At 36.1% G+C, this 72,089-nt stretch overlaps 3 protein-coding genes and 2 pseudogenes across 3 annotated transcripts; 3 read left to right on the forward strand and 2 right to left on the reverse strand.

Moving 5' to 3' along the window:
* The first annotated feature begins 14,542 nt into the window (after positions 1-14,542).
* Positions 14,543-20,690, forward strand: LOC120217034 (annotated as a pseudogene).
* Positions 20,691-20,856: 166 nt separating this feature from the next.
* LOC120217047 lies at positions 20,857-26,242 on the reverse strand. Its single transcript, XM_039214271.1, has 11 exons — positions 25,776-26,242; positions 25,457-25,698; positions 25,224-25,378; positions 24,831-25,184; positions 24,206-24,470; positions 23,751-24,083; positions 22,537-23,556; positions 22,317-22,388; positions 21,855-22,187; positions 21,452-21,769; positions 20,857-21,264 (listed from the first exon to the last, which is right to left on the reverse strand). Exons 3-11 carry the CDS (start codon positions 25,236-25,238, stop codon positions 20,990-20,992), a joined length of 2,985 nt encoding a protein of 994 aa, XP_039070202.1. The 5' UTR covers positions 25,239-25,378; positions 25,457-25,698; positions 25,776-26,242; the 3' UTR covers positions 20,857-20,989.
* LOC120217035 lies at positions 25,358-29,644 on the reverse strand. Its single transcript, XM_039214260.1, has 9 exons — positions 28,972-29,644; positions 27,773-28,888; positions 27,317-27,622; positions 26,768-27,238; positions 26,329-26,667; positions 25,776-26,243; positions 25,612-25,698; positions 25,479-25,570; positions 25,358-25,378 (listed from the first exon to the last, which is right to left on the reverse strand). Exons 1-9 carry the CDS (start codon positions 29,642-29,644, stop codon positions 25,358-25,360), a joined length of 3,573 nt encoding a protein of 1,190 aa, XP_039070191.1.
* Positions 29,645-53,239: 23,595 nt separating this feature from the next.
* On the forward strand, positions 53,240-55,370 carry LOC120217050 (nascent polypeptide-associated complex subunit beta-like). Its single transcript, XM_039214272.1, has 6 exons — positions 53,240-53,367; positions 54,072-54,139; positions 54,427-54,575; positions 54,660-54,716; positions 54,898-54,936; positions 55,023-55,370. Exons 2-6 carry the CDS (start codon positions 54,072-54,074, stop codon positions 55,196-55,198), a joined length of 489 nt encoding a protein of 162 aa, XP_039070203.1. The 5' UTR covers positions 53,240-53,367; the 3' UTR covers positions 55,199-55,370.
* A 3,172-nt stretch (positions 55,371-58,542) lies between these two features.
* On the forward strand, positions 58,543-61,933 carry LOC120217048 (annotated as a pseudogene).
* Positions 61,934-72,089: the final 10,156 nt, after the last annotated feature.

Genomic DNA, 72,089 nt, shown 5'->3' on the forward strand with positions numbered 1-72,089 from the left:
ATTGAGTATAGTACTGTTGCAGGAAGAAAGCCTTTGGTACCAAAAATATCGGAGTAAGTGGATTATGAAAGGTAACAGGAATACGAAACTTTTTCATGCCTCGATGATTTCAAGAAGACGGTATAATAGGGTGACGGCTCTGAAGTTGAATGATGGCTCTTGGTGTAGTGAGGACGATGTGCTCAAAGATAATGCAGTGTCATTTTTTCAGAAACTCTTTACGACTGAAAGGGATACTGGTCTCAACTCTCAACTCATTTGCCGAGTGTTCTTTTCCTGTGCTTAGCGAGTCTGATCTGCGTGATCTGGAAGCTTCTATCACCGCTGAGGAGATCCGGTCGGTGGTGTTTAATATGGCCCCTTTGAAGGCTCCAGGTGCGGATGTAATTCATGTGGTGTTTTACCAGAAGAATTGTAACTGGGTGGAAGCTTCTCTTGTTCAGTTTGTTAAGCGGTTCTTTGTTGACGGTTATGGAGGAGTGGGCGAATAAAACTTTACTGGTTCTTATTCCTAAAATCAATAATCCGAGCTCCATCAGTCAATTTCGAGTTTATGTAATGTGGCTTATAAGGTCATTACAAAATTGATTGTTAACCACTTGAAGCCATTTCTTCCCTGATGGATAGCTTCTTCTCAGGTGAGCTTTGTTCTAGGGCGCCAAATTACCTCGAATTCGATGTCCAGAAAATCAGGGAAGAAGAGTTGGATGGCTATAAAGGTGGACCTTGAAAAGGCGTATGATAGATTGGAATAGAACTACATTGAGAATACTCTTTTGGCTACTCGACTCCCTTTCAATCTTATTCAATGTATCATGACGTGCGTTCGGGCTGTCGCGACTCAAGTCTTATGGAATGGTGAACTTACGGAAACATTTCAGCCATCTAGGGGTGTTAGGTAGGGGACTCACTCTCGCCTTATATATTTGTATTATTCATGAACCGGCTCTCCCAAGCGATTGATAAAGAGGTTAGTTTCGGAAGATGGAAGAGTATCTCCCTGTCAAGGAATGGACCAGGCCTATCCCATCTTTTCTTTACTGATGATCTTGTGTTGTTTGCAGAGGCGGATGGTGATCAAGTGGAAATTTTCAAGGGAGTTTTGGATATTTTCTGCAAGGACTCAGAGCACCTTATTAGCATGAACAAAACACAAATTGTTTTCTCCAGGAACTACCCATTGACTAGGAAATCTTCTATTGCTAGGAGGTTTGGATCCGTTGAGGTGATCTTGGGTGTTATCTTGGAGTCTCGATTCTTCATGGGAAAGTGACCAAGGCTACGTATAGCTGTCTTTTAGAGTTCATAAACAATAAGCTTTCGGGATGGAGAGCGAATTCTCTATCTCTTGCTGGATGTATCACTTTGGCCAAGGTTGTTTTACAAACTATTCCGTTTTATGCCATGCAGTTAGCTTGGATTCCGCAAGGTATCTATCAAGAGATGGAGACAATAATTCATAGGTTTGTATGGGGAGCTTCAGATGATAGGCATGGAATCCCTCATGTCTGGTGGGATCAAATTCAATAACCTATTGAAGCTGGTGGATTGGGGTTCCATGACTTGCATGCCCAGAACCGTGCTTTCCAGTTGAAGATTGGTTATCAGCTTATCACTCAACCGGATAAACTATAGGTGCAGGTGGTTCGATCTAAGTATAATTGAGAGGTTCCTTTCGCCTTTCAGCTTTGCAATAAGAATGGTTCTAGGTTATGAATTGGGTTAAAATGTGTTTGGAGTGACTTGCTTGAGAGTATCTCCTGGAATATCCGCGATGGAAAAGACACAAACTTCTGGTATGATAATTGGTTGGACGGTGAAAATCGTCTTGTGTTTGTTCATACAGGGAACGATACCCCAGCCCCTACTCTGGTATCGACGATAACTAACCCTTCAGGGGATTGGAATTGGAACCATCGTGCTAGCGTGTTGCCTTCACACATTATTGATCGTATTACGACTGTTCGACCTCCTCAAGCTCGACTTGGGAATGACGTCCCTGTTTGGAGATGGGAGTGTGATCGTCGGTTTACCACGAGATCGACTTATAAATTTCTTACCTCTAATAATGGGGTGGAGCCAGTTGTTAATTGGAGGAGGACTTGGAGCTTAAAGATGCCTCAACATGTCAAAGTGTTTCTTTGGCTTGCAATTCATGATCGATTACTGACGAATGTTGAAAGATTCAGAGGCATGTTTCAAATTCTACGAATTGTGCTGTTTGTGGAGGGGTGACGTGTTAGTGTATGTAAATGCATGGCATATAAGTTCACTGATGTGCATGATGGTTGTGCAGCTGAGGTTTGATTCACTGCAGCTGATCAGTTGAAGTAGTTAATTTATTGTGCAGTTAGTTACTTCATCTGTTATAGCTATAGTACTAGCTATAAATAATCTCCTTGAGAGTTGTAATACACATGCTTGAAAATAATGAATTTTCAGAAGTTTTGTTTCTCTCATTTGTTTTCTCTGTTTACATAGATTAGACATCTATTGCTAATCTTTACATGTTATCAGTCGCCAAAACGGTCATGTAGTTTCTGTTTTGCTTCTTTTCTTGGAGGTTCTTGAAGGTTCTTGCTTTTCTTTGAAGATGGTGGACTTGCAACAAGCTGGTGTTCAGTCTCCGGTGAATACCACAGTTACTTCAACGTCATATGGTTCTTCAATTCTGTCCAGTGTTCAACATATACCCAAACAGGATGTAATAAAGCTTACCGAGTCAACATACCTTCTTTGGAAGCATCAGGTGACCCTTATAATTGATGGCTATGGATTGTTGGCTTACATCTCTGGTGATAGTCCTGCTCCATCTCAGTTTGTTACAAATGAGTCTGGGCAGCTTGAGGAAAATCCAGTGTATCATGTGCATAGGCAACAAGACAAGTTGCTTGCTTCGTGGTTGTTGACAACGGTTAGCATGAAGGTTTTGCCACATCTTACGGGGCTCACATCCTCTCACACAATCTGGAATGCAGTTTCAAGATTGTTTGGAGTTCGTTCTAGTACCAAGATTTCTTCTCTCAGACACAGTTTGCACTCTCAGAGGAAAGTTGGCTTGACTGTAAGTGATTATTTAGCCAAGATCAAGACAATCTGTGATTTGTTGAATGCTGCAGGTTGTGTTGTACCTGAACAAGAACAAGTAAGTGTGATTCTTGCTGGATTGTCAATGGAATTCGAGTCCATTATTGCTATTGCATCTCGTGATATAGTGTCACTGGATAGCCTCACTGAAATGCTCCTGGATTGTGAGGCTAGGCAAAAAGCCTTTTTAAGCGATGGTATTGCTGCAAATATGGTTGTTCAACCAAAAGAAGAAAGTGGGTCGAAGTCTATATCTGTCACTGAAACAGATGCTATAGAAAAGGAAAATTATCCCATGAGAAGTCAACTGGGAAATCAGCATGGAGGCTATCGTGGTCGAGGTCGAGGAAGGTTCAATAATTCAAATCGACCACAGTGCCAGTTGTGTGGAAAGTTTGGGCACATTGTTCAACGTTGTTATCGTCGTTTTGATCGAGATTTCACTGGAGTTGTCAATGAAGACCAGTCTGCTGAGCAGTGGAAGAAATCGTCTGAACAGTTTTTTCCTGTGAATGGACATGCGTATAATCACATGCTGAGTTCTCCAGTCTTCTACCACTATCCATCCAGCTCTATGCAGGCTCATCCTACAGCAACAGAAAGACAAGAATCATTTGTTAATATTGCACCTACAGCCTTTTCCACTATGCCTAGTATGGCAGCAACTCATAGTGTTCCAAAACACTCCAATGCTTTGTGGTATCCCGATACGGGTGCCACTAATCACGTATCAAATGATCTTGTTCCGTTCAACTCAGGTATAGCATACAAAGGTAACAACACTCTTTTAATGGGAAATGGTGAAGGAATTAAAATTGATCATGTTGGTTAAGGCTTTATGTCTTCTAGTCTTAGACCTCTGGTGTTACAGAATATGCTACATGTCCCACACATTAAGAAGAAGTTGCTGTCAGTATCTCAATTCACTCGTGATAACAATGTATTTATTGAGTTTCACCCTTTTGAGTGCTTGGTGAATGATGCACAGACTCAGACCATTCTGTTGAGAGGGAAGCTCACACGTGAAGGTTTATATCAGCTGCTACCGTATGAAGAAAAGAAATCGTGTTGCATGGTGAATAATGTGACCAAGGCTTCAAACAGTCTGGAACTTTGGCATAGGCGCTTAGGACACTCCTGTGAGAAGACTGTCAAAGGTGTTATGAAAATGTATAATGTTTCTTCTAGTGAAAACAAATTGAACAATGTTTGTTCTGCGTGTTTACAAGGCAAGGCTCACAAGCTGCCTTTTTGTAATTCGTTGACTGAATACAAAGAAATTTTTCAGCTGGTTGTGTTAGATGTATGGGGACCTGCACCTGTAGTTTCGACTGAGGGTTACATATATTATGTATCGTTTATTGATGTGTTCAGTAGACATACCTGGGTGTATCTGATTAGAAAGAAATCTGAAGTCAGTCAATGCTTTCTCAACCTTGTTAAAATAGTTGAGGTTCAGTTTGGGAAGAAAATCAAAGCGTTGAAGAGTGATGGTGGAGGTGAATATCAGGCCCTGAAGGGTTAGTTTTTTACCAATGGTGTACAACATCGTATCTCTTGTCCCAGCACGTCAGAGCAGAATGGGAAGGCTGAACGAAAACATCGCCATATTGTTGAGATAGGACTAGCCATGTTGGCTCAAGCGTCACTGCCAATAAAGTTCTGGAGTCATGTTTTTACTATGGCAGTGTATATCATAAACATGCTACCATCTGAGATCATTTCAGGTAACACCCCGTTTGAAGTTCTCTACCAGAAAACTCCTGACTACTCTGGTATGAAAGTGTTTGGGTGTGCTTGCTTTCCTTTCTTGAGACCATTTAATCAACATAAATTGGATTTTCGGTCAAGACAATGTGTGTTTCTTGGGCCCAGCACCTCACATCATGGATACAAATGTCTAGACAGTGATGGTAGAGTCTTTGTGTCTCGACATGTGAGGTTTGACGAGCAAATATTTCCCTTTGATGAGAATCAACGTGTGTGCAAGTGCCATGAACAAGAAGTTATCATGACTGGACAGCTACCTATAGTTTATAATAAGTGTGGAGCCACACCGCTTGGAAATCATAATAATTTTGGGGTAGGTGCTCATAATTCAAGTCAAAATGTTGTTGGGGCCATGCCGTTTGGAAGGGTGGTTGCACATGGTAATGCTCTTGGCGTGGTGCCCACCCGTTTTGACAATTCAACAAACATTCAAGAATCCAATAATGATAGTTCACATGGCATTGTCCAAGGAGAAGGTAGTGGTGCGGTAAATAATAGTGGAAATGGGATTAATCATTATACGATTAAGTCCAATGCATATGGGGTCCAAGGGAATTCTCGTGGTAGTGCAGCAAATTTAAACAATGATAATGTGCCTAGAATAAACAATGGTGCGCATGGGCTCCAAGGAGATTCTCGTGTTGCACATGGGGTCCAAGGGAACTCTCGTGGTGTGATAATTGTATATTATAGGAGGAGGAGTGTGCCTAAAATAAATAATGGAGGTTGTGCTGGCAATGCACATGGGGTCCAAGGAAATGGTGCAGCAATTGTATACAATAAGAGGAGTGGTGCGCATGACATGGTTCCCACGAATGTTCAAGAGCTCAACAATGATGCCACTCATGTGCGTGAATCTCCTCCTGGCGTGGTGCCCACCCGTTTTGATACTTCAACAAGCGCACATGGAAACCATGATAGCGCACATGAATTAAGGGCCACACATGAGTTAAATCCCATTCATATTGAAGGCGTGGTGCCCACCCGTTTTGACAATTCAACAAGTACACATGGAAATCATGATGGCGCACATGAATTGGGGGGCACACATGAGTTAAATCCCACTCATATTGAAGGCACATGTGAATTAAATAATAATGGCACTCATGTTGGAGAGTTAAATACGCATGGTGCACATAATTCAAACATTTTTGAATTGTTGAATGCACATGGTGATGGGGTCACGCCGAATGTTGAAAGTGGTGGTGGCTCACATGGCAACCAAGGTGAACATGAAGTCCAAGAAGAAAGTCTCGATAATGGTAATTCTGGGAGTATTTATCGTGCACATGGGGTCCATGAAGAGAATCATGATGCTAGCAATTATCGTGACAGTTCACGTGGAGTTCAAGGAAAAAATGGTACAGCAGAGATGTGCGTTGAAGTTCAACGAAATGTGGAGAGTGGTGTGCCACAAGCAGTTTCCAATGCTCATCCCATGATGACCAGGAGTAAGTATGGAATCTGGAAATCGAAAGTCTATAACGTTGCAAGTTCAGATAGAGAGCCAGCAAATATCGTAAAGGCTTTGATGAGTCCTCTTTGGAAAGAAGCTGCACAAGCAGAGTATGATGCACTGGTAAGGAATGGCACATGGACTTTAGTTCCTCTTCCTAGAGATAGGAAGGCAGTGAACTGTAAATGGATTTTTCGAATAAAGCGAAATGTTGATGGCTCGGTTTCAAGGTACAAAGCACGCTTCGTGGAGAAAGGTTTTCTCCAAAAACCAGGGATTGATTTTGATGAAGTCTTCAGCCCGGTGGTTAAGCTTGCAACGATCAGGGTAATCATTTCCTTGGCGTTGTTACGAGGGTGGAAGCTGAGACAGATCGATGTCAACAATGCTTTCTTGAATGGGCTGCTCACTGAAGAGGTGTACATGACTCAACCACCTGGGTATGAGCAAGGCAATGATGAGCTGGTATGTAAGCTACACAAGGCGATTTATGGACTGAAACAAGCACCGAGGGCCTGGTTTGAGCGACTAAAGGCATACCTGGAATCTGAAGGTTTTTGCCTAGCCAAGTCGGATGCCTCTCTTTATGTTCGAAAGACCTCGGATAGCTTGGTGTACTTACTGGTGTACGTTGATGATATCATCGTAACAGGGGATAAAGAGGTGGTTGTTCAAAGTGTTATAAACAACCTGAATGCTCAGTTTTCGTTGAAGGATCTTAGACCATTGAGCTTTTTCTTAGGAGTTGAAGTTAATTATGAAGGTTGCGATGTTGTTTTGAGTCAACAAAAGTACATTCATGATCTTTTACAGAAACATGGTTTTGGTGGAGTAAAGAGCCTTCCCACTCCCATGGTCTCAAATGTTAAGCTGTCAGCCAAGGAAGGAACACCGCTTGAAGATGCTGCACAGTACAGAAGCATAGTTGGTGCTCTGTAATACATTGTAATCACTCGGCCTGATGTGGCATTTGCTGTGAATAGAGTGTGTCAATTCATGCAAGCCCCACTGGATGTTCATTTTCAGGCAGTCAAGCGAATACTTCGTTACCTACAAGGCACTGTTGATTTTGGACTACGGTTTACACCCTCCTCGAGAATGGCTTTGATTGGCTTTGTAGATGCAAATTGGGGTTCGGATATTGATGATAGACGGTCAACTTCAGGATTCTTCATATATTTTTATGGGAATTTGGTCTCGTGGAGCTCTAGAAAGAAACAGGTTGTTGCACGTTCAACTGTTGAGGCTAAATACCGAAGTGTGGCTTGTGCAGCTGCTGAGATGGTATGGCTTCGATCCTTGTTGGGGGAATTGCATGTAGTTTCACATGGCAAGGCTACGTTGTGGTGTGATAATACAAGTGCGGTCGCTGTATGTGCTAATCCTGTACTGCATTCAAAGTTCAAACATGTTGAGTTGGACTTGTTTTTTGTTCGAGAAATGGTGGCCATGGGATAGCTACAAGTGCATGAAGTGCCTGCAGTCGAGCAGGTTGTTGATGTGCTAACCAAGCCTTTATCAGCACCTTTGTTTTTCAAACACAGACAACGGTTGCTGGTGATGCAGCTCAAGAGCATATCAGTTTGAGTTTGAAGAAGGTTTGAAGTTGAAGATTTCAAGGGGAATGTTAGTGTATGTAAATGCATGGCATATAAGTTCATTGATGTGCATGATGGTTGTACAGCTAAGGTTTGATTCACTGCAACTGATCAGTTGAAGTAGTTAATTTGTTGTGCAGTTAGTTACTTCATCTGTTATAGCTATAGTACTAGCTATAAATAATCTCCTTGAGAGTTGTAATACACATGCTTGAAAATAATGAATTTTAGAAGTTTTGTTTCTCTCATTTGTTTTCTCTGTTTACATAGATTAGACATCTATTGCTAATCTTTACATGACGAAGATGGAAACCATGTGCTGAGGCTTTGTTATATGGCCAGAAGCACCTGGACAAAGGTAATAAGGCCCTTCCGTTTGACTAAATTTTTTCAAATAAATTATGTTGCTTGGTTAGAAAAGAATTTGTTGTCATATGACTATTTTTCTTCCGATGGAGAGAACTAGCCAATGAGATTTGTTGTTATTTTTTGGCAACTATGAAAAAACCGTTGCCAAAGAGAGAAGCTCCTTTTGCGTTGAAATCGCTTGACCACTGAATTTACAGCAGTAATGCAGTTGAACGCGGTACCATGTTCCTCAGTCTTTGTAACGAGAAAATGGACGAAACCAAAGATTGGATGGATGAAATCGAACACCGATGGGGTTATTCACACTTCAGACTCGATGGCTTCTATGGGGGGGTTATTAGAGATTCCGATGGGGCCTGGCTCTATTGAATGGATTACACCGTGTGATGTACCAACTTAGCATGAGTATGCAACAGCTCAACAAAGTTAGTTAGTTTGCAATTAAGAGTATAACTACTTTCTGTTATGGTTGTTATGCAAAGCTTTACCTATATAAAAGGAATAAGAGATTGCTTGTAAAACACAAGAAATAATAATACTCAGTTTACATATTCATTTCCATTTTCGTTGAGGTTTTCTATCATGGTATCATTCGCTCAGTTGGTTCCAGGATAGCTCGTGTTTCTACTGTGCGTTGCTACTTAACAATATTCTGGTGTCATGGCGTTTGGTGGTTCTGGAAACATTCTTGGTACTGCAGATTCATTTCGGCCTGGCAAGATGTTTACCAATAAATGCATTAATATCATGCTTTGTGAGATGAATTTTCTTCGATGGAAGCATCAGGTTCTTTTAACCGTTCGGAGTCACCGACTTGAAAGATTACTCACTGGTGATCTTAGTTCTCCACCTGAGAAAATTCTTGATGCTGATGGAAATCTTGTGATCAATGAAGAATATGATATGTTTATAGCACAAGACAGTGCCTTGGCTTCTTGATTGCTGTCCACCATTAGTGATCATCTTCTTCCACAATTTGTTGGTGCAGAAACTGATGTTGAGGTATGGGCAACAGTCCTTAAATTCTTTTCCAATCGCTCTACTACTAGTATAATGAGTTTACATTGCAAATTACAATCGATTAAGAAAGGAGATGAGAACATGCATTCGTATCTCACCTCGATCAAGGAAGTTTGTAATGCATTAGCAGCATGTGGCAGTGTTATATTTGACATTGATTATATTGCCACGATCTTGAATGGACTTCCAACCTTTTATTGTTTTTATCACAGCAAGTAAAGATGCATTTACATTGGATAGATTTTAGTCGGTATTGATTGATGCAGAAGCCCATCTCAAAAGTTTTCAAGTTCAGTCTCAACCGCTTCTTAGTGTTAATATTGTACATGTTCAGAACAACAATCAAGGGAAGTATTCTGATCGATCCACTGATCATCAATACTCTGGAGGTGAAAGAGCTCAACGACAATATTCTCGTGGCAGATCTGGTACTCGAGGTCGTGGAAGAGCAAGGGTTCAATGTCAATTGTGTGGAAAAATTGGCCACTCAGTGGATCGTTGTTGGCATCAATTTGACCAATCGTTTTTTGGAATCTTGGCAGCTAATCATGAGTCTTTCAATGCTCAAGAAGCATGTCTTGATAGTGAGTGTTATACCTGTAACAATAAAATTTGTGCTCCAGTACAGAGTCATTCATCATCTTCCAGCTCAGATAAGTGGGTCATTGACTCAGGAGAGACTCGCCATGTCACTCCAGATGGGTCCAAGCTGATTAATGGGTCTAATTATTTTGGACCAGGTAAATTAATTGTGGGTAAAGGTCAAAGTCTTGGTATAACTAAAATTGGTTCTTCTCTTCTTCAAACCAAGTCTCGAGCTCTTTTTTTATTAGCAATCTGTTGCATGTTCCTGCTGTTACTAAAAATCTTTTGTTTGTCTCCAAGTTTGCTAGAGAGAACGGGGTGTTTTTTTAATTTCATGCCAACCATTGCTTGATGAAAGATGAGAAGACTAGAGAGGTGATGCTGCAAGGATGGGAGACTGCTGGGTTGTATCAGTTTGATGTTGATCATATACATTGTAATAATAACTCAAGTTCTATAGAAGTGAATGTAGCTACTAGCATAGACAAATATAACTTGTGGCATCAAAGGCTTGGGCATCCTGCTCATGCCCCATTGATGCAAGTTTGTAAGCAAATTGGAGTTGATTTTGCCTCCTCGTTGAATAAAGAAAGTGCAAGTGTTTGTGTAGCTTGTAGAATGGGAAAAGCCACAAAATACCATTTCATGAGTCCACAACAGTGTATGATAAGCCATTTCAGCTTGTGTTTTCTGACTTGAGAGGACCTTCTCACATAATTTCCAATGGATTCAGATATAACGTCTCATTTGTGGATGCCTGTACAAAGCAATGTTGGGTGTACTTGCTTAAGACTAAAGATCAAACGTTACATGCATTTCAGTTGTTTCATGCATTTGTTAAAACACAGTTTGAGGCTGAAATTAAGGAACTTCAAACTGACTGGGGTGGAGAGTACATACCATTATCAGTGATGCTGGCTAATATGGGAGTTCATCATCGACTGTCATGCCCTCATACCTCAGAACAAAATAGTGTTGTTGAGCGTAAGTACCGGGACATTATTGAGTCAGCTTTAGTTTTAATGGTGCAAGCATAGTTACCATTGTAATTCTGGTCTTTTGTTATAAGCACGGCTGTGTACCTTATAAACCGACTGCCTACTAAGGTTCTGTATAGAAAATCACCATTTGAAGCACTCTACAACAAAACAACCTGACTATAACTTTATGTGTGTTTTTGGGTGTAGATGTTTTCCAAATCTTCGAGCCTTTCAACAACATAAGTTGGACTTTAGGTCTCAACCATACACTTTTCTTGGATATAGTGCTCATCATAAAGGCTATCAATGCTTGGCACCAAGTGGGAAAATTTATATTTCAAGGCATGTTATCTTTGATGAAAATTACTTTCCTTTTGCAGGAGACAATGAAAAAAATATTTGACATGGGATAGATGTCTTCTCAAAAGATGGCAGTCATCAGTGGTGCTCATAGAGTATGTTCTCGGGCTGGTGAATGCGTGAATGAATGTCAAAATCCTCAGCTTAATACTCAACAGTCTGTGAGTAGCCCATCCCAAGTTGACAGTCAAGGGTCTATGAACATTGTACCAGATTCTGGATCGATGAATTAGTTTACTGAAGAGGAAGGTGTTGATCCTTGTCATCATGTCACAACCAAGAATGATATTGTTGGTGAGCAGCAAGAGGTAACACAGATCAATCAGCCAGACTTGGATGCCACTTCAAGCTCCAAGATTGTATCCAGTCATCATATAATAACTCGAAGCAAGAGAGGAATTTTCAAACCAAAAGTGTATTTTAGTACACAAAGTGATGAGGAGAAAGAACCACACTCGATTTATGTTGCACTTCAATCTACTAAGTGGAAGATGGTTGTTCAAGAAGAATATGATGCTTTGGTAAGAAATAATACATGGACACTAGTTAAACTCCCTGAGGACAGATCTCCAGTTGGTTGCAAGTGGATGTTTAAGGTAAAAAGAAATGCTTATGGGTTACTACAATAGTACAAAGCCAGATTAATGGCCAAGAGCTTTTCTCAGATTCCTGAACAAGATTTTCAAGACACCTTTAGTCTAGTAGCTAAGTCCTCCACAATTAACAGTATTATTGCTATAGTTGTACAAAAGAGGTGGTCTTTGAGACAAGTGGACATAAACAATGCATTCTTAAATAGTGATTTGCAGGAAGATGTCTATATGCAGCAGCCTCAGGGGTTTGAAAAGTTTGACTCAGATGGGACTCTTCTAGTGTGCAAACTAAATCAGGCTTTGTATGGCTTAAGGCAAGCTCCTCGTAACTGGTATGCCAAGTTGAAAGAACACTTGCTACACATTGGTTTTAAAGGCTCACTTGCTAATTGTTCATTGTTTGTAATGAGAAGAGAAGGATTTGTTGTCTATGTACTAGTATGTGTGGATGACATAATTGTTACTGGAGATGTGACTTGTAAAGTGGAATAAGTGGTTAGTTTACTTGGTGAGAAATTTTCTCTTAAAGACTTGGGACAACTTAGTTTCTTTCTTGGAATTGAAGTCAAATATGTGGGTGATAGCATATTTCTAAGTCAAAAGAAGTATATTATGGAGTTGTTAGACAAAACACATATGAACAATGCCTCTCAATGCCCACGCCAATTATTGCATCTCTCAAGTTGACCAAAGAAGCTGGCAGTGCTCTTGCTGATCCAAAGGAAAATCGTAGTCTTGTTGGATCACTGTTATATGCGTGTCACATATTGCATATAGTGTCAATAGGTTGGCTCAGTTCATGCATACTCTATGTGAGCAACATTTATCGGTTGTGATACGAATTCTTTGATACTTGAATGGAACTCTGGATTATGGACTGATTCTGTCTCGATATGACACACCCTTTCACCTTGTTGCTTTTGAAGATGCTGACTGGGGAGGTAATATGGATAACCGACGATCATTCTCAGGTAGTTGTGTGTATCTTGCTGACAACTTAGTCATATAGAACTCCAAGAAATAGAAAACAATTTCTAGGTCCACAACAAAAGCCGAGTATAGGAGCTTGGTTGATGCATCTTCTGATGCAACATGGGTGGGTGCATTACTTGACAGCATGGGAGTCAAGCTACAAGGTACACCTGTCATCTGGAGTGACAATTCTAGCGCCATAGCTATAAGCGCCAATCCAGTTAACCATTCAAAAACAAAACATGTGGAGTTGGATATGCACTTTGTTAGAGAAAATGTGGCAGCAAACAGATTAAAGGTTAACTATGTACCTTCTTCGCATCAGGCAACTGATGGCTTTACTAAAGCATTTTCAAAAGACTATTTTCATATGTTCAGACAGAGACTAGGGGTTGTGTCATTGGAAGAAGATGAAAGTGGAAGAAGCAGGGAGCATATTGGATGGATTACACCGTGTGATGTACCAACTTAGCATGAGTATGCACCAGCTCAGCAAAGTTAGTTAATTTGCAATTAAGAGTGTAATTGCTTTCTGTTATGGCTGTTATGCGAAGCTTTACCTGTATAAAAGGAGAAGAGATTGGTTGTAAAACACAAGAAATAATAATACTCAGTTTACATATTCATTTCCATTTTTGTTGAGGTTTTCTATAAGGCTCTATGGGTTTTCCCGGAGTATTGGTCGCTGCTCCGTGCTTGCAGCTGAACTATGGGCAGTCCATGATGTTTTACAGTATGCATGGGATCTCGGATATCGTCAAGTTGAACTGGAGATGAACAATTTAGAGGTGTCGAAGATATGGTATCAACTGTCGGACGCGTTGGTGGGTAATTGCCTTGTGTGTGCTGTTAATGAGCTTAGGAATCGGGAGTGGGTTGTCGAGTTGAGGCATATTCATCGTACTCAAATTGCAGTAGCTGATGCTTTAGCTGGTTGGAGTCGTGGTTCTTCTCCTGGTGTGCTGGAATTTGGACATCCGCCTGCTGAGTTGGAGACGATGCTGCAGGAAGATCTACTTGGGACAAACTAGTCGCTTGGTCCTACTTCTGTTTCAATGTTATTTACCCAAAAAAAATGAAATTAAATATGTCTAAACATTTATTATCTTTTGACTTTAAAATAAAAATATTTTAAACAATAAAATTTAAATTTTATAAATTTACTCTATCATTATTCGAATAATATATACACAAATAAAAAGAATTAAGGGTGGTTACTGATTAGGTAATGAAATTGTTTATGTTATTTATTTTTTAATAGTATGAAATTATTATAATATAGTATCTATTCAAAATATTTCTTATTCATTGAACGTGTATAAATTCTACAAACGTGATTGTTCGAATTTAAAATCTATGTAAAGAATAATATTTATTTTCATTACTAAGATTGTTTGATGAAATTAGATTTATTCATATTATTTTTATTTTTATTTTATAAATTTTGAAAACAAAGAAAAGAAAAAGGGTTAAATACATGACATGAAGTGTCATACGTATGTAAAGAAATTATGAGAGGTTAATGATGCGTGCAGTAAGGACAAGGACACCACAACTATAACTAGGACTAGCCAGGAGTGAATCTTAGAAAGAAAAATTGTACGTCAATGTCGGACATTCATTTTTTATGGTAATAACTAATAAACACTTTCTTTCTTTCATATACTTAAGAAATCGTCGGTTGTGCGTATCTGACAAACATTTATGAAATGCGTACAATTAATTCTAAATAATCACCATATCTTAAAGAATATGACATTTTATGTCAAATTTGGTAAAGCCGGTCACTTGTGCCCTTGTTTTCGTTACTCACAGATGTCTCAGCTATTACCCGTATACAACCATTATGAAAGGACCCCTACAAGAAAAATAAATTATTAATGTAGTATATAACTAACATGATAACAGTAGAATCTAATGCAGATTAAAAATTTGAAATAATTTACACATTAGTTGACATCATTAAGTGTTAAAATGGAACTTTTGGGAATGCCAAATCATATTATCCATATGTAGCACATATCGTGTTCCATTCATGCTGATGCTATATCCAGGCAAAAAGTAAAACCATGGGATTGCGATAGTATGGTCGTTATTCTTTATCCTGCTAATTTGAATCGTACAAGTGATCTCGACGTTGAAATTTCACCATATAGATTAACATCAGTCATTTTTGTTAAAATACCCAAAACTGAGTGGCCATGGTTTTAGAGTATCTTCCAAAATGATCTAAAGACTTCTGTCAGTTGGGACTTTGGGTGGTCTAAAGACTTCTGTCTGTTGTTCAAACAGTTTTAATGATCTGATGGCGGTTGACATTGTAAATTGTGCAACTATGACTCGCAGGTGGCATTTGTTAAAGAATTAAGTGGGCAGATTTGACAGATCTGTGGCGATGAGATAGAGCTTTCTGTTGATGGGGAGCCATTTGTTGCCTGCAATGAGTGTGCATTCCCAGTATGCAGTCCTTGCTATGAATACGAAAGAAGGGAGGGCAATCAAGCATGCCCTCAATGCAAAACCAGATACAAGCGCCTTAAAGGTGACCCTCTTTTACTTGATGTTTCAGTGAAACCCGATTAGAGAGCAATTTGGTAATAGTTTGTCTTTAGTAATTAAGTAACAATGTGACCTATATATTTCAGGTTGTGCTCGTGTAGATGGGGATGAGGAAGAGGATGGCGATGATGATTTGGAGAATGAATTTGAGATCGCAAGCCGTGATAGGAGAGATCCTCACCATATTGCTGCAGCCATGCTCTCTGCTCCATACAATATCAATCATGGTTCCCGATCTCATGCTTCAGGGTTGAGCACCCCGGCAGAGTTCGATGCTGCATCTGTTGATTCAAAGGTCCCTCTCCTGACATATGGCGAGGTGAATTGGTTTTACCATAAAAAATGTTCGAGTTTGCTATTACACTCGTGGCTTACATCTGATTGATTATTAATGAAGGATGTCTAGATTTTCTCTGATAAGCATGCTCTTATCGTTCCTCCCTTTATGAGGCGTGGAAAACGTGTCCATCCAATGCCAACTTCTGATCCTTCCATGACTTGTGAGTTATTTCATACGAATGGTAGAAATGTATTAGAACTTGTAATTTAATTTCGAAAGATAATTGAAGTACATCTGAATTTGTCTGTTAAACATCATTCTATTTTAGCACTTAACATAGTTTGTGTTGTTGATATCACAGTACCACCTAGACCAATGGATCCTAAAAAAGATTTGACAGTGTACGGGATTGGAACTGTTGCATGGAAGAGAAGAATGGAGGATTGGAAGAATAAACAGAATGAGAAACTCCAGGTGGTTAGGCATGAAGGAAACAATGGAGATGAATTTGAGGATTCTGATTTGCCTATGTGCGTTCATTTATTCTCTGAAATTCTTTTTGGTTGTCTGAGCATGTTTAAGTCTAAAAGCTTGTTATTGCAACTGTTTGTTTAGTAGATTCCTCACCTTTTTTGGATTGAAAAAAATGTAGAAATTGTCAAGTGATTTGGAAGAAGACCTTGCCGCTCCATCTAGAGCATGAATTGCTAGTCATTTAGGGTATTTACGGTTAATGACATATGCATAGTTGTTGCTTTTCTCTACAGCGAATACTCTTTCCCTGCTTTCTTTTCTAATGAGAAATGACGATTTATTTTTGTAGGCTCCACAGTTCATATCCTTTTTTAATATATGTTACTTCCATGTTGCGATGCGACCAAATGAATGCACCATTTTTCAGTGTTGAAAAAGTTTTTTATACTGTATTTTAGGTCTATGCATCATACACTGTAGGCTAATCTTTATGGATTCATTAACACCTTCTTTTTCACATTCACGACTAAAAGTTATAAATTTATGTGTTGTTATAGGATGGATGGATGGATGAAGGCAGGCAACCACTTTCACGGAAACTACCAATACCCTCTAGCAAGATAAATCCATACAGAATAATAATCCTACTCCGGCTTGCCATCCTGATGCTGTTTTTTCACTACAGAATTCTGCATCCCGTGAATGAAGCTTACGTTCTCTGGCTTATTTCAGTCATTTGTGAAATAAGGTTTACTGTATCATGGATATTGGATCAGTTCCCGAAATGGTGCCCAATCGAACGGGAAACATACCTTGATCGTTTAGCATTGAGGTGATTTCATCTTCCTTTCTCCTCTTCCCTTCCCCACTCTCTTTCTCTTTGCATCTGGTTCCTCTCTCTCCTTACCTCTGTACTCACACTAAACTTCTCTGCATATCAGAGGGGGAATTCAGTTTTAGTTATTTTTAATTTTGTTTATGTTATTGGTTTTTCTCCCATTTTTTAAGGTATGAGAAAGAAGGGAACCCATCTGAGCTAAGCTTCTGTAGACGTATTTGTGAGTACAGTTGATCCGATGAAGGAGCCACCGCTTATCGCTGCAAATACAGTTCTGTCTATCCTTGCGGTAGATTATCCTGTTGATAAAGTAGCTTGCTATGTCTCTGATGATGGTGCTGCCATGCTCATGTTTGAGGCTCTATCTGAGACATCTGAATTTGCAAGAAAATAGGTACCATTTTGTAAGAAGTTCAGCATCGAACCTCGAGCACCAGAATGGTATTTTGCTCAGAAAGTTGACTACTTGAGAGATAAAGTAGATCCAACATTTGTTAGGGAACGCCGGGCCATGAAGGTTTGTAACGTTTTTCGTAATATTAATATGTTTGCTGCTGCTAAGCATCTGCCATTTGACTAGCTTACCTGCATACTGCATGAAAGAACCAAGTGTCAACTGAGAGATCGCATTACTTAAGCATAAAATTTTAGCAGACAGCCTCCGGAAAAAGAAAACATCAACTTATATAACTGCTATTTCTTTATTCTTATGCATGGCATTTTTGTTCGAAAAACGGATTATCCAATGGTTTCAAGACATGATGTTTCATATCCGTTGTTGCTAATTTGTTGATACAGAGGGAATATGAATTGTTCATAGTTAGAATAAATGGCTTGGTTGCAATGGGACTCCATGGCCCGGAAACAATGTCAGGGACCATCCTGGAATGATCCAGGTGCGCTGTTTTTCTTTAAATCCTTGAAGGGAATGAATTACCTCGTCTAATTTATGTTTCTCGTGAAAAGAGACCCGGATTTGATCACCACAAGAAAGCTGGGGCCATGAATGCTTTGGTATATCCCTCTCTTTCTCTCTATCTCAAGCATGCAGCTGTGCACTCACAAAACACAGTCTCAGCTGGGCATGTCCTTTGATCTGCCTGTTGTCTGTTTTTATCTGATTGTAATAAGTTTTGGCGGATTTATGAAGGTGCGCGTTTCTGCTGTCATCTCCAATGCTCCTTTCCTACTAAATGTTGATTGTGATCACTACATAAACAACAGCAAGGCTCTTCGTGAAGCCATGTGCTTCATGATGGACCCTATTTCGGGAAAGAAAATCTGCTATGTCCAGTTTCCTCAAAGATTCGATGGCATTGACCGACATGATAGATACTCAAACCGAAATGTTGTCTTTTTTATGTAAGTATGATTTGTGAAACTTTAGTTTTGTGGATACGTTTCTTTGTAAAAGGAGATGGCATTGTTACTTTTTTTTTCTTTTCCAAAAACAGATCAACATGAAAGGCCTGGATGGGATTCAAGGACCTATTTATGTTGGAACTGGATGTGTCTTCAGGTGGCAGGCACTCTATGGATACGATGCCCCTGTCAAGAAAAAGCCTCCAAGAAAGACATGCAATTGTTTGCCAAAATGCTGCTGCTGCTGCTGTTTCCGATCTAAAAAGAAGAATAGGAAATCGAAGTCCCTTGATAAGAAGAAAAAATGAGGTTCCAAAGCACAAACAAGCTCTAGAGAATATCGAAGAGGGAATTGAAGGTAATTATTGTTCTTCTATTTGCTTCCAGTATGCATTTGCAAAATCTTGGAATATTCTTCCTTCAGACATTTTGTCCCCATCAGAGTTTGGTCTTTGATATTACATATATATTTTGCAAACCTAGATCATTCAACTATTTTAGAGCCTTATCACTTATAGTGCCATCATTTGTATCACAGGTATAGATAACTAGAAGTCGACCCTTATGCCACAAATCAAATTCGAGAAGAAATTTGGTCAGTCACCTGTTTTCATTGCTTCAACACTTATGGGGGAATCCCAAAGGGAGCAACCACTGCATCACTCTTGAAAGAAGCAATTCATGTCATCAGTTGTGGTTATGAAGATAAAACAGATTGGGGAAAGGAAGTACGTCGAAACTGTCCCAAACTTAATAAATTAAATTTGTCTTTTGAATTGAATGATTGAATTTTGATAATAATACTCATCAACTCCTATCATCATCCAGGTGGGATGGATATATGGGTCCGTTACTGAGGATATATTAACAGGCTTCAAGATGCACTGCCATGGCTGGCGATCAGTGTACTGCATGCCGAAAAGACCAGCATTTAAAGGCTCAGCTCCTATTAACCTCTCTGATCGTCTGCACCAGGTTCTACGTTGGGCTTTGGGATCTGTTGAGATTTTCTTGAGCAGGCATTGCCCATTATGGTACGGGTATGGTTGTGGATTGAAATCCTTGGAGCGCTTTTCATATATCGCTTCTGTTGTGTACCCTTTGACGTCAATTCCACTGCTCGTATATTGTACACTGCCGGCTATCTGTCTTCTTACCGGAAAGTTTATTGTCCCTGAGGTAATTCTGAATTTCTCAGTAGCATATCTTTCTAACATGCATACGTAATTATTTTGGGATCAATTATTCAAAAACAATCAGCTAGGACTAGTCATTTTCAAACTGTTTGTAGGACAGCTCTTTGTCAACACTCAACATCGTAGAACAGCTCATATGATATCTGGAAGCATACTAATAGCCTTGTCCTATGCATATATGAACAATCCCTCCATTTCGGCTGTAACTATAATATTGTCGAAATATTGCTTGATATACTGAGGGAATTACAAAAATCTGGATGCTGCATTTTATCTGGCTTTGTCAAATTTTTAGCTAATACAAACTTTTCTATTTGCAGATTAGTAATTATGCCAGTCTCCTTTTCATGTCTCTCTTCATAATCATAGCTGTGACTAGTATCCTAGAAATGCAGTGGGGAGGTGTCGGAATACATGACTGGTGGAGAAATGAGCAGTTCTGGGTGATCGGTGGCGTCTCATCGCACCTATTTGCGCTCTTCCAGAGCCTGCTTAAGGTTTTAGCAGGTGTTAACACAAACTTTACTGTTACATCGAAAGGAGGAGATGATGGGGAATTTTCGGAGTTGTACATATTCAAGTGGACATCTTTATTGATTCCTCCCATGACATTGTTGATCATCAACATAATCGGAGTCATAGTTGGGATTTATGATGCCATCTCAAATGGATACGACTCTTGGGGACCCCTATTTGGTAGACTGTTCTTTGCTCTCTGGGTCATCGTTCATCTTTACCCCTTCCTCAAGGGGTTGATGGGGAAACAAGACAGGCTTCCCACCATTATTGTGGTTTGGTCAATACTTTTAGCATCAATTTTCTCTCTTTTGTGGGCTCGAATAAACCCGTTTATATCAAAAGGAGGCATTGTTTTAGAGGTGTGTGGATTGAACTGTGACTAAAAATACAATAAAGGAGAACAAAGGAGTAAGATTAGATGTCTTGCGTCCAACGAAGAAAGGATTTGTGAAAATTGCATAAATCTGCTGTGATTTTGGTCGAAGATGAAGACGACATCCCTCGATTTAACATGGTTGTCCTCATGTACAACGTAAAAGGTGAGCAGAAGAAGTCATGTTGGAAGGTGCTTGTAGATACATACATAGAATTGTGATCCTATTTGTTGGTATTGAGTTTTACTCCATTTTGATTCTTTAAATACTTTGTGGATCAGAAGTTATTGATTTCATAAAGTCCTTTGTAATCTAAGAGAAGATAATAAAATCTGTAGTTTTTATCCATAATGTATATTGTCCCCTTGTTAATAAGGAACTTACATAAATGCCATGAATTATGGGTATAATTGCAAGTCACACGCCAAGTCGAAGTTCAAACATTACAAAGTTCTCACAATTCTACAAACAAATAATGCACGAGATATGCCTATATTGTACATAGCAAATTGCGTTAATGCCTGTTTATTGTCATGGAAATGTCACTGTTCTAACTAAACAAGCATAAAGAAACGGTTATGTCTAATACTTTGAGTTTCAGATGCGCCGAAGCGGCAGCCTCAGCTTGGATGTTGTTTTAGGCGTTGTTTGGTTGGAAATTTGCTCCCTTTTGCTGCTACGCTCGTTCTCCTTCATGTCATGGAATATCGGTAGCTTTGGTGTTCTTTGAATCAAACCAGGCTTGCTCTTGCTTTTCATTATGGAAGAAATCAATTGCTTAACCGGCACACTCTTGCTCCTTTCCTTTCCTGCAGTTGCATTTAGCAAATTTAGTTCGGTTCTGAAGGCTGCTGCGTTTTCACTGTCCTCACCTGCAACACAGTAAAACATAAACTCATTTAACCTATGCTTAAATTAGCTGTATTCTTTTTTATCAGTCCTCAATGCAAGCAACGAAATTATGCGCCAAAAAAAATTAATGTTTTCTGCATGTCACTACCAAACATAATGTTTTTTGTGTGTGTGGTGGTAATTAACGTCCAAAATTAACTGATTAACCTTTGCCAATTTCTGAACCCTTTAAAAGGGGTGATTTATCTGCCATTGCTGCATCCAGCCCTGACAAGTCGTTACTCAGCTCCATTGTTTCTTCTGTATCTTCAGGAACATCCTTCCTCACTGTGAAATATGTGTCCTCAATATCCTCTTTAATGTCGCTTGAATTGCATTCTGTGATGGACATGTCTAAAGCAACATCATTACTAGAACGGGCCTTTGCATCTGAATTTTTAACTTCATCCTCAACCCCGAAAAACAATTTCATCTCCATGTTAGTGAAGATGTTTGATTCATCGGGATTCTCTAGGTGTTTACGTTCTGTTGCATTTTAATATCATTAGTGGACACAAATTGTGTATTTACCAATCAGTAATTGAAATGAAGGGAATGAATGAGTACTTACCATCCAAACCGCAATCTACCACCATCTCAGGTTTCATTGAAGAAACAATGTTCAGTTTACTGCAGCTATCAACTTCCCAGGAATCATCATCTTTGATTTCAGGAAAATGTAAGGCATTTGGTTCCTCCGTCTCTAGGTTATAATTCTTCCTTTCAGCCAAACATGGAGATTGGTTCACACCTGAATTGTCAATGCCATCCAGCTCTATGTCAGTTTTCATGGACCCTTCACAATCATCAGACTTTGCTCCAACAATTTCTTCCAAGGTACTATCAATTACATAATTAAAACCTCCGGAATTGGTTTGGCACTCATCTCTTTCCTCCCTTGTAACTGTATCATGATCATGAAAAAGTAAACCCAGCAATTAGTCACCTCCTCTCAAGGATGAAAAGTTTACAACCTTCGTATATAAAAGATGAGTCGTGGAAGTTAAAGGCTCAATTCAATTAACAACTATACCTTCGCATTTAGTAGAGATTTCAGTTCCCATCACATCATCGATGTCATCCATAGCTTGTGGATGTTCTTTTTCTGCTTTGCCACAGGAAAAAGAAAAGGTTAAGTCATATAATTTGAAACAAACGGAGAGAGAGAGAGGTGATGTACAGTTAGTTAAAAAACGCAACTGCATCCAGTCAAAACTCAGTATTTGAAATAAAGCATGAAATATTTGAATTACCAATACTGATTTCAAGCTTGCTACAAGGCGTATTAGCAGATGATGAGACATCTTCCTCTTCAACACCATGTAAAGATCTCGGTTGAGAAACAATTACTGCTACACCATCCACGACCCCAGCTTCTTCAATGGTGGAGATTGCTTTTTCACCATCCTCTACCCCAGCTTCTTCAAAGGTGAAGGAAGTGTCTAATTGTTTTGTTGCATCACTATCCTCTATGTCTGGATCATCAACTTTTGTTCCAGATTGTGGATGGCTACCGTTTAAATTGCTCTCCAATGTGCCAACCAACGAAATGTTATCCACAGTTAGGTCAACAGTTGACGTTAAACCATCTACTTCGAAGGAAGAGCTACAATTATGTTCAAGTCCAACCTCTTCACCTTGATCATCAAGATCATCATTGTTCTCAACTTCCATAGTTACAGGTGCATTTGCCATCTCTTCTGCATATTCAGTGCTGGGAAACTCAGAAGCGCTAGTTTCTTGAAATATTTGATCTGTGACATTCATATCGGGGTCATACAACTCTGCATCCACATTGACTCTAGTGTAGTCAGTAAGCTCGACTTTCAGGGGAGATATTGCTATTTTCTCTACAATGTTATCTTCCTGTACATCTGTTTCACCGCTTACACTGATTCCATTGTTATCCATGGTTGCAGCAAAGCCATTAATAAAAGGATGATCAACACCTCTTTCACCACTAGCATTCGTGTCTCCATCCACCAGCACATGATCAAAAGGGTTCATTGAAAAAGATTCTGAATTGATAGGTGCAGTCAATTCCTCCGGTGGCAAAGCTTGAGTGGCACCACTAAAAGTTCTGGGATTGACTTCTCTGATTTCAACACCTTGATTCAGAGCTTGACTTTCATCATCCAACTGCACCATTGCATGTTGAGGCAAGGTATTTGCTGGAATATCATTTCTCGTATCCATGGGAATTGCCTCACATTTTTCTTGCATGTCATTGATGGCATGCAGACAGCCGTTGACGGGCAATATCTCACAAATTTCTGTCAGTCAGAAAGAAGAAAAGTCATTGATAGATAAGCAGAGGAAAGCTTGATTAAGTTCTATAATTTTTTTCATCTACCACAGGATCAAACAACAGTACAGTGTATTTTAACAAAAAAAAAATGGAAAATCTTATCGCACTGGCATTGTGGATAAACATCAGCGTGAAAAGCGCTTTCTAATAAATCATTACCCTTTTCTTCTGGTGAAACAGGATTTCCCTCTTCATCTAATATATGTTTCTCCTGTGTTTCACCAGAAACATTGTCAAAGCTTCCATGTGATACGTCCAATTTTTCATCTTTTGCACATTGACTGTCATTACTTTCCATGAGTGGATGATAAATGGCATTTGCCCCATATTTTCCTTCTGAGCTCGGATCAGTAATCTTTTTTCCGCTGACAAACTTTTCAGTATTTATTGTGTCTTCATTTTCCACTATTTTCACATTTTCTTCATTGTTTAGCTGACCAGGCACTGCACATCCTGCATTGGTCAGATCAGTTTCAACTCCATAAGTTGTACCTGTAAGTGTATGGTAAAAAAATTCAATTAGACATCTGCCTTGATCTTAGTATAAATAAAACACTCTTATCGGCATTTCAATATTCTGAAAAGAAATGAAAAAAAGTGAAATGTACAGGTACCTTGGACATCTTTGCTGTCTACTTGAGGTCTAAGGGGGCTTATCAAATCTATATCGTGACTGCTTAAGATCGATTGCATTGCCGTTACTGGCTTTTCACCAGTGGCTTCACTAACTTCATTAGTCTCAACTGAACTTTCAGTTTGTACTGTTCCAATTCCAGAAGAATCATCGGCTCCTCTATCTTCTGCTTTCTTCAAGGAAACTTCAGAATCCTCTGTACCACCACTTTCACAGACTTCATTCTTGTGATCCCTGAAAACTACCTCCTGAACTGGTTCAGTAGCAGTTATGCTGATATCTTCAAATTGCATTAAATTTTGATCCTCTAGTGCAGCACTTATGTCTTCTTTAACTTCAATTTTGTCACTTTCCCAGAAAACTTGCTCCTGAGCTGGTTCAGCAGCAGTTATCTCGGTATCTTCTAAGTGTATTGAACTGTGGTATCCTTGAGCAAGAATCGTAACCTCTTTAACTTCATCTTTTTCACTTTCCCAGTAAACTACCTGCTGGGCTGGTTCAGCAGCAATTGTGTTGGTATCTTCTAATTGCAGTGAAGTCTGATCCTCTTCAACAAGACGTGAGTACTCCTTAACTTCAATTTTGTCACTGTCCCAGACAACTACCTCCTGAACTGGTTCAGCAGCAGTTATGTTGGTATCTTCTAAGTACATTGAACTGTGATCCTTTGGAGCAAGATTTATGTCCTCTTTAACTTCCATTTTGTCACTTTCCCAGATACCTAACTCCTGAACTGATCCAGCAGCAGTCATGTTGGTATCTTCTATGTGCATTGAACTCTGATCCTCTGGAGCAAGATTTGTGTCCTCTTTAACGTCCATTTTTCCACTTTCCCGGATAAGTAACTCCTGAACTGATCCAGCAGCAGTCATGTTGGTATCTTCTAAGTGCATGGAATTCTGATCCTCTTGAGCAGGACATGTAACCCCTTTAACATCCATTTTATCACTTTCCTGGATGACTACCTTCTGAACTGGTTCAGTCGCAGTTATGTCGGTATCTTCTAAGTGCATTGAACTATGATCCTCTGGAACAAGACTTGAGACCTCTTTACCTTCAATTTTGTCACTTGTATAGTTAACAACATTTTCAGTCCTTGATGATTCTTCTAAATCCAATACTTCCTCCAGTTTCAACTCATTTGAAGTTTCACCTGCAAATATCAATCACAAAGTTTTAAATTAAGAAATCAACATGACATCATTCATTATGAAATCATAAACAAACTCACCAGAAAATGTTGTTAGATTGACTGAAGGGTAAAAATCAGCAAGATAGGTCGTCCTAGAAGAAACTACTTTGTTAGCATTGCTTGCAACTTCAACCAAAGCGTCCTCAATAAAACCTGTTTTATTTAAGGACAGAAACGGTTGATTTTTATTTCACCCATAATGATATCATCCTGAAGCTGTTTCTCCTTTTCATCCTCCATCAAACTGATAGTAATCTCAGCACTGTATAATTTATCTTGAACTGAAATGAAGATAAAATCAGAAATGTTCTCACAGAATTTTATGTCTTAACTAATAAAAAAAATGAATTCCGCACACCTTGGCCTTGTGGTACAAGTCCAACTGAAGTTATGCGAGTAGCAGTATCACTTCTTGATCTACTCTTCATTTCTTTAGTATTTGGTGTACCACTTATTGCTGCAGCAACGTCAACTGCAGTTCTATGTTCTTGCTTTTCAGCTTTAACAGAACTCTCTGTGAGTATAATTTGTTCTCCATTAGAAAACATATTAGAACTCAGTTTTTCAGATGTCTTCAAGGGAGTTTCTGATCTTCTCTTCAAACCAATACTTTCACCAAGTTCATTCAGGAGATCATTGAACATTACCTCCTCAACTGAGTCAGCAACAGTCATATTGGCATTTTCTAATTTCCCTTTTATTTGGTCCTCCACAACTGGTGTACTGATTCCTTCAGCATTCATATTATAGTTCATAGAGTTCATGTTTCCAGAAGGTTCTTGCATCTCCAATACCTTCTTAAGCTCCATACGACTTGAAGTTTTCCCTGCAAATTAGTAAGCACCGAGTAACTACAAAATTTGAGCTTTTACAGTTTATTTATAACATCAAAAGCACATCGAGTCACTCACCAGCATGGTCAGCAGAAGAAAATACATCAGCCAAGGAAGCTATCTGCGAACAAACGGCTTTGCTACCTCTACTTTCAGAACCTACTACTCTAGATTCAACCAAGTTAGAATCATCAACAGCACCTGTTCTATTTGAGGACGGGGAAGACTCATTTTCAAAATAATAATCATGTATCCTTTTCTCTTCAGCATTTTTCACCAATCCAGTATTCTCCACGTATACTATTACAGATTCATGAATACAGTGTTCATTTCCTGGATTTGGATCTTCACTCCTTTCTTGATCAAACATCCCTCTTCCTGCTGCATCAGCAGCTTCAGCCCTGCACATATCTTCAACTGCAATGAAGAAAAAGAAGACCAAAAAAGCAACCCGTGAAAAATTATGCATTCTATAGAGCTTGTACCTATAGAAGTAAAGTAAAGAATTTTCACACACATTGGTTTCCTGGTGCAGGTCCACCAAATGGAGTTCCTGAGGTAACAGTGTTGCTATAAGAGCTCTGCTGGATTTCAAGTATCTTTTGAGCATCGGTTTTAGCAGTAGCAGAATGAGATTGTGCACCACTCTCTTGATTTTCAGCAGCCTCAACTGAACACTCTGTGTGTGGAATCCCTTCACTATGTGAGACATCGGTAGCAGTCATTTCTTCAGCTTTCTTCAGGAAATTTTGTAATTCACTCTTCAAATCAGTAATTTCACTAGATCTATTAATGTCAAAACCTTCCTCCTTGACAGATTCAGCAGCAGTGACATTGGTATCTTCTAATTCCACTATGATCTGAGCCTCTCCCGAAGGAGTTCTGCTTATAGCATCCGTCGCATCATCACTCATGAAGTTAGTGTTTTCACCAACTGGTAGCTCTGTCTCCAATTCTTTCTCCGATTGAAGGAAGGCGGAGATTGCACCTGTGGGCAGAACGAGAAACAAAATTAGCATAATACAGTTTTTTTATGAAATCAAAACGAAATTCACTCACCGCTCACCTGTGAGATCTCTTTGATCAGCTAATGAATGACCATTGTCTCTAGAAGTTATCTCATCCATGTTGATAACATTACTTTCAAACTCTACCAGCCTAGATTTAACCCCATTAGAGTCTGTAACGGCTCCCCTTTGATTTGAAAACCAAGTTGAGGAATGGTGATTCATTTCACTGTCAGCAGCATCAACCTGGACCTCACTTTCCACAAGGGCTCTATCCTCCTTGAAAACAACCAAAGATTCATGTGAAGAATGTTCGTCCAGTAAATTTATATCTTCGTTCATTTCTTGATCAGACACTTCAGTTCCTGCAACATAGCATTTTTGATCTCTAGCTATTTTATTTTCAAGATAGTCAAACAAATGAATTCAAGAACAGAAAAAAAAATGTCATTAAGGATTAAATTTTTGAAAACAAAACAAAACAAAAACAGAACAGAAGAGGGAATTTGGCCCACCATGGCTTTCGGCTGGCAAGGTTATCAGAGAAGAATCCACTCCTTGACTACCCTTGCTTTCACGCTTCAGCTGCTTGAGGTCCGACCAGTTAACATCATCCAATACACATGTTTTATTGACAGTCTGACTTGAAATGCAATTCACTTCAGTCTCAATATTGCCGCCATTGACTAAATTCTCTACGTCATCTTCTACTATATTGCTTTCCTTCTCATAAACCACCACAGATTTGTGAGCATACTGCTTCTTTTCTTGGTCTTTAGAAGAGCCTACCAACTTCACAGGTGATGCAGTAATAGTTTCCTCCATATTTTCTGCAGAATCCTTGTCTTCCTCCATGTTAAGAAATATAGGACAGGCCTCCGCAAATCCACACTGCTTCGCTCCAGAATTCCTTCTAAATTCCTTTCTGCTTTTGTTAGAACATGCATCACCACTGTTGACAACTTGTTTGCTAACGTCCAAATCAAGATTATCTCCTGCACATTCTGACACAACAAATTGCACATCCTTTCCATCTGGTAATTCTTCAGGAGATGGAAGATTCTCAGTAGGTGCAGCTTCCTCTTCTACAAGCTCCATTCTAGACTTGCTTTGCCGTTTCTTCTTGACACCTTTGGCTGTTGAATTAGAAGGTGCAACAGAGGCACCTTTAGAAGTAATATGTCTGGATTTTCTTTGGGGTTTCTGTTTCATTGGATGATCACGAGCAGAAGTTTCTTCTTCTTCCAAAATAGGCTCTTGCACTTGCTGCTTAACCCCCTGATCACTTTTGGAAACAGCAATTTGATCTTCCTTATTTGCCAACTCAACAGCCGGAGCAGTAAGAATCCCAGTCTTGCGCCTGCCCCTCCTCAAGGTGGCCTGGTGTTGTGAAGTCGCGGCATACTTAGCCCTATTAACCTCACTACCATCTTCCACAATAGCATCCAATGCTTTGGTCGTGCCTTTCCCTAGAAGTGGTGCTATTAAGTGCTTCATTTCACCAATATCTTCCTTATTTGCCAACTTAACAGCTGAAGCAGAAATAATCACAGTCTTCCGCCTGCTCCTCCTCAAGGGAACTTGCTGTTGTGAAATAACCGCATACTTGTCCCTCTCAACCTCACTACTATCTTCCAGAATAGCTTCCAATTCTGCAATCCTGCTTCGTTTTCTGGTCTCCTCTTTTGGAAATTCACCCTTATTTCCCCCTTACCACTCTGAGATACACCAGATTTTTGCCTGGAAGAATATCTCCTTAAACATTCTGGAGGTTCCATGAGTGCAACATCTCTTTCAGATTGTTCTTGAACCTTTGTTACCTGAGCATCACTTTTCACAGATGCAGCACTTCCATCACTATCTTTTTCTGAATTACTTTTTGTTCGTCTCAGAGGCTTCTTTGTTTCATTTCCATCCATTGCCTCAACTATTTTAACTTCATTTTTAACCATAGAAATTTCATCTTTGGATTGTGCCCTGGACTGCCGTGTCACCCTAGAAACAACTTCAACCTTTTCCACGTCACTGTTGAATGCCCCACCCAGATCTCGTTTCCTAGCATTCCTCGTTGATTGCTTTCGGCCATTTATGCCTTCAGAACTTTCATCCAACGGATGAACCTCGTCACTTCCTTTGTCGTTCTTTATCTTCATTGAATCATCCCGAGACACATTCTTCCTACTTCTTAACTGTCTCCCACTAAACCCACCAGTAACCTTATAATGACCATTCTTGGCATCTTCTTTCTCACCCAATTCTAAACCCTCCGAATCACCGATATTAGTCATCACCTCGGCATCTTTAATCTTCTTGCTCCCTCTCCCCCTCTTTCTCCCAGCAGGAGGCGAAGAAGCCATATGTATTTCTTCTTCAACTGCATTTTGCATTCTAGACCTTGTGGCTCTTGATTGGCAACCCTCAAACTTTTATTTTCTTCACTTACAGTATTTCAAGTACCTGGGCAGGATTATTGGACAATGTTTGCCTCCTTGACCTTCTTCTAGGCTGCCGATAGACAGAAACCTCATACTCAATGGTTTGATTGTCAGGACTAAACCTGACTTTCTTTATCTGCTTTTTGACAGCATTAGCTTTGTCTTCACTCAATATTTCTTCTGGATTAGAGCTCAACAATGTTGACGAAACAGGTTCTTCGCTTTCCTGTTTAAAACAGGGGGAACGAATAAAATACCTGAGTAACTTAAATATAATTATTGATTCAAACCATTGAACCACAGATATTTATTGTGCTACTTGCTTCTATTTTTTTTATCTCCAAAGGAAATCAATTATCGAAAAAGAGAGATAATTGTTTAAACTTTAAAGCTAACGAAATGTATCCAATCGTACTGTTTTCGTCCATAAAATTTAAATTGTCAGTTTAATCAAGCGGTTCAAAAACATTGTTTCCTTTTTACATTTGTTTCTTTTGCTTAAATGGCCAGTAGTGAAAAAAAAAAGTGTGTTTAAACTTCTAACTTGTAATGCTTAAGAGCAATAAAGCATAGAAAAGAAAATTACATCACCAAAATTTAGATTTCAATGCATCCCGTTTAATATTACTTTCAGATCTATCGATCTAAAGAAAAGCATTGGAGAAACTCAAAACAGTCCGTCTCTGCATAATCTGAACAAGTTACATGAAACTCTTCACATGATCGAGATTTATCCTTAATTCATGGATTCGGTTCCCAATTGACAGTAAATGAATTTTTTTAGGAAAATAAAATGAAAGAGACGGTACCTTAAATATGGAAGCCAAACGATCCGCCATTTCACGGTTGGTTAAATTGGCAGCGACGCCGTGCTTTTTACACAAAGCCTGCAGTTGCTTTCTCTTCATGCCATGAAAATCCATCTCTTAACAATAATTAAGAAAAGAAATTCAAATGGAAATATAACTGGAAATCGATTTTTTTAATTAAAAAGAAAATACTAATTTGTTTCTCATGGAGGAAAGCTGTTCAAGTAGAACTGTAGCAACAGAGATTTTCAAAGTAGACGAATGTTGTTCGTTTTCTGGTAAAATAGTGGCTTGGAATCGACGATTTGGATTCAATTTTTCAAACGGCCAGTTCTAGCGCGGTTTGAATTCAAATTTTCAAACGGCCAGTTTTGGCGCTTCTTTGAAAACTTAAACGAATCAGGCTACTCGCTTGAATTACTTTCTACTCGCCAGTACTGCTTGACAGATGGTATGTTTAAGGAGCGTATAGTGGTAAGCTCAGTCCAAGAACGGTGAGGGGTTGGTGGTCCAGGGATTTCGGAGTTGCGAGTGGGCTTTGAATTTGAAGTATTACATTTCATTAATAGATAAGGTTAACTCTTTATTGATTATCGTCACGTGGAGGAATATCTTAGCTTGGGGACCGAACCGGTAAAGGTGGGTTACATCTCATTGCTCCTCTCTCTTTCACTCTCCTTTCCTACTTATGCTTTGTTCATTGCTTTTGTTTAATAATATATCGATTTGATTAAGTTTTTTTCTTGTACTGTGTTTAAAAAATATTTTTGAATAAAATTGTTATTAACGATAGAATGTAATATTATTTTTTTTAGATATTTTGAGTATAAATAATTATTTTTAAAAGACGCAAGTAGGCCTGTAAATGAATCGAACTTTTAGCAAACCGTTCATGAACCGTTTAGCGAAAAGATCGTTTATTTATTAAACGAACTAACATGAACAATATTTTGTGTTCGTTTAATTAAATGAACGAACATGAACAGATGACTCGTTCATTAATTTACATTCGTGAACGTTCGGTAATATGTTCATTTATATTCGTTCATTTATGTCCATTTATATTCTTTCGTTTATGTGCGTTCATTTATGTTTAGTCCAATCTCTCTAGACTCATTTAAAATATTAAAGTCCAATAAATTTTAATATGATATACATAAATATTTTAAAATTCAATTAATTCTAAATACAAATAAAAAAAGCTTAAAACAATTAAATATAATATAATCCTAAAATTGATATGAAATAAAAAAATATTTTCATTTATGTTCGTTTACGTTCATTTATGTTTGTTTACGTTCATTTATTGTGTTCGTTTGCGTTTGTTCATTTGTGTTCGTTTACGTTCATTTATTGTGTTCGTTTACATCCGTTCGTTTATGTTCGTTCATTTGTGTTCGATTATCATTTAAATGAACGAACATGAACAAACACGAACAAGCTACATTCCTTAACGAACGAACACGAACAATAAAATTTTTATTAGTTTATGTTTGTGTTCGTTCATTTGTTCGGTTAAAGTTAAACGAATGACTCGTTCATATTCGTTCAGTTCATTTACAGGCCTAGACGTAAGTGCTTTCATTGTTAATTGATTAAAAAAATGATTAAAAATTAAATAAATGTTACCTTGTAACCATTTAAGATCAATAAAAACATATTTTTTGAATAAAATATTTTAGAAGTTATTTATGAGAATACATAAGTTGTGACGATTATAGATAATTTATCTCTTTCTATCATGATAAAGAATCACAGCCAATAATTAAATATCATTGATTGATGTCAAAATATTTATTTTCATAAAAAAATATGAATAGTAGAGAGGTAATTATATTTTTTTCTCGATCTTTATCAAAATGTTTTAATTTTTTATATTTACTATACAATTCAAATAATTAGTTAGGTTTAGACTTAGGTAATATATTTGAATATTAATTTATATATATATATATTGAAAATATATGTTTCTATTTAATCCAAATTTGATTCTTTATTTAAATGATGAAGGAATAATGGAACTATAATATCATGTGAGTCGTAATTCAGCTTATAGCTTAATACACTTTTGAGGGAAAATTTGTGGTGCACTAAGCAAGGTATAGGGAAAGGATGATAGAATTTGAACCTAACTTCAATGCTACAAAGCTAAGATTAATAATTTAATATGTTGGTAAATTATTTATCTTTCACCTTTGACATAATTTCACCCTAGACTAAGAAATTGTTAAACTACCAATTTTTTCATTCGTTTTTTTAAAAGAACGGTTAACTGGTTAGATGAGAAGAATTTCTCATCACTAGGGATTAGTAACGAGCATGGGTCGGGTTAGATCAAATTTTCGATCAATTTGATCTAACTCGAAAAATATGTACTATTCACTTGAAATTTGATCCGAATTTAGGGTGACTTTGTTGGATATCAAACTCAATTATTGAGTAATAAAACGTGGCAAAGATATTTTGAAGAATTGAAAGGTGGCAATAAACAAAACAATAGCAAATTAAAAATTGAATTCAACGTGGCAATGTGGAAAACAAAGTATGGTTGTCGGCAAGAAAATCCAAAGTTGCAATTAAAATATCAATGTCTAAAAAAGTCTTTAAATCTTTGAGGAATTCAATCACGCCAGCTCGAATAATTTAGAAGCAAGTTAAGTCGGTTATATAACCTATATATATATATATATGTGTGTGTGTGTGTTTAGCTTTTAGTTTGTGTGTGAGTAAGTGAAAGAAAAATACGAGTGAGAAGTGAGGAAAAATTAGAGAAAATATAGAGAGCTTAGCAAAGTTATATTTGTGAGTTTGTAAACTAGCAGCAGCTAGTATTGCAGTATTGTAATATTGAGGTAGTGTCATTGTAACGTATTTTGTTTTGTATCAATAAAAAGTTTGAGTTATAAATTATCGTGAGCCCATCTACGCTTCCAACAGACTTTACTTGATTTGAATTCAACCCATCATTTTGAGAAAAAAAATTCAAACTCAACCAGACCCGACCTGAGATAAATAAATTTATAAAAAAATATTGGTTTTATTAAAAAAATAATAGTGATCTAATTAGAAACAAATAATATAGAGATGGGGTGTAATTAAAACTATGCCTAAATATATAATTTAGAACTACATTATTTCATTGTCAAGTCAAATTTAAATTCATCAAATTCAAACCTCGTGTATATCCCTACTTAGGATAGTGATAGAGAAATTAGTAAAATTCTTCCCTCTATTTAAGACGGCAAAAATGAAATATGTTATTATCACTTCCCAACATTATTAATAGAAAAATTATATAAAATATAAAAAAACTAAAACGTAGAAAATAATGTTTTGAAATAATCAAAATAAGAAATGATTTTATCAAATATATTAGAAATATATTTTTGCCCATTTAATTATGTTTTAAATTTCTTTATGAGAGATTGAAGAACTCGTCATCATTGTGTTGCAATTCTTCGGGCGGTCTCGGGTTCGTGTTCCGATTTGGATTGAGTGTTATGGAGTCGCCATCAATCATTTTTGAAATAGGTAGATCGGACACCTCGAACTTATTGTTTATTGGATCTACGTTTTACCAAATATTTGTTAGATTCGGGAGTCGTTTACATTTGAGAAAAGATTAGCACCCTCGAATCGTTCTTTCGGTACCAATCGACTATCGAGTTGTCTTAATCGTGAAAATTAAGATTAAAATCTATATGAATTTTTACCTTTGAAGTTCATTTGAAGTTTGATTGGATTCCATTAAATAAATAAAATTAATGTTTACAAATAAATAAATAAAATAATAATAGTAAATGTAATTAAAACATTGCAAAACAAAAGAAGTGGGTTACGATACCTATTTATAATTATTATAAAACAAAATAATGTTTAAATTGAAAATAAATGAAATTTATGGATTAAATTGAAATAAGGTGTAACATCCCAAATTACGAGTTAGTGATTAAATTATAAAATTTTAGAATTTGGTGATTAAAGTGGAAAAGTTGAATAGTTCAATGACTTATTTAAAAATAATTCTTGAAGAGTTATCAGTAATTATTAAAAGAATTAAAGGGAAAAATGATCATTTGACTTGGAAATAATAATAAAATGATATATATGTAGGTGGGGATAAGGATAATGATATATTTTCTTAACTTCATCTTCTTCTTCTTCATACGAGAGAGAACCAAGGGAGAAAAGGTAAGTTTCTGATTTCTTGATTATTTGTTGATTTAAAGTTTGAGTTTTGATCATTAGATGATAATTAAGCTTAAAGAAAGCTTAAGTTATCTTAAAATCAAAAGATAAAAGAGTTAGGGAAGATTAAAGAGAATGGGTTTTTAAGTGAATTTCTAGAAAAGAGTTGATAGTTGAATTTGAAACTAAATTTGACTTGTCATCAACTTAATTAAGAAATATGAAGTGATAGAATTGAATTTAGAACATATCGAAAATTGGGTATGATTATTGATTTCCATATGAAAGACATAATTTTAAGGTTAAAAATGTATTGAATGAGTAGAAATTAGTTTAAGTATGTGTACTTGAGTTAAGAATATGAAAGGGAATGAAACATAAAGTATTGAAACTGAAAATAGTGAATTTTTGTATTTGAATAGTAATTTCTGGGCAAAATTTACAGATTTCGATATGGGTATCGATACCCTACCTAGGGTATCGATACCCTAGGTAGGGTACTGATACCTCAATTAGGGGTGTACCGATACCCTATAGAGGGTTCTGATACCTACGTTAAACAAGAAATGGAAATAGATCTTTATTTTAGTTTAAGAAATGAAAGATTAGAGTATGTCAAGTGGAATATTGATATGTATAATATATGTGTGATTATGTAGACATTGAACATAAGCAAGTTCTGGAACAATCGAAGAATTAGAATCAATTGGAATTAAGCAAGGCTAAGGTGAGTGCATCTTATTTTATAGAATTATATGGAAATTAGACTTGTGATAAGTCTATTTCCGATAGTTATAGTGCATGAAGTCTTGATTATAAGTAGGTGAATGACATGAAATGTATGGATGCTTGATTATATGAGTTGATATGTTTTTGTATGTGCTATGTGGCTTATGTGAATCTAATACATGAGAAGACATAGCTATGTGGCACGTGAATATACTTGAATAATACATGTTATGTGATATGAGATTATGTGACAATAAGTTATATGATGTGAATAATATATAAAAAGATAGGTGATAAGAAGATATGGGTTTATGTGATATGAAAATGTATATGTGAAATGACATGATAGATGATAAAAACCGTGAGCCTATATGAATATGTGATATGAATGTGATATACTTGATGTATGAGAATCATTTGAGAATAAGAGATGACAATGATTTACATGTCATATGAACACAAGAGAAGTGTTATAAGCTAAGTGACATATGATTATGAAATCATATGAAAAGTGAAATATGCATGTGAATATGTGAAATGATATGAATCATAATGATATTGCCCATGTTATGTGATATGAGAGCTAGGGGTATAGTTGGCATGCCAAGAGTCGAGGGATTTACCTATGTCTTACAGGACATATGGACAGGATTACCTATGTTCTTTGGGACATATGGACAGTTTACCTATGTTCTTCGGGACATATGGACAGATTATCTATGTTCTTCGGGACAACATAAGTGTGCACAACCTCTATGTACTCACATACCTTAAGTTCTCAAAAGTATACATGGGCTAATGAAGTAATAATATAAATATATAGTATGTGATATTTGTATATGTTATATGTTATGAAAAATGGATTACAAGGATTATGGGATACTATGTGTGATTCTTTGTGGAATGATATGGATGCTCGATGGTGAGTATAGAAAGGTTTAGTATATGCTTACATGATAAAAAAAAAGAATTAGTGATAATAATATAAGTACTGATAAGCATGTTAATGATATATGTATATGTGTGTATTGATTATATGAAATAATATATGCTTTTGTATGATATTAAAGTATGAATTGTTTATAATTATAGAAATTATTTATTATATGTTTTATATGCCTCACTAAGTCAACGACTTAGCGTGTGAGTGTTTCACACGTAGGTTTCAACGAGCTTATGGAGTGATGAAAAGCAAGACAGGTCAGTTTCTCTTTACAGAATGTCAGATCAGAAAAGAATTAAATAGTTTGTATTTTGTAATATTGATTATGGTTGGCATGTAAATAAAGATTTGAATCCGATATGTTCTAATTGGTTTTGTAATGTTTTAAACGTGTTTATGTAAATTGTAACATCCTCCATGCCGGGTTAGTGATTAATTTGCAAAGTTTCAACATTTGGTGATTTAAGTAATATGATGGAAGAGTGTAATGATATAGTTGAGTTATTTGGTGTAGGATTTAATTATAAAGAAGGGGAATTAAGAGGGTAAAAGAGTAATTGAGTAAATGAAATAATTAAATATTCTTTGGGAATTATATTAGAACCCACGTGGGTATTAGGTTTTCAGAATTCTCTCATTTCTTCTTCCTTCTTTCTTATCTTCTTCTCTTCCTTCTTCAACCGTGTGAAGCTTGCAAGTAAAGGTGAGAATCTAAACCTTGGTAGTTTCTTTGATTTTTAAGATTTGAAATGAAAGTTTGGATGTTATATAAGCTAAAGGAAAGCTTATATGACATTACAACAACAAGATAAGTGTTTTAGAGATAGATTTGGGAAATGAGTTTTTAGATGGAATTTTGATATGGATGAGTTTTTGAAGTTTGAATAAGATTTTGACTTGTCAATAAGTTAATTAAGAAGTATGAGGTATAGAATTGAAATTAGAACAAGTTGGAATTTGAGTAAGATTCTTTAATTCTATATGGATGATTAGTTTCTTTAGCTTTAGAGGTATGGAATGGATAATAATTAGTTTAAGTAAGTGTATGAGAGCTAAGAGTATTAAAGGGATTGAAATAGGTATGTTTGAGCTGAAATGAGATGATTTCCGGGCTCAAAATAGGATTTCTGGGTTTGGGGAATCGGTACCCATTCAAGGGGAACCGATACCCCCTCAACGAATATGAATTTCCAGAATACTAGAGGGGAATCGATACCCCCAGGGGGGAACCGATACCCCCTCAACGGATATGAAATTCCAGAATGCTAGGGAGGAACCGATACCCCAGGGGGGGAACCGATTCCCCCATGAGAAAAAAAAAGAGAAGAAAAGAAAGAAAGACTAAGCTATTAATTTCTTAAATTAGTAAGCTATTAAAGCTTAATTTCAAGACATAGACATCTGATGATCATCTTGAAAATTATGTTTATGTAGATACCGAGCCTACACGAGTTCGGGAACAATCTACAAGTAGGATCGATCGAGGAAAAGGCAAAGAAGTATAGGTGAGTGCATATGCATAGCATGATTATAGAAATATACTCCATTCTAGACTTGTGATAAGTCTAGATTTTATATTTTGATACATGAGCATATTTTGTATTATGAGACATGACAGAGTTCATATAAATGCATTATATGACATGAATATGTGGGAAAAATTATGAGCTATGTGAAAAGGTAAGAATTACATGTCTACGCGATATAGACTACGTGAAATGTAAAAGCCCATGTTATGTAGATGAGAACTATAGGTATAGTTGGCATGCCAAGGGTAGAGGGTCTACGCGGTTCTTTAGGACATATGTATATTCTTTGGAACATGTGTGAAGTCTTGAAAGACACATACTTGATCCCTAGTATATGTATATGATTCTTAAGGAATTCTATGTGGTCCTTATGGACATTATTATATGGCACTACGGTGCAATTCTACGCGGTTCTTTAGGACATATGTATATTCTTTGGAACATGTGTGAAGTCTTGAAAGACACATACTTGATCCATAGTATATGTATATGATTCTTAAGGAATTCTATGTGGTCCTTATGGACATCATTATATGGCACTACGGTGCAATTCTACGGGGCACTTCGGTGCATTTATACGAGCTGTGGTGACAGCATAGTGCACAACCTCACATTACTCCGATACCTTAGGTTCTCAATATGCTATCATGGGCCATAAACTTATTAATACAGATTCATGAATGTTACAGTCATACGCTTACAGGTATGGATATTGATGATGTATACTACATTGATTAAGTACATGTTTGCATCTCATCTCATATGATCATGACATTTTCATTACATTACATTGCCTTGTTATTATTATTGCCTCACTAAGTCGATGACTTAGCGTGTGAGTGTTTCACACGTAGGATCCGAGGAAATAGACGAGACAGGTGAAGCAGCTTGACAGCATTACTCCTGCAACCACCAGATCAGAAGCAACTTAATCAGTAGGTCATTTTGTTATGTAAATGGCAGTTGGCATGTAATTAAAGGGTTAAGTTGTGTATGCTCTGAATATTTTGATAAATTTATATTACAATATGTATATTATCGTATTTTCTTAATATAAGTCGAAAAATTTTGCTATTTTTTTTGTTAAGAGTTGTGTTTCAAAGTCAATGTAGTATCTCTGACTCATATCCGGGTCGGGTATGGGTTGGGGGTGTTACATTTAATGGTATCAGAGCTATGGTTTAGCCGATTCTAGGCATAAACCAGAGTCTATAGAGTCTTTAAATGGAATACATGCCAACAAATAGTGAGAACTTCTGATCTGGTATAGTATGAGTATGCTGTTTTGCTAATAGAACAATGTGTTTATTCTTATTAGATGTCCGGACATAATAGCTCCCGAAGTGAAGCGGGAGAAGATAGGCATGCTGAAAGCAGTAATTCACCTGCCCTGGCCAGGCAGAGTGAAGAACAGGCATCTCAAGGAGTGCCTGTGCAAGATCAAGATACGTTCTTCAGAACGTTAGACGCTATTCTGACGCGTCTTCAACCTCCTATTCCACTAACTCCAAGAATTAATGTAGCAAAAGAGTTGAGAAGTTTAGGAGCTCCTGAATTTAAGGGAGAAGTTGAGGAAGGTCCAGTGTCCGCGGATCTTTGGTTGAATGATTTGAAAATCATGTTAGATGGTCTTCACTGTTCCGAAGTGGAGAAATTAGATGGAGCTGTGTCTTTATTGAGGGGTCAGGCGAGGATATGGTGGACGAACGTCACCATGAGGATGTCAACTGACCAGTTGACTTGGTCTTTGTTTTTAGAAGAATTTAAAAACAAGTATATTGGAGATCAGTTTATCCGACAAATGAAGCAGGAGTTTATGAATTTGAAGCAGATGAGCCGCTCTGTATATGAGTACGAATGTGAGTTTAATAAGCTGAGCAGGTTTGCAGCTGAGCTTGTGCCTACTGAAAAAGATGCTTGCGAATGGTTCGTGGAGGGCTTGCGCCCTAGACTTAAAGAAATGTTGATAGTATTAAACTTGTCCTCGTTCCAGGAGGTGATCAATCGTGCAAAAGCTCTTGAAAGGGCTCAGAATGAACGATTTGGGGACTCAAGAGTTCAGACATCAAAGAGGACGACTACTTCTTCTAGCTCAGTACCAACAAAAAAGGGAAGAGACTCGGGATTTCGATCACAAATTAGATCAGAATCAGTTGCATCGTCTGCTAGGGGAGAAAGTCAGGCAAGACCTAGACAGACGCAGTCAGTGGAATCTGGTGCTGGGAGATCTACTCCGGGTCAAGGGAGATAGTGTCAGCATTGTGGGAAAAACCATTATGGAGCTTGTCGTATGGCAGCTGGGACTTGTTTTCGATGCGGAGATGCCAGACATTTTGTCCGGGATTGTCCATTGATTGTTGGTGAGCCGGCACCATCTGGAGAGCTGGTTCTTCCTCACAAAGAGGACGAGGAAGAGGCAGAGGAAGGAACCCGTCTGAATTCTCTGCTCAACCTGAAGTTCGATCCACTGCTCGAGTATACAACCTAAAGACAAGTGAAGACCGTGATGACCCTGATATTATAGCAGGTACTTTTCAGTTGTATGATAAATTAGTATTGGTACTGATTGATCCGGGTTCTAATTATTCTTATATTACAAGTAAGTTAGTAAAGGAGTTGGGGATTCCCTTAGAAGCTACGAGTAATGAGATTATAGTAACAACTCCGTTAGGCCATAGTGCCCGGGTGAATAAAGTCTGTAAGGGGTGTCCCATTAAGGTTCAGGGAATTGAATTCCCTGCTAATCTGATGGAATTACCCTTTGACGAGTTTGAAGTGATTCTGGGAATGGATTGGTTGTTCCGTTATTATGGAGATGTTAGTTGCAGATTGAAAAAGGTAACTCTGAAAAGTCCAGAAGGAACAGAGATAAGTGTGAGCAGTGAAAAGTTTAATCCTTTAGCAAATGTAATATCAGTGATGTCTGCCAAGAAATTATTGCTACAAGGATGTCAGGGTTTTCTTGCAAATGTGATTGATTCAAGAGCTCAAGAGAAAAGGTTAGAGGAAATTCCAATAGTTCGAGAGTTCCCTGATGTTTTTCCTGCTGAATTGCCAGGATTACCTCCGGATAGAGAGGTAGAATTCCAAATTGAAATAATGCCGGGAACAGCTCCGATTGCAATGGCACCTTATCGAATGGCTCCGAAAGAATTGCAAGAATTAAAGAATCAATTACAAGAGTTGCTAGAGAAGGGATTTATCCAACCAAGTGTATCGCCTTGGGGAGCTCCGGTGTTATTTGTTAAAAAGAAGGATGGATCAATGCGCCTTTGCATTGACTATCGACAGCTCAATAAGGTGACCATCAAGAACAAGTATCCCCTGCCGCGCATTGATGACTTGTTTGATCAACTAAAAGGAGCTTCGGTATTTTCGAAGATTGATCTACGTTCGGGTTATCATCAATTGAAGATCCAGGAGAAAGATATTCCGAAGACAACTTTCAGAACGAGATATGGTCATTATGAATTCATCGTAATGCCATTCGGAGTAACGAATACACCTGCTGCTTTCATGGATCTTATGAACAGGATTTTTCAGCCCTATCTGGACCAGTTTGTTGTTGTCTTTATTGATGACATACTGGTTTACTCGAAGTCCATTGAAGAACACAGCACACATTTGAGGCTAGTTTTGCAAATTCTCAGGGATAAAAATCTCTATGCGAAATTGTCTAAATGTGAATTTTGGCTAGACGAAGTAATTTTCCTGGGGCATGTGATCTCGGCAGTTGGGGTTAGAGTAGACCCTCAGAAAGTTAAAGCCATAATGGATTGGGAAGTTCCTAAGAATGTGTCTGAAGTTCGGAGTTTTCTTGGACTTGCCGGTTACTATCGAAGATTCGTTAAGAATTTTTCTATGATTGTGCTGCCTCTAACAAAGCTAATGAGAAAGAATGTACCATTTGTTTGGACTTCTGAATGTCAAGAAAGCTTCGAAGTTTTAAAGAGAATTCTGACGGAAACTCCGATATTGGTTCAACCGGAATCTGGCAAGAATTTTGTAGTATACAGTGACGCATCCCATAACGGGTTGGGGTGTGTATTAATGCAAGAAGGAAAAGTGGTAGCGTACGCATCGAGACAGTTGAAACCACATCAAAGGAATTACCCCACTCATGATTTAGAAATGGCTGCTGTAGTATTCGCTCTCAGGATTTGGCGTCATTATCTTTATGGGGAGCGTTGTTACTTATATACGGATCATAAGAGCCTGAAGTACCTGATGACTCAAAAAGAATTGAATTTGAGGCAACGTAGATGGGTAGAGTTCTTAAAGGATTATGATGTGATAATTGACTATCATCCCGGAAAGGCTAATGTGGTAGCAGATGATCTGAGTAGAAAGACGTTTGCAGCTTTACGAGCTATGGATGCAAGATTATCTTTAACGGGAGACGGTGGTCTTTGTGCGGAATTAACCCTTAAACCAGCATGGTTGGAACTAATAGGAGAATTGCAAGGTAAAGATGAAATGTGTTTGAAAAGAATTGAACAAGTAAAGAACAAGAGATTAAGACTTTGAGATTAAGTCAGATGGAAATCTATATTGTAAAGGAAGAATTGTAATACCCGACAATGACGACTTGAAGAAAGAAATATTAACAGAGGCTCATTGCAGTCCGTTAACGATGCACCCGGGTGGAACCAAGATGTATATGGATTTGAAGGATCGATTTTGGTGGTCAGGGATGAAGCGAAGCATCACCGAATTTGTGTCTAAGTGTTTGATATGTCAACAAGTCAAAGCCGAGCATCAAGTTCCATCAGGATTATTGCAACCGCTTTTCATTCCTCAATGGAAATGGGAAAATGTTACGATGGATTTTGTTTCAGGGTTACCCTTGACTCCGAACAAAAGAGAATCAATCTGGGTAATTGTTGATCGATTAACTAAGTCAGCGCATTTCCTTCCAGTTAGAACGGATTTCTCTATGGAAAAGTATGCAGAGCTGTATATTAGAGAAGTTATTAGATTGCATGGAGTACCTGTTTCCATAGTCTCTGATCGAGACCCTCGATTCACTTCTAGATTCTGGAAATCTTTGCATGGAGCGTTAGGGACTCGTTTAAACTTTAGTACGGCTTTTCATCCTCAGACTGATGGGCAATCAGAGAGAACTATTCAGATATTGGAAGATATGCTGAGAGCATGCGTAATGGAATTTAAAGGATCATGGGAAAAGTATTTACCGCTGGCAGAGTTCGCTTACAACAATAGTTATCAGTCGAGTATAAAGATGGCTCCCTATGAAGCTCTTTATGGAAGGAAATGTCGTACGCCTTTGAACTGGTACGAGCTTAAAGATAAAGAAGTGCTTGGTCCTGAGTTGATTCATGAAGTAGAAGAAAAGGTCCGGATAATTCAGAGTAATCTCAAAGCTGCAGCAGACAGACAGAAATCATATGCAGATCTAAAAAGGAAAGAAATTGAATTTCAAGTTGGAGATAAAGTGTTTTTAAAAGTGTCCCCATGGAAGAAGGTGTTGAGATTTGGTCGAAAAGGAAAATTGAGTCCTCGGTTTATTGGACCTTATGAGATTGTAAAGAGAGTAGGACCGGTAGCATATCAGCTAGCTTTACCACCTGAGATGGAAAAGATACATGATGTCTTTCACGTTTCAATGCTTCGAAGATATCGATCGGATACCTCCCATATTGTAAATCCAGAAGAGATCGAGGTACAACCGGATATGACTTATGAGGAAGAACCGATTCAAATTTTAGCCCATGAAGTTAAGCAATTGAGGAACAAGACTATTCCTTTGGTCAAAGTGTTGTGGAGAAATCACAAAGTAGAAGAAGCAACGTGGGAGCGTGAAGAGGATATGCGACATCAATACCCTCATTTGTTCGTGCAATGAAAAATTCGAGGACGAATTTTCTTAAGGGGGAGAGATTTGTAACATCCTCCATGCCGGGTTAGTGATTAATTTGCAAAGTTTCAACATTTGGTGATTTAAGTAATATGATGGAAGAGTGTAATGATATAGTTGAGTTATTTGGTGTAGGATTTAATTATAAAGAAGGGGAATTAAGAGGGTAAAAGAGTAATTGAGTAAATGAAATAATTAAATATTCTTTGGGAATTATATTAGAACCCACGTGGGTATTAGGTTTCCAGAATTCTCTCATTTCTTCTTCCTTCTTTCTTATCTTCTTCTCTTCCTTCTTCAACCGTGTGAAGCTTGCAAGTAAAGGTGAGAATCTAAACCTTGGTAGTTTCTTTGATTTTTAAGATTTGAAATGAAAGTTTGGATGTTATATAAGCTAAAGGAAAGCTTATATGACATTACAACAACAAGATAAGTGTTTTAGAGATAGATTTGGGAAATGAGTTTTTAGATGGAATTTTGATATGGATGAGTTTTTGAAGTTTGAATAAGATTTTTGACTTGTCAATAAGTTAATTAAGAAGTATGAGGTAATAGAATTGAAATTAGAACAAGTTGGAATTTGAGTAAGATTCTTTAATTCTATATGGATGATTAGTTTCTTTAGCTTTAGAGGTATGGAATGGATAATAATTAGTTTAAGTAAGTGTATGAGAGCTAAGAGTATTAAAGGGATTGAAATAGGTATGTTTGAGCTGAAATGAGATGATTTCCGGGCTCAAAATAGGATTTCTGGGTTTGGGGAATCGGTACCCATTCAAGGGGAACCGATACCCCCTCAACGAATATGAATTTCCAGAATGCTAGAGGGGAATCGATACCCCCTCAACGGATATGAAATTCCAGAATGCTAGGGGGGAACCGATACCCCAGGGGGGGAACCGATTCCCCCATGAGAAAAAAAAAGAGAAGAAAAGAAAGAAAGACTAAGCTATTAATTTCTTAAATTAGTAAGCTATTAAAGCTTAATTTCAAGACATAGACATCTGATGATCATCTTGAAAATTATGTTTATGTAGATACCGAGCCTACACGAGTTCGGGAACAATCTACAAGTAGGATCGATCGAGGAAAAGGCAAAGAAGTATAGGTGAGTGCATATGCATAGCATGATTATAGAAATATACTCCATTCTAGACTTGTGATAAGTCTAGATTTTATATTTTGATACATGAGCATATTTTGTATTATGAGACATGACATGAGTTCATATAAATGCATTATATGACATGAATATGTGGGAAAAATTATGAGCTATGTGAAAAGGTAAGAAATTACATGTCTACGCGATATAGACTACATGAAATGTAAAAGCCCCATGTTATGTAGATGAGAACTATAGGTATAGTTGGCATGCCAAGGGTAGAGGGTCTACGCGGTTCTTTAGGACATATGTATATTCTTTGGAACATGTGTGAAGTCTTGAAAGACACATACTTGATCCATAGTATATGTATATGATTCTTAAGGAATTCTATGTGGTCCTTATGGACATCATTATATGGCACTACGGTGCAATTCTACGGGGCACTTCGGTGCATTTATACGAGCTGTGGGTGACAGCATAGTGCACAACCTCACATTACTCTGATACCTTAGGTTCTCAATATGCTATCATGGGCCAATAAACTTATTAATACAGATTCATGAATGTTACAGTCATACGCTTACAGGTATGGATATTGATGATGTATACTACATTGATTAAGTACATGTTTGCATCTCATGTCATATGATCATGACATTTTCATTACATTACATTGCCTTGTTATTATTATTGCCTCACTAAGTCGATGACTTAGCGTGTGAGTGTTTCACACGTAGGATCCGAGGAAATAGACGAGACAGGTGAAGCAGCTTGACAGCATTACTCCTGCAACCACCAGATCAGAAGCAACTTAATCAGTAGGTCATTTTGTTATGTAAATGGCAGTTGGCATGTAATTAAAGGGTTAAGTTGTGTATGCTCTGAATATTTTGATAAATTTATATTACAATATGTATATTATCGTATTTTCTTAATATAAGTCGAAATATTTTGCTATTTTTTTGTTAAGAGTTGTGTTTCAAAGTCAATGTAGTATCTCTGACTCATATCCGGGTCGGGTATGGGTTAGGGGTGTTACATAAATGGTAACTTATAGTGATGAAATGTTAATTTTTTTATGAGTTTTATTCATGTTTTGCCGAAATTACTATAGCAGGTATTGGTACACTATAGGAGAGTATCGATACCCCTGCAGCAATCTAGAAAATTTTTAGCATTCGGTATTGTTCATCACTGTTCACGGTATTGTTTATTATTGTTCACGGCACTGTTCATACCGTATAGTATTGTTCATAAATACATATTTACCTTAAATTTTTATAATGAAACATAATTTAATAGTATATTATTGTATTTTCTTAATATGAGTTAAAATGTTTTGTTATTTCATAAGAATATTGTTTTAAAAAGTCAATGTGACATCTCAGACTCGTATCCGGGTCGGGTACGGGTTAGGGGTGTTACATAAGGGGCCAAAATAAATTACACATCAAAGTATTAGGGATGACAGAAATGATTTAAAATACTTGTAATTGCACATTAGACCCTCGTATATAAATCCCCAAAACCCATTTTTCTCTCATTTCATACCATTTCTCAAAGACCTCTCCCCACAAAGCTCTTAAATTCTCTCTCAACTCTCTCAACCAAAATCCCAAACGAACCTAGAATCCGATCGTTCGTCGTCTTGTCGCCGCTCTGACCACCACCCATGGTAGCCAAAAACCCAAAACCTACCATAACTTCTTAATTTCTTTACCCCAAAACCAAATCTAGTAATCGAACGAACATGCAATAATTCTCCCGGCGTATATTTAACAAATAGCCATCGGCTTTCTTACATTTTTCAAAGATGATCCCTCAATATTCCAATGACCTTTCGTTTATTCTGATGAACGTTCGTTCCTCCATGGTGGCGAAGACCCTCAAAGCTAAGTCCTCTATTTCTTTACGATATTTTTGGTGTTTTTTTTTCTCTTTCGAAAACTAATCCCCCTCTCAATTTTTGCTAGTTCTTATAACACCATGAGACAGGTTTTACCTTTAATCTCGTGGCCGTGAGATCCCAAAATTGATGGTATTATTTGCATGTTCTCATTTTGTTGTTCTCTGTTGCCTTCTTTCGATGGAGTTGACCTTGTATGCTTGTATTTCCCTTGACGAATATATAATGAAGAGTTAATTGAATTAAAATGAAAAATGCATGATGAACTCGAGATGTTGATCCAAAAAGTATCTCTCATAATAGAATAGCCTTCATTGAGACAAAAGTGTTATTATAACTAGACCAAAAACATTTTAGAGGTACACTTTGAACAACTACAAACTGGCTGACAAGTCTCATTACTTCACTGGCCACTAGTTAGACACCTTATCTCATTGCCCCAGTTTAAGTGGTGGGTCGTCTTGAAAACCTGGTCTAGGAACTTTTGGATGACCCCATCTCTCACCTGTTTGTTCGATCTGTTCTCATCAAAAGTGACGCTACTGTTCTCTATCGTATGAGACTATATGAAGTTTGCTCATTTTCTTTTTTCTGCACCATTTCAGGATACTATGGGTTTAATGTTTAATTCCTCCATATATGGGTTGCCTTGTAGTGTAAAAAGGTCATGTGTCCCTCAATAGTGGACGTTGTGTTTTTAACTAAACCACATATTTCAGAATTATGTTATTGCTCAGACTATAGGCTCGTACATGAAGCATATACTAAGAATTTCTGCTTTCTCTCATGTGTCTGCTTACCACACATGCTTCGCAGCTTCTAAAAAATTGTTTCTGACACGGAGTTGTAGTAGGTGCATTGCCTTTTTTTTCCTTTCGAATCTTTTCAAACCATAGTCATAACTTCGCGTCTTTGACCTCTTACGTCATAACCCCTTTACCCATTAATGAAAACTATCTTGAGTTGATGAACACTTCGCGGATCAACACCTCTTCTGTGCGATGATGCATATGAAATAAATAAAAAGGAAAAAAGGAAACAAAGTTAGTAAGGTAAAGTAATAATAAAAACAAAATTATAATCGTTCTTACCCACATGATATCTACCTTCATGCTTCTAGTCTTACCTTGACATAATTTTTATCTCGTCTGCATTCAGAAAAAATAATTCTAATTGCATATATCTAGTACAGTAAGATAAAAACATGAAATAAAGAAATAATATCCTAGGTTTTGCATGTGGTTTTGGGATAGGCTCTAATCTCGTACCGCAATAGGGTTTAGTTCTATAAAAGGGACATGAGTTCTCATTTTCAGTTCCCCTTTGGGCCTGCCAGTCCCTCGATCCTAAACCCATCATAGGCTTATATGGATCAAGTTAAACTCGATGGGACACATTCCCTTTGTTCTAACACGAGAAATAAATTCTTACGAAGACATAAGGTATATGAATCCTGAGGGTTAGTGTCTAGGCCTAACACGGAGAATAAATTCTCACGAAGGCTTCGCTTTCACCCCCACTTAAACGGGTTTAAAGCTCGGGTTTAGATATTGAAAAATGTATCTTTTGAAAAATATGAAAAACACTAAGAGCACACATCAGTACAACTATTTATTCAAAAATAAAATAAAAAAAAGGTAAATAAAAAAAGATCAAAAATAAATTACAACATAAACTTACAATTTTTGCCTAAAAAAGACAGCCGATAATCAATTTTTGCCTGACTTGCAAAGTCCTCGGCGAAGTCTCCAAGCAATCACAACATTCCTTCGGGCAGTCTCGGGTTCACATTCTGACTTGGATTGAATGTGATGGAGTCACCACCGATCATTTTTGAAATAGGTAGATCGGACACCTCGAACTTACCATTTACTAGATCTATGTTTTACCATAGATTTTTCAAATTCATGAGTCGTTTACAATCAAGGAATGATGAGCACCCTCGAATCACCCTTTCGGTACCAATTGACTATCTGGTTGTCTTAATCGTGAAAATAAAAATTTAAATTAAACTTTATCCGAATTATTTACCTTTTACGGTCATTTGAAGTTGGATGGGATTCCATTAAAGAAATAAAATTAATGTTTAAAAATAAATAAATAAATAATAAAGATGTAATTAAAACACTGTAAAAAAGGGTCATTGTACTTATTTATAAAAAAAAATGTAAAATAAAATATAAGGATTAAATTAAAAATAAATAAAATTTATGGATTAAATTGAAATAATAAACCAAAACGAATTACACATCAAAGTACCAGGAACTTCGAAAATGATTTAAAATACTTGTAATTGCATATTAGTATCTCATATATAAATACCTAAAACCCATTTTTCTACTCATTTCATATCATTTCTCAAATACCTCTCCCCACAAAATTCTCAAATTCTCTCACCAAAATTCTCAAATTCTCTCAACTCACTCAACCAAAATCCCAAACAAACCTAGAATCTGACCGCTCGTCGCCTTGTCGCCGCTCTGACCATCACCCATGGTGGGTGAAAACCAAAAACCTACCATAACTTCTTCATTTCTTTAGCCCAAAACCAAATCCGATCACTAAACGGACATGCAACAATTCTTCCGGAGTAGATCTAACAATAACCCTATGCTTTCTTACCTTTTTTTGAAGATAATCCCTCAAATTTTCAATGACATTTAGTCTATTTTGATGAACGTGCGTTCCTCCATGATGGTGAAGACCCTCAAAGCTAAGTCCCCTATTTCTTTGCGGGTTTTTTTAGTGTTTTATCTCTTTCAAAAATTGGTCCCCCATTTTGATTTTTACAGGTTCTTATAACATCATGGGAAGGGTTTTTTCCTTTAATCTCGAGTCCATGAGATCCCAAAATTGATGGGATTATTTTCATATTCTCATTTTGTTGTTCTCGGTTGCCTTTTTTCGATGGAGTTGACCTTGCATGCTTTTATTTCCCTCGATTATGGGCTTTATTCTATTGATTATCGTTTTGGAAAAATTCTTTGTTGATTTTGTAATTGATTTGCTTCGATTTTGTTTCCAAAATGCCCTAAAATGATTATGTTCGATGTGTATGGGCTGCTTTCGTCGGCACATAAAGATCACGCTCCTGTCGCCTGTCGATTGTGACTTTGGGGTGCTCATGGTGTAATCGTGGTAGTTGGATTGAATGCATAATCCAAAAGTTGTGGATCGGCTGCGCATGATGCCATAAAATCTAAGGTTTTGTAACCCTAGCTACTCCTAATCTTGGTCGTAAAGGCCCTCACCCATGCGACGTTATAACTTAATGTGAAAACCCTGTGGTGTTTGGTCAGACACCTTGGGCTCTCGTGACTGGGCCTTCGTCTATTATACCATTGCTCTCTGTGTTTGGGAGATTGGTCTAGTGGGTCACGCATGCCTATCTGTTGGACTCTTGCTTGTTGGGTCAGACAAGTTGGTTTATCGGACCTTTGTTGAATTCCTGATTTGAACTGTAATTCATACCTTTGCTTTGGACTTGGACTGGACCTAAAATAAAAAATTAATAAAAAAGAAAGAAATAATAATATTTTTTTTTTCAAAATATAACATATATTTTAAATAAAACTATATATATATTTAATATATATATATATATATATATATATTTCAAAACTATACGTTTTCAAAACATAATATATTTTAAAATCCATAATAATATATTTATATAATAAAACTATATACATAATTATAATATTAAAATAACAAAAAATACAACATAAATCTAGGATGAAAACGATTGTCTACACGTTGAATGTTATATTCTTACGACATATTAAAACCACAACAATGGTGAACAATTTAAGTCAATGTGATTAATGAACGAGAAAATGGTGGGAATTGATATGAGGCCTAAATAATCAGCAGTAGCAATAACTATTACCAACATGAAAAAGTTAATGAGTAAGAATAGATTGGTTGGACAAATTACAAAATGATAAGTCGTTGTAAACTTGACAGAAAATAAAGAGATTTATAGGACGAAAAATGTTTTAAATGAATGAAAAATCTAAACATATTTCTTACAAGATTAGTATCCAATGATTGGTAAACGATTTGTTATCGAAAAAAGATATGTATATAATATTATCAGCTTTGTTCTTTGTTATGCATTCATGAAACAAAAAAGTTGTGGAGATTTAAATTATTTGCTATAAATTCATTATTGCTGAAGGTTCAATTCAAGAACGCTGTTGTTACAAGCGATATGATAAGCGTCGTGGTTCTACTTCTGCCAACCCTACAAGGCAATTCCTTGTTAAGAACCGAGTCAATCTATTGAATGTTCTGCGATACATAATTTGGTAATCCCCTGAATTATGTTCAATCCACCCATTTTTTTTAATAAAAAAACCCCATTTACCCACCACAACCAAACACTATTATATGACAAAAAAAAAACATCATAGATACCGAGACAAATACCAATGATATGGAGAAAAGTGCTATGAAAACACCCTGACTTTTTTTTGGATGAATAACTTCTATTATCCCATGAAAATAGAGATCTGCTACAACTATACAGTCAATGACAAAGGTCAAGCAGCCATCAATCCTTACAAATAACCAAAAACCTGCCAAACAAACCAGACAATCAAGAAATATAAACAAAATCATAACCCGCCAAACCCTCCTGGCTTTACCCCCACTCTACAGAGTTCAGGATCAAGTCTATCCATAATCAGTGCCCTCATAAGCCTCAAGCGAACATCCTCATGGATCTCCCTAATCAAGATCGTAATCCCCCTGACCCCTTCCAAAAACCTAGAGTTACGCTCTCCCCATACCCTATAGATATAGGCACTCCAGGATAGCCTAAGCAGAACCGAAAACGGAGTACTCCTTCTACCCTTAACCAGCACCCAAGCCAGCTCTTGATTTCATCTCCAGACAGTTTTATCCCATCGACATAGCAACAGTATCCCCCTCCACGTCGCTATAGCATTCTCACATGAAAAAAAATATGCTCCCTCGAGTCCACCTCATTAGAGCATAGATATCAAGCATCATCTAACACTATCCACTATTTCAACATAAATTTTTTGTTTGGCAACCGGTTTAGAATCGTAAACCATACAATCATTACACATCTAGGGATATACATAGGAAACCAAACTAGTCTTGCCCAACCAACCTTCTCATACTTTACACGAGTCACCATTCAAACCTCTTTAGTTGTCCCAAATCCAATCCACCAACCTGACATGACATCCATAAACTGACAACTTCTCCCCTTAACTTCAACAGCTTCTTCCAGTACCCTACCCTTCATTACTAGTCATCCGCCCAACTAATCCAAAGAGGGTAATCCTTAACAGCTTACCTGAGCCCCCTAGCCGCTTTATCAGACCCCTTCTAAAAGAACCTAGAGAAGATTTGAGCCAACTATAAAGGATACTCTACACTAGTTGAAGGCGTCCAGCATAGGAAAGCAACATTGATGCCCATACATTTATCGTATCCATCATCCTCCCCAACAAGGGAGCATTATCCTTCTCAGACAATCTTTTAGTGAGAAGGAGGACTCCAAGATAACTCACTGACAACTAACCAAGCTTAAACCTTGTAAGCTTCTGCACATCGGCCACCTCACTCCCACTAACCCCTGAACAAAATACCTCAGTCTTTATAGGATTCAAACAGAATCCAGAAATCTTACGAAATTCCTCTAGCACACACCCAACCCCTCAGTTGAGTCCACACTACCTCTAGCAAAGATCAACAAGTCATCAACAAAGTTAAGGTGTGTAAGCCCCGCCCTTTTACACTTAGGATGATACTTGAAAACTCCCCCTTAGTAGATACATCCAACATCTTCGACAAGACACTCATTGCTAAAACAAAGAGGTAAGGAGACAACGAGTCTCCTTGTCTCACCTCCTTGTCTCACCTCCTTCTTACCATCAAAGTAACCTTCCAACCCCAATTAAAAAAAACGGAAATCCTTGTGTGTGATACAACTCCTAATCCAATTAACAAACACCAGAGAAAAATCATAAGCCTTCAAAACACACAAAATAAACTCTTAATGAAGAGAGTCAAACGCCTTTTAAAGGTTGATCTTAATAGCACAACAAAACGATAAAGTCTTCTTGCCATAACTCCTAACAATTTCCTGCCATCATAAGTTTTTTTTATTGTCTGTGGACATCTTAAAGATTAAGTAGTTTTTGAGATAAAATCTAGTAAATAAATTAATTAAAAAATTTATTTTAAAAATTTTCAATAATTTAAGAATGAATTTTAAATATTTTTATAGATATTATGTTCGAACTTAAAATTTTGTTTCATGTTTATTTGTAATTTTTAAATTTTTGAATGAAAATAAAAATTAACTCAAAATTATGTTCGTGTGGCCAAGACAAACACCGTTTGGTTAACGAAGAAAAAGACAAACAAGAACCGAATGTTTTGACCTTTAAACCGTTGGATCAAAATCCTAAAAATCCAAGGGTGGAGATAAAATCCATAAAGATAAACACTGGATGCGAACCTGTTCTCCCTGCGTTCTAAAGAGACCAAAACCCTCATCTCTCAACCTTCCATTGCAGTCGCGGCGTATCCATTCTTAACTAGTAAAAGGTTAGTCTTTCACTATTTGATTTACCAGTTATGTATCGTTGACGTTCTATAAAAGCAAGCTTTTAGTTTCGTCTGATTTTGCACTCCTATTTATCTCTCATTCCCCGTCATTAGATCTGCTAACTTGAATTGTTTTGGTTTAAAGACTATATTTTTGGGAAGATTTTAAGTAAAAGACTGCTTCTGGTTGAGGTTTACATCCTTTTTTAGGTTTGAAGATGGTTTTCATGTTTACAGGCATGCTTTTAGCTGCCTCAACTTATATTCTTTTACCTTTCAGGCTTAATAACATTGGGCAACTCAAATTTAGTATATTATTAAGCTTATGTTTTATTCTCAAGTTCTCATCCTCTCTGCAAATATCTGATGATATTGTTATCTTTTGTGATTTCGCATTCTCAGTTTTTCTTCCCACTATTTTTCATTGTTTTCCCCTTCTACTTATTATATTATTGCAGGCATGTGAAACAAAAAGTGATGTAGATGGACAGCCTTTTGTTTCTTTTTATGTTTATTCTTTTTTATTTTTGCTTTCAATCTATGTTGCTCAGTGATGGCTGAGGAGGGTTCTTATTTTAATTTAATTGCTTCCATATTAGTGTATGATTGTTTCTTATGTTTGATCTATAGTTTCTTTTTATTTATTTAATTTGTTCTGTTCTGAGTTCTCATAAGCTTATTAACTTGTTTACTGTTACGAACAGATGAATGTGGAGAGGCTCACAAAGATGGCTGGTGCAGTCCGCACTGGTGGAAAGGGTAGCATGAGAAGGTATGATAATTTCCATAGATTGGCTAGCTATATGAAGTTTGTTGATTGCTCAGATGCAAAAATTTGGACATAGCTGCTGTTGAGCTCTTTAGGCGAGACTCTTGAGTCTTGAATCAAATTATTGCCTGCTGTGCTTTATTAGCGACATGTAGAATCTTTTAGCTGCCCTCTTAGTCTTTCCTAACTTCAATTTTTTTAGTCTATGGCATTTGGATAAAGTGCTTGAATTTCAATGTATTTTTATAGTTTGCATATCCTTATCATGTTACTTTTACCTACGTTAACAGAAAGAAGAAGGCTGTACACAAGACAACTTCCACTGATGACAAACGGCTACAGAGCACCCTCAAGAGAATAGGAGTGAATGCTATTCCAGCAATCGAGGAAGTGAACATATTTAAGGATGATGTTGTTATCCAGTTTATTAATCCAAAAGGTAGATATTGCTTTTCTGAAGTGGACCGCATACTTTTTTCAAATGTTTTGCATAGTAACTAGTACACGATGATTTATATTTCAGTCCAAGCTTCTATTGCCGCCAACACTTGGGTTGTTAGTGGTTCCCCTCAGACCAAGAGTAAGCCACTCTTAACTTTTAAGCCTTTGAAAGTTGATCAAATCTTAATGCTATTTACCCTTTGAAGATACACTGTCATTAACTTTAAAGACAGAGAATATTGTTTGCTCTCAGCCATTATGCAGTTTCCGATAGTATTTTTCGCTTTGGTTTCTTGACATGTGCTCTTCATGTGTTTCAGAATTACAGGATATTCTCCCCGGAATCATCAACCAATTGGGTATTGTACTACTATGCTGTCATTTTTGTTATTTTCTCCTGCTTGCAAATTCGTGTAAAAGTCTGACCCGTATTGTCAAACTTTAGGGCCGGATAACTTGGATAACTTGAGGAAATTGGCAGAGCAATTCCAGAAGCAGGCACCTTCTGCTGACGGTGGTGCAGCCATTGCTCAGGAAGATGATGATGATGATGAGGTACCGGTACTTGTGCCCGGCGAGACCTTTGAAGCTGCAGCAGAAGAAGGCGAAGTTGCTAAATAGCGGTTTTAGAGAGAATTTAGTTGTGATATGTAACATGTTTTATCTTTCCTATTTTACTATGTTGTTTGGTTGGTGCACTCCCTTTGTAGTCCTAATGTTTTGGTTCATGTTTCTGGAATTCCTGCTATTGCTGACATGGTATCAATAGACTGGCAAATTGGTAGGGCAGCAACACTGTCTTTGATGTTTTTTGGCTTTGCTACAACTGTTTATGGTTGGCTTTAGTACAATAGCAAAAATGCCCCACTTTAATATGGCTAAAGAGGGCAGTGTGGCTAGTGCTGTTGGAATATATTGCATGAGTTATTCTCAACACCTTTCAACCATTTTTAAGTTTTATTAGTTTCTGCTGCTCAAGGGCAGACTGGTTAATCATTGCTTTCTTTAACCAAACAGGGGAGGCAAGACACTTACTCTGCTTGAAAAATCGTAACTGCTCCAGTTCCCTCAGTATTTCCTTAAGTCCTGGATTTAATCTATACTAGTTTTTAATTTTATGGTAAAAATATTTATCTTCTTTATTTTAATTTTTTTTGAAAAATATTATTAAATTTATTAAACCTAATATATTCTAAAAAATAATTTCAATATTCATGATTTAGGAAATTACTATTTAATAACTACAGATTTATTTTTGTAATAAAATTTTAAAATTTTAAAAATAAAAGAACTAAAAATGATTACATTGAAATGCATAAATTAAATTTATAATTCATACACGATATAAGAACGAATAGATGAATTTGAGAATATTTCTTTTGGATGATTTTTCCACATTCGACTAGCATTGATTAGCACCACTAACGATGGCTCGATTTGATCATCATACCACTCAACTATTTAAATGGTTTAATCAATCTACCCTCCGTTAACATTTAAAGAAGGTGATGATGTGGCATTTAAAACAGTTTAATATAATTACATAATTGATCACTGTTATTTATATATTCTTTTAATTTGATCATAATTTTAATAAATTAAAATAAGTTTAACCCTCGAATCAAGAGGTAGCATGTGTCATTGGTGACACCTATCATAACACATGTCATCATTCATTTAAATGACTAAATTTATTTTATTTTTAAATTAATAGATTTATTTGACACATCTCACTCTCTTAAAAGAAAACAATAAATAACGCAACAAGCAAGCAGGGGAACTCGAACCCCAATCCCTTGGGCTGAATTAGATGGAGTCAAACCAGCCAAGGTAATGCATTCGATATTTTATGGACAACAAATCACATAAATATATTTAATAAATTAAAACAAAAACAAAAACAAAAGATTTATAAAAAACAAAAATATATAAATAAATTTAATAAATTAAAACAAAAACAAAATATTTTATAAAATTTAACATATATAAAATATTGTTGATTTTGAGTAAAATATTTACATAAATATAAGATATATATCATTTGTTGTCTATAAAATACCAAATATATGCCTTGGCTCAATGGTTTGGCTCCAACTAATTAAGCCAAAGGAATTTGGGTTTGAAGCCCCCGGTTTGCTTGTTGCATGATTTATTATTTTCTTTTAAAAGGGTAACACGTGTCACCCTCTGATTAAAGGAAAATACATTTATTATATTAAAAATAAATTAAAATATATTTAGTCATTCAATCGGATGATGACACATGCCATTAACGTGGAATACGTTGTAATCCGAATATTGTAATTTGAAGCATTATGCTAGACTTAGTTGAGTGGTTAAGGCATGGGACTTGGTACAAGAATGCCCTAGGTTCAATCTCTTCAACACATTGTTCATAATTATTTTCTCTCTTTAATAGGGTGGTGACACGTGCACCACTTTATTGGATGGAAAATTTATTGAATTAAATAAACAAAAATTAAGAAAATATCATAGGCAGTAACACATGTCACTATTTAATTTGAAGATTAAATTTATTTTAATTAAATTAAATTATGACTAAATTGATATAATATATATAAATATTGAGGACTAAATATATAATTATACCATGTTTTTTAACTGCCATGTCACCTCATTCGTTAAAAATTAACGGACAGTGGCTTGATTGAAACATTTAAATAGTTGGGTGGTTTGTTTGATCAAATCGAAACATCGGTGGTCAAAATGATTTTTGACCATAGTTGAGTGGTCACCCGTGTAGTTTACCCTAAAACTAATGTAACTGATATTGTATTTCAAATAAATTACATTTAGATTTTCAACTAAATTATTATAATATGTTGAGTACTTTATAATTTAACATTTTATAAATTAATTTATTGGTGTTCATCTATACTTGTCGAGCGTTATAGAATTTTTCATTTTTTAAATATGTGATTGACTAAATATGGTGTAAATCATTTAATTGTAAGGAAAACTTTTTTTGATTCAATAAAGCAATTATAAGTCTAAAGATAAATTAATTCAATAAAGAAATTAACTATTTTGATTCATTTTTCGTAACTTCTCTTAACGTAACTTGCAATTGTGAAAAAAATTTATTTACCAAAAGTTTTTAACATGATTTACATTTTATTAAAAGAATATCATAAATATTATCATACAAAAATTAAATGAAAAAAATTAGTGATATAGTAAATAATTAAGGATATTTTGATAAGTTTGAAATAATTTTCACAATTATACTTTTATATAGATAATAATAAAAATATTGATATTATAAACTATACAGCTTATAATTTTTTAAATGTTGGCAATCGGTTGAAATCAACATTCAACCGTCTGAACACTCAATGATCAAATCCCCATAATTCAAGTGCAGTAAAAATGGATGATTTAGCGTCGCGATTTTTTCTGTCGTCGTTGATTTCGACGATTCTTCATCCATATGTCATCAGAGCACGGTTAGTCTATTGTTGAGGAAAATGACGGAAAAGAGAGATAGAGGGAGAGAAAACATGGGGATGAGGGAAGAGACTACGATAGGGACGAGAAGATAAAGGTCGCAACAGGGTTTAAATTCTTTTCTTTTTTGAAAGTATTTTTATTCTTTTTAAAATTAAAAATTTTGAGATAAAATATAAATGTGACATATGTCTCTTATAATTAATTTTGACGTAGTTACTTCAAAGTATAATAGATAAAATATTAGACATATTTTTATCGAATTTTTTTACGTACAAAAAATAATTTTGAGTACAGTACTTATTTTTATATTATATTATATTAAGCCTGTAAGAAACACCAGCTAGGGTTTTTAGTGATTCTGTGTGAGTGAGGGCTAGAAAGCAACCGGAGAGCCGCAGGTGATTCACTTCCTGTTTTACTTAATTTTCCGTAGAAAATGGTGGAAAGTAAAATATAAATGATCTGTCTTCTCCCTTTATCTCTATCTTTGTATCTGTATCACTCTGAAAATATTTGTAAATTCTTTATTGGATTGTAGGTAATGAACACTTTCTGTTTGCCACTTTTATTTTTTGTTAATTCTATAAATCTATAGGAAGAACATTGCTTTGTTTGTAGATTTTTAATCTTTTTGTATTGTTTATATTATTGGGTGAAGGAGCGGAAGAATGTCTCACAGGAAATTTGAGCACCCAAGGCATGGTTCCCTTGGATTTCTTCCAAGGAAGCGAGCTTCTCGTCACAGAGGAAAAGGTATTCTTTTCCATTTTCTTTTGCTTATTTAACAATAATGGGATGATGTAGCTGTAGAAATTCTAGAAATGCATCTGATTTGTAGCTATTGTATTTTTATGTGATGGTGATGTTTTGTGTTGGTGCAGTGAAGGCATTCCCAAAGGATAACCCTAGCAAACCTTGCAAGCTCACTGCCTTTTTGGGGTACAAGGCTGGTACGACTCACATTGTCAGAGGTCGAAAAGCCCGGATCTAGTAAGTTGGTTTTCATCTACTAACTCACCCGATTATTCTTATTGTTTGCTTGTGATGCAGTTATCTTTTTTCCGAGCTTTGTAAACATTAGCCTGAAAATGCATTGAGCTTCTTTTATTGAATTACATTTGTATATTGGTTTATGCATCTTTAAATTTAAAATTGGAGTTCTACTTTATTTGATATTCTTTATTTCTTTATAGAGCTTCACAAGAAGAAGACATGTGAAGCTGTTACAATCATTGAAACCCCTCCTATGGTGATTGCCAAGGAAGCACCGGGACGCCATAGAGATGCATTTTCACCGATACATCCCCGGCACGGGGACGGCTGGGGTACGTACCGGGGACATGCCACGGTGGCAGGGTACGGCTGAACGACGTCGGGGACGGCATGTGACTTTCACATGCGTCCCCAGGTACTTTTCGTCATTTTACTTAAAAAAAAAACTCACAACAGCATAACATAGTTGGAGCTTTCGGCAACAATCGGCAGCAACGAGCTTTATTTGGGTGGTGAAGTAGGATTTGTTACAGCTTCTGCTTCTTTTACCAAGCACACTGCTGGGATAAACTTGAACAAGCCAGATTTCTCTGCTGCTCTTTTGCTGTAAGTATTTCAAGATCATATAAATTATTTCGTACCAATATGGTAATTTGTTTATGGACATTTGTTTGCTCTCTCTCTATTCTTTTTTCTTTGTATGGTCATGATAGTGCGAATGGACACAGAAAGATTTTCATTTCTTTCAGCAGTCTGTCTTTTTGCCATGGTCTTATTTCTCATTCTCAGAAACAGAATTGTGAAACTATGAAGAGTTTCTCTTCTGATAGGTTATATTGTATATTGATTTAGGTTACGAAGCTGTTGAAATACAGTTTAGAGATGCCCATGAAGGTAATCGGCGTCTAGGGATTTAATTAAACTGTTCTAGGTGTTGTTTTAGTTGCTGCCATTTTGGGAACAATCGGATTGCCCATTCTTGGATTATATTGTTTTTGAAAGTCCACCCTAAAAAAATGATAAGAAAAGAACATGGAGTTTTGAGTAGTGAAAGCAAGATTTTTTTCCAATAGGGATTTAATTAGGTGGGAGAAGCTGAAGAAAGATTCTTATATGGCTTTTGGTGAAAGCATGAACTGTTTTTTTTAATTATAAATTCACTATTGATATGAAATTTTGAGTAGTAACTGGCTTTCATTGTGGATTTATGCTTCTTCTTTGTTCCCTTGTCTTTGCTAGCAAGCAACTACTGATATGGAGTTTTGAGTAGCAACGCATACTTCTTTTTTTGTTTTTGGTTTTGTAATCCCCCGCCTTTGTTTGCAAGCAAATGACTATTGATATAGAGTTTCGATTGGCGAGTAGCAACTAACTTTCTTTTGTATTATACTTCAAGTGGAAAGTAGCAAATGATTATTACTCTTTGTTTGTTCCCTTGCATTTGATAGCAAATAAATGATATTTGAACGTTTTGGTCTTTTGTTGTTTGCTTTAGAACAATTATGTTCAACTTTTAACATGTGTCATGCTAAAATGTTTCGCCAAGCTGTAGTTCAACTCTAGTTGAGGGTCAGTTCGGATATTTGCACCTTAATTTCCCATAGTTGTTCACAGAGGAATTTTGCATCTGTGCTAAACAGAAGAGTGAGATCTCTCTCTAAAACCTATCTTAAGCGACTTTTACATAAGCTGATTGAATTTTAGATCTTTTCTTTATGATGTTGGCTTTTTTAATATGAATTCAGGAATTAAGGGGAGAGCATTTGTTAAGGGGCTACTGTATAGATATGCTAAGATGTTTATTTTCTTATTAGTTGTTTTATATTCGTCCGAGGATTTGGATCATGTGAATGTTGTTGTTTTATGATGAACATCTCTTTTCGCCTTTTATATTCGCATGCTTTGTTTTCAATTACATTCAATTGATGCATGATATCTCTTATTGTTGTTTAAGTCTTGACATTTGAGTTTATTTATGATTTTTTATATATATTTATAATTTTAAAATTATTTTATATGTCGTTTCCTTTTCGTCCCCGTATCCTGTAATTTTAAAAATTGTCGTTTCCCGTCCCCGTCTTCGTATCCGTATCCGTATCCGTATCCGTCCCGTATCCGTATCCATATCCGTCCCGTATCCGTATCAGTGCAACGTAGGTGATTGTTGGGGTTGTTTGATATGTGAAGACACCTCGTGGTCTCCGCTCACTGAACACCGTCTGGGCTCAGCATCTGAGCGAGGAAGTCAAACGTCGGTTCTACAAGCACTGGTGCAAGTCCAAGAAGAAGCCTTTTGTCAAGTACTCTAAGCAGCATGCAAGTGAAGAAGGGAAGAAGAGCATCCAGGCTCAGTTGGAAAAGATGAAGAAATATGCAACTGTTATCAGGGTCTTGGCCACACTCAGGTTATAACAATATTCAACTTAAATCTTGTTTTCTTTTTTTGTACTGTAAAGTTTTTGTTTCTTTTGTATTGTTTTCAGATTGTAATTCTTTATTAAAACCTGTTTCAAGGCGGACACCATTTTCTGACCTAGTACATTACAGATTAGGAAAATGAAGGGATTGAAGCAGAAGAAGGCACACCTAATGGAAATCCAAGTCAATGGCGGAACAATTGCTGACAAGGTTGATTTTGCTTACAAGTTCTTTGAGAAGCAAGTCCCCATTGATGCTGTTTTCCAGAAGGATGAAATGATTGATATCATTGGTGTCACAAAGGGTAAAAGTTATGAAGGTATTGTCACTCGTTGGGGAAACAAACTGGATCAAAAGTCGTACCAGAGCTGACATCTGATCTGATACACAGCTATTATCTGAGATAAAAATAAACAATTCAATAAGTCTTTTGATCTTATTTTCTTAAATCCTAATCAATGTAAATAACCGAGCTACCAGTTCAATTTTAGGTATTTAAATAGAATAAATAATTATATGTACACATGTAAACCCCTAATATTACCCAGCCGAATACTTCAACTGTATTTTTGTTTTTATGGAATCTATATTTAAAATAGAATATTTTTAAACTCACTACATATAAGTAAAGGTATGATTATCTTAGAACCCTCTTCGAACTGATGTGGTATCGGTATCAGAGACAAACAAGCCACCGGCTACAAGCTTTGTTGGATGAGGATCCCGTCGGGGTAGGGAAAAAGTGGGCATGTTTAGGACACGGTCAAACACGTTTGGATGCCCGAATGAAATGATTAATGGCAATGGTATCCCAGAAAAACGAAATACCTATGAATCAAATGAAAGCGGCCAGTAAAAGATGAAAGATACAAGAAGAAAAATGCTTATTTAAATGATACTACTATTTTGACTATTATTTAAGCTGGATTAAAAATCAATAAAAAAAGTTACTATTTTGAGATGTGTACACATACATATCATATACATTTGTCGTGTTTTTTGTTATTTTAATTATCGTATCACGATGTGTAGAATTTTAACCGTGTTTCATGTCCCTTGTTATTTTCAAGTGACTTGGGGTAAGTTCGGTTTAAATGATGTGGGGATTTATTTTCCCACAACTTGATGTACTGTTTCTCGATTGTCTGCTTTTTCAAGCACTGTTGTAGAAGAGTTTGACCTTCACGTTTTCAAGTTTAAATTTTTGACTGGTTTCATAAACCAAAAGCCGACATATTTGAAAATCCATCGACATGTTCTAGGTTTTATTGACAAATGGTATGCAGAGTTGAGAGTTCATTGCCACAAGTCAACTACAAAGAATAGTCCTAAGTGTCTGTTTAGCCTTTAGCTGGGTATTTGCCTTGGAATTGGTTTGAAAATTTGCTTGATACCAGTTGCAAGTTGCATTCATGGGGGCTGCCTTAATATCTTCCTTTTTTTGTTTTCCTACATTTGGTTTGATTTTTGCAATGAGCCATGTTTCAGCAATCCTAGAGGATAGATACATATGGCTCCTCAGATTTGTGTGCGGATAATATTTTGACAGCGACAGATTCTGTCAGCAGATCATTGACAAATCATCTCTGACAACAACATCACCCGTATCATACTTTACATGTATGTCACTCTTCCTTTTGCTTCAAGTATTCCAGTTTTTATATGAATATGACGTATAAATGCATCGATTACCGCATATTAATATATATCTTAAATTTTTTTTATATTTTTTATTTCTTAAAATTTTGTATCTCTTAAAATATCTAAATTTCGTCGCTTAACATAAGATTTTGTGCCTAATCTAATGGTAACAGTGAGATTAAAAGTTAAAGATGAGTTTTAATTTGGATGTAAAATTAATTGTGAGGTAGGTTACAATATTAAAGCAAAATGTTCATTAAGAAGATAAAATCAAAATATGTATATAATAAATTATTATAAAGATAATAAAGTTACAATCACATGAAGTAAACTAGTTTTTTAATAGCTCTGGATAATTATAATATTTATAGTTTTTTTAATCATTGACAATGTGAATGTTGCCTTCTAAATTTAATACCTCAAGAGAAAATAATTCTCTCTAATCAGTGAGACAACTCAATGAGTTCAAGTTTGTAGATATTTATTTAACAAGATATGTATTTTTTAAAAATAATTTATCAATTCAAAATTAAAATAAATTTTACAATAATTATTTATTAATATAAATAAAATAAAGTATCATTGTACTCTTATAAATTCATATATTTTATTTTATACTTAAATTTTTCATATTTTGTAAGTTGTTATAATGATAAAAGTTTTTGGTCGTACATTCAAATCCAAAATAATAAAATTAATTATATAAATATTTATATAGTGTGAAAAGACAATAAATATAAAAGATTGTATAATAATCTTCCAAAATAAAAGAAAGAAAAAAAATACTATTTATATTTATGCGTTTGAGATTTAGGCAACGGCGTCGTATCTTTGACATTTGTTGTTCAAAATGTTATAAATATGAACATTTTGTTCGATAATTTTCAACGAACATGAATACATTAACATATCTCAACCATATCTAACTTAAGCACGGGAGTTTTAAAACGAGAGCTTTATTTATTTATTTATTTATTTTTAAAATCATTCGTTGTACGATGTGCAGGCCGGTGAACGATCGAATCGAATATAGTAAAAATTTTTTGAGTTATTCGAGTTGATGAGTCTTGTTTTACAATTCGAAGTTGACTTAATTTCTTTTTCCGAATCGAGTCGAATTTTCGAATTTATTTTTAAATTTAATTATAAATATTTATAATATTATGATATTGTTTGATTTTAATTTAAATAGTTTTTTATACATATATAGTACATATATATTTCTTTCATATTTTTTACATAGTCGAGAGATTCGACTAAAACTTGAAAATCAGTCCACTCTAATTACTAATTTTTTTTAGTTATTCGAGTTACTATTCGAGTTATATTTTATAACTTGATTTGAACTTGAAATTTTTTCAAGTCGAATCAAGTTTATGAAATCACAACTCAAATTTAATTCGAGTTAAGTTTTTTCGTGTCGAGTCAAATAAAAAATCAATTTTTTGAGTCGAGTCGAGTTTTGCTCACCCTTAGTGGAGGGGTCATTTTATTTAGTTGGTTTGATGTTGGAAACTCATGTAATACTTCTCTCTTTTAACTTCTTCCTTCGCTAACAAACGAAACCTTAAATTTGCCTGTTGTAACGTAGCCAACAACTATACCTTCCCTTCCTCTCTTACGATAATTAAGCTCCTTTATGTATATAATTTTCGGTAATTTTGAGTAGGTTGATGGAAAATCAATCCTAAAAAAGAAGAGAGAAAAAACAAACGTTTTGATATTGAACTGTTGTAAAAGATTATCGATGACAAATAATGATTATATGCTAGTAACGATAAAAGTATATAATATTAAAAAACAGATTGTTTAAAAGTTTACTAATAAGACTGATACACCCCTGAGGTTTACTGTTTAAAACTATATTTTAAACAATAATAGTCGCACTCAAACAATATTATTTTGTCCATATCATTACACCTAGAAACCTATGGACGGAGCTATATAGGGAGTGGGAGGGACTCTTGCCCCTCCCATAATTTTATATTACATATATAATAAGTCCTTATTATTTTGAAATTAAGTATCTTGTCCCTCCTAATATTTGATTCTAATTATGTCCCTGATTATACCAGTTGAATTTTAACAATGTAATGGTGTAATTATAGTCAAAATCAAAACTTAGCAATATAACTAAAGAAATTAAAAATTTAATGAAATAAACGATAGACCACTTAAAATTAAGTTATATGTTTATGTAATTTAACCTAATACATACAGTGGTGTTTAGCCCACCAAAGAGAAAAAGAGCATATAAATTAAAGCCTTGTCTATCTCGTGTCTGCATGCTTTGATTTTTTATTTTAATTTTAATTCGCATCCTTTGGAGAATAAGCCTACGACGAGGACGAGGACCTACATAACCTCTTAACGTAAGAATAAATTAATATTTATGCGAGAAATTAAATAAATAACTGAACCTTTTTTTTACAATTTAAAAGAGGAGAATTTATAAAATATACTTTTGTTATATTTACTATTTTTAGTTGTCATACCCTAATTTTATTCTGGTAGTTCAAATCGAAATGAAGGGTGATTGAAGATTAATACAAAGATGTTCGTGTATAGACATCGATTAATTTAACAGGCTTTAGCCGCATGAGTGAAAATAATTGAGGGGATCTTAAGAATTTGGACTTGGTGACCCTACATGTTCATTTTGAACCCAACTGAAGCCTTTATCATAGGATACAAAATAAAAACCAATATCAAATTAAAGTCCGCATTACAAAAAGCCGAAATCAATACCAAAATAACCATTGCCAAAATTCAAGTTACAAGCACATTAACCATTTCAAATAAACCCACCCAAATTTCCATACTCATTACTCAAAACCTAATCCAAAACAATCCTAAGCCCAATCGATTAGAGGCCCAAGTGATCCAAAACTCTAGGATAATAGGAACCCCTAGAGAAGCTCTTGGCCGCTAGCTTTCACACATTTAAGACTGTAAAATCAGGTAATCGGTCAGGTTTCAGTCAGATTCTGGCAGGTCGGGTAAAATCGGGTACATGTCAAGTCAATTGAATTTGATGGTTTGACTCAGATCAGGTCGAGTACAGGTCAAATCAGTTTGGGCCATTTTCAGGTTGATTTGACACTAGATCCAGATCGAGTTCAGGTCGGGTCATTTTTAGTTTGGATCGATGTCAGTTCATGTCAAAACAGTTCAAGTCCGAATCAGATAAATACCATGTTAATTTAGGTTAAGGTAGACTTCAGTCGAATCTCATTCAGATCGGGTTACATAATTGACAGATAAAATTCAAGTCGGATGTTTACCGGATACGGATTAAGTTCAGGTCGGGTCGTTTTTATTTTTGGATTAATTATTTTGTCATCTTTCATGATTGTTGAATTGTAATTTGTAATTGTATATGATTTCGAGTAAATTAAAAAAAATCATGGATCAAATTTGTAAAAAATATAAATTTAAGGACAAAATTGAAGAAATGTAAAATTACAAATAAAATTTTAATTAAATTAAACAACACACATAGGCAAGGGACCAAATCTAAATAAATTTAAAATGTGAGGTTTAAATTAATATAAAAAATTACTATATTGAATACATATAAAAGTGAAAGACTTAAAATTGAAATAAATTAAAAAAACAAAAGGATGAAATCGAAATAAATACAAAATGTGAAGAAATAATAAAAAATAGAGTAAATTGTATTCATTTAAAAAATTGAAAAAAATAAAACACTTATATATATATATAAAGTATATAAAGACAAATATATAATATATATAGTTTATAGGTAGTTTACATGTAGTTTATTAATAAACTATGTAATATATATATATAAATATATAAGATATAAGATTTATGTATATAGTTTATATATATATATATTAAGTACATATATATTATTATATAAATAGTTCAAAATAAAATAATATGAGGGTTTTGATATAGTTTACCTCGCTGTGTTCGGATCTTTGCCGGGTAGTGAAGTTGTTCTCGATAGGATACCAGATTTTATGGCTTGACCTTTACGTCATTTGGAATCAAAAGGTTGGGTTTAGGTTCGATGGCCACCCTGGGTGGCGACCATCGAGTAGATAAGCGTCGATTTACGGCGTTGGCTTGCGCTCGGGTTGGTTTTGGGTTGAGATTTTGTTGAAGCTAAGAGAAAATTAAGAGCTTGGGGTTGTTTAGGGCTTTACCCAACGTTGATATGCAGAGATTAGGGACGTTGGCTCTCTCGTCTCGGTCAAGAAGGATGAGAGGGCTGTTGGAAAAGAGTGAGATGGAGGTTATGGTTCTTTGGAGTTTTAGACTCCGGTGGTAGAAGTGGTGACGAGTTATGGCCCGTTGAAGAGTGGCAACCTAAGTTTGGTGGCCGGCCCGTAGCGTTCGGGGAGACTGCCCGAGTTGTGAGCGTGAAAACCTTGACCTTCTCGGCTGCGTGGGTTTAGAGAGAAGATGAGTGGACAGAAAAGTGATGAAAACTGCTGATGTAGTGTAATTTTAGGTTAGGTTTAGTTTATAATTAGGGTTTTATATATTAAATTTAGAGTAAATTTCCCTTATACCCCTATACTTTAGCCGTGTATTCTCATTTTAATCACTGGTAAGGACTGTTTTTTAATTTATCCTTTGTGTTTGTCTCGATTTAATTATTTTCCAAATTTAGATTTTAGTTATAATTTGTTTGGGTTATTAAGCTTTAGGCCATCGTATTTTTCTTTGTAATTCATTTAGGTTATCAAATCAAGATTTACATGTTTACTATTTAGTCTTTTTATTTTGTGTATATTTAAATGTAGTCCTAAAAGTTAATTTATTTAATTTTTGATGTTTTAGACATTTGACATTTAACTTTTTACATGTGTTTTTAGTTTGCTCATGTTTGGTTTTATTCTGGCTTTAGTTCATAATAATAATAATAGTTTTATTTCGGTAATATTTGTATTCTAACTTTAATTATCATTTTGTTTGTAATTAAGGTAATAAAGTTTTATTCAATATTATTTAGTCCTTATTTTAATAAATATAACTATGTTCTAAAATTTGTAGTTTGATGTGCTTTGTTTTTATTTGTGTATTTAAGTCAAGTTTGTGCATTGTATGTTGGTATGTATTTTAGTTTAGAGAAAATAACCTCAGTGACCAAAAATGCCTTATAATATACGATTTTAACCAATTTTTTTTGGATTTGCCAAAATGACCAACTAAATCGCAATTCGATCGATAATTCGCAACGCGATCTCTGGTATCGCAAATCAGTTTCCAGATTCGCAACGCGATTCTGACTATCGCATTGCTATTTTCCAAATTCGCGTTGCGATTTTCCGACTATCGCAATGCGAATATGTAAATCGCAATGCGAGTATGACTATCACAACGCGAATATGTAAATCGCAATGCGATTATGACTATCGCAATGCGATTCTGACTATCGCAACGCGATTCTGACTGTCGCAATGCTGAATCTCAAATTCGCAACAGGTTTTAGTTTCGCAACACAAATGTTTTGGGTATATAACTACGCAGCAGAAGCAACTCATAACCTAAATCCCTAAATTGCAACTCATTCCATCTCTATCTATCACTCTCTCCGGCGACATTCGTTCTTATATCCAACGGCATCCTTCCCCATCCGGCAACAGGTTTTAGTTTCGCAGCTCGTTTGTTTAGTAAATTAATTTACAATAATGAAATTATCTAATGTTGATCATGTTTGGATAGATTTGTGTTTTGGAGGGTCATGGGAGAATGTTCATGATGTTTTACAATATATGTCTTTACCCATGAATCTTAACTAAAACTGTCATTAAAAAAGTTAACTTATGAAACTCTAATGTTATGTGTTGCAAATAAATTGAATTTAGAGCCCTTAAGTGGATTTAGGTTATCTTATCAGAGAAAAAGTAAAGTTTATTTGTTAACCGACAATGAAGATGTTGAACGATTCATTGCTTACATTAGTGTTTCGCAAGATGATGTTACATTGTATGTTGTTGAACCTAGAAGTAGTGAAGTTGGGTCAGTAGCGGGTAGTAATCAACTAAGTTTTTCAACCCCAGTTTATGGTGCTCAAAATTTAATGGTTCCACCACAATTTCATCACCAAGCAAATTTTGTTTCACCACATTTCCAATACCAAACACAATCTCAAAACCCACAACCTTTCCCTAATCCAAATCCCAATCAACTTTCAGCACCAAATTCCGGTTTTCGTATTAACCAGTTAGACGATGATGAGCCAATAGAAAAAATTGTGAGTACTAGTCGGTATTCAAAATTTGATCTTGGTCAATACCCGGACTTTGATCTTGGTCAATACTCGGATTTTGATGATGTTTCAGAAGAAGAAACAGACCCTGCGTGTAATGATTTTGATATTGATCAATACCTGAATTTTGATGATGAAACAGCCGCTGCCGAGGAAGATGTTGTTGATGATAATGAGGAGAAAGTTACGACTGTGAATGAACATGTTGAACATCCATTTTGTAATTCATATAACCCTGAAGAAGAAAAAGAAGAAGAAGAAATCCCCGAAGAAAAGTCCCCAAAGAAAATGCCACGGGAGTATAACTGGAATATGCCAGAATTACTTCAGATACCGGAAGAAGAGTTGGTAAAAATAGCATTTGATTGTTACACAAAAATTATTCGTATCAAGAAAGATGATTTTTTGATACAAAGGAAGACTTGAAGATAGCTTTGTATACAAAATGAGTGGAAGATGGCTATCAACTAAAAGTTAACAAATCAAGCAAAGATCGTTTCGAAACAAGGTGTATGATTGACAAAAACTGTAAGTGGCGTATGATTGCAAAGAGGATAAAAGATTGCGAAATGTTTCAAGTTAGGACTTTTATTGATAAACATACATGTTCAAGAACCCAAGTTTTTCCTCACCATAGACATGCAAACAAAAAGGTGTTGGGTAGTTTTCTGGCTGAGTTAATGTTTTTGAATGGCAGGGTATATCGGGGACATGAAATTATGACTGACATGAATGCTCGGTTCAAGATTAGTATCTCATATTCTCAAGCTTGGAGAGCTAAATTTTATGCCTTGGAATTGTTGAGGGGGTCGCCAGAAGCATCGTTTGCCCAACTGTCGGCTTATTGTCACAATTTAAAGCTGAAAAATCCTGGGTCGGTAACTCATATCAAAACAGATAGAGATGGACACTTTGAGTTGCTGTTTATCGCCATTGGTGCTGCGGTTAGTAAATCAATATAATTTTGTTGACTCATTTTTATTAGTTACATGCATTTCACATTTAAATGATTATATTTCTTGTGTATATGATTTTGTAGATTCGTTCGTTTATTACTTGCATGCGCCCAGTTATTATAGTTGATGGAGCACATTTAAAAGGTCGATACCTTGGAGTAAACTTATTAGCAGTAGCCATGGATGCTAACAATGGGATACTGCCAATAGCTTACGGGGTTAGCAAATCTGAAATCTCTGATTCATGGACATGGTTTATGGGGCATCTTAGGGATTGCATAGGTCCTATTAGCAATCTGAAATTCATATTCGATAGGGCAAACTCAATTGACAACGCTGTTAGAAGGTGTTTTCCAGATGCTTTTCATGGACTTTGTGGTGTTCATTTATATAGAAATCTAAAATCAAGGTCTGCTGGTATAAAAAATCACAAATGGACATACTGGAAGGCTGTAAAAGCTTTTCGGGAAGTGGATTTTAATAAGGATATAAATTGTTTAAGACGTGTTTTACCTCAGTGTGCTCAAACACTAGAAGATATCGGGTTTGAAAGATGGTCAAGAGTACATCAACTTGGAGCAAGATATGGTTTCATGACGTCTAATAGTGCAGAATCAATCAACGCTCTAAGTCGTCATTCCCGGAAATTACCCATTACTATGTTAATGGAGTTTTTTCGAGCCTCTATTCAACAGTGGTACTACAAGAAAAGAAACCATGCATGTATTATTTCTTTAAATTCGCAACTTATCATATATTTTACTAAGTATTATTTATTTAAATTTACAGGAACATTGGAACATCGTGTTACACCATGGACTGAAAAAAAGATAACGAAACGTGTTGTGAAGTCAACGTCATGGAGAGTTGAACCATGTTCAAACACTTTGTTTGAAGTACTGGATAATAACTTAAATGGGCTTGTCGATCTAAATGCAAAGACGTGTAGTTGTATGAAATGGCAAACATCTGGTTATCCGTGTGGCCATGTTATAAAAGTTGCTCTTCATCTAAACCAAGATGATTCAAGCGCATATGCTATGGATTGATACACTACAGAAGTATATCGACAGACTTATGCCGAGATTATCTACCCTATTCCACATCCTTCTGAGTGGGACATACCAGATGACTTACAAATAGTTTTGCCACCAACCATGGACAGAAGGCTACCTGGCCGACCAAAAAGTCACGATCATATACCGTCTAAGGGTGAAGAGAAGAAGAGATCGACATGTAGTCGGTGCAAGGAAAGTGGTCATACAAGGTTGACATATGGATCACCAGTGCCATCACAATCATCTTTTCCTCTACCAAAATATGGATCATCATCAAAATCCAAAGCTCATATGGTATCAAGAAAAAGGCAATCAAAATCGCAATCAAAATCAAAATCCCAATCACAACCGGCTTCACCTTTTGGGACTATTAACTTAGGTTATTTTTAAATGCAAACGTTGTATTATGTGTATTTTATGTGTAAACTTTTAACATTTTCAGTTAGGACCATGTATATTAGTAACTTGAGTTTGAACATTGCTATGATTTGTTCAGTTGTTATCACTTATTACACATTCATTTGACTATCGCAACGTGAATATGACTATCACAACGCGAATATGACTATCGCAACGTGAATTTGAATATCGTAACGGGATAATAGCAATGCGAAAATGACTATCGCAACGCGAATTTGAGTATCGCAACGCGAAAATGACTATCGCAATGCGAAAATGACTATCGCAACTCGAATTTAACTATCACAACACGAATTTGACTATCGCAA

This window comes from Hibiscus syriacus, unplaced genomic scaffold (genome assembly GCF_006381635.1).
Source record: "Hibiscus syriacus cultivar Baekdansim isolate YM2019G1 unplaced genomic scaffold, ASM638163v2 tig00110177_pilon, whole genome shotgun sequence".
In the NCBI taxonomy this organism is placed as follows: domain Eukaryota; kingdom Viridiplantae; phylum Streptophyta; class Magnoliopsida; order Malvales; family Malvaceae; genus Hibiscus; species Hibiscus syriacus.

What these genes read in the sequence shown, in the direction of transcription:
- LOC120217050 (XM_039214272.1), top strand. Translation starts at nt 54,072, where the DNA reads ATGAATGTGGAGAGGCTCACAAAGATGGCTGGTGCAGTCCGCACTGGT. An exon ending in GGAAAGGGTAGCATGAGAAG is followed by an intron (nt 54,140 to 54,426) that starts GTATGATAATTT and finishes CTACGTTAACAG; the next exon opens with AAAGAAGAAGGCTGTACACA. An exon ending in CGGAATCATCAACCAATTGG is followed by an intron (nt 54,937 to 55,022) that starts GTATTGTACTAC and finishes GTCAAACTTTAG; the next exon opens with GGCCGGATAACTTGGATAAC.
- LOC120217047 (XM_039214271.1), bottom strand. An exon ending in TGTTTCACCAGAAGAAAAGG is followed by an intron (nt 23,557 to 23,750) that starts GTAATGATTTAT and finishes TCTGACTGACAG; the next exon opens with AAATTTGTGAGATATTGCCC. An exon ending in GGTAGATTGCGGTTTGGATG is followed by an intron (nt 21,770 to 21,854) that starts GTAAGTACTCAT and finishes AAAATGCAACAG; the next exon opens with AACGTAAACACCTAGAGAAT.
- LOC120217035 (XM_039214260.1), bottom strand. Translation starts at nt 29,644, where the DNA reads ATGCAAAATGCAGTTGAAGAAGAAATACATATGGCTTCTTCGCCTCCT. An exon ending in ACTTGTACCACAAGGCCAAG is followed by an intron (nt 25,699 to 25,775) that starts GTGTGCGGAATT and finishes TCTTCATTTCAG; the next exon opens with TTCAAGATAAATTATACAGT. An exon ending in TTGCTGATTTTTACCCTTCA is followed by an intron (nt 25,379 to 25,478) that starts GTCAATCTAACA and finishes TGATATTTGCAG; the next exon opens with GTGAAACTTCAAATGAGTTG.